The sequence below is a fragment of the Rutidosis leptorrhynchoides genome, chromosome 6, assembly GCF_046630445.1.
Source record: "Rutidosis leptorrhynchoides isolate AG116_Rl617_1_P2 chromosome 6, CSIRO_AGI_Rlap_v1, whole genome shotgun sequence".
NCBI lineage: Eukaryota > Viridiplantae > Streptophyta > Magnoliopsida > Asterales > Asteraceae > Rutidosis > Rutidosis leptorrhynchoides.
Genome location: NC_092338.1, coordinates 213,616,989 through 213,689,077, shown reverse-complemented (window position 1 = coordinate 213,689,077; position 72,089 = coordinate 213,616,989). Strand labels below are relative to the sequence as shown.

Sequence of the window (72,089 nt, the reverse complement as noted above, 5' to 3'; positions counted from 1 at the left end):
CACACACACACACACACACAAACACACACACACACACACACATACACACACACACACACACATATATATATATATATATATATATATATATATATATATACATCAGTTTTTTTAGAAAACAGCCAAAAAATCAGGGTTTAATTTTTTTTTTAAAGTAGGCTGTTTTTTTAAGATATATATATATATATATATATATATATATATATATATTTATATATATATATATATATATTTATATATATGTGTGTGTGTGTGTGTGTGTGTGTGTGTGTACATGTATGTATATAATGATATGATACTAATATTTATATTTTTTTAAATGGATTCAATTTCGGTCAATTGAATTCAAATGAGGTCAAAATTGGTCAAATAAGTGATAATATATACACACATATATATACATACAGACATATACAAATAAGGGCCGTTTTTTTAATAAGATATATATAGATATATGTAGATGTATATATGTGTGTGTACATGTATGTATATGTGTATACTAATATTTATATTTTTTTAACTTTGTAGAAAAAAAATGAAGGATTTGAGAGATGCAGAACCGGGACGAGATGAGGAATCTATATTGTTGCAAGTTTTGGGTACACGGCCTGGCCACACACGTGGAGTGTGAAGAAAGTTACCAATGCCGGTCACTAATTCCGCATGTTCATCATCTACGGGTCGGACGCCACAACCACTAGTTTACCTTTCCTACGCGGCGAATGAAATGGAAGAAATCCTCGCTTATAATAAATTGCAAATTCCTCCCCATTTGCAACGTGGAGGGGGGATCAATGCTAATACTCCCGGTAGTTCCAATGACAATAATCCCGGTAGTTCCAATTTCAATACTCGAAGCCAAAAGATGAGGACGGTGTATTTTCGGGTTTGTAGTTTGTTGGATTGTCGTTTGTTTGATACATTGTAGTTTGTTCCACGAATGCCTTTATGTTTAAACTATTTTGTGAATGTTTGTTCGTCTGGATGTAGCTCGGTTTGACTAATTATTGTAATTGTTGAATTTTTTTAATATTATTGTCGTTTGTTGAATGTCTAATATTATTGTAAAGCAGGTTCTAATATTGAAATGTGCCGGTTATACGGCTGGAAAATATGCAGCATAAAATTATTTAAAAAAAAAAACAGTGGCCTTTCCGGACGACAAATCTTCCGAAAAAGTCGTCCAGAAAGCTTTTAATTTAATTAAAAAAGAAATTGATTTAATCAAAAAAGAAATTGAATATTTTATTATTATATCTTTCCGGACGACAAGTCGTACGAAAAGAGTCGTGCCTAAATATTTTTTCGGACAATTGTTTTAATCAAAAAAGAAATTGAATATTTTATTATTATACCTTTCCGGACGATTAGTCGTTGCAAATGGTCGTCCGGATAGGCCGTCCAGAAACACATTTGAAAAAGTCAATGTGGGCCAATGGTCGTCCGGAAAAGTCTGCTCAAGCCGTCCGGAAAACCTTTAGGCACGAAGTTTTCCGGACGATTAATTGTGGACGACATATCGTCCGGATTAACCTATGCGGACGATATGTCGTCTGGAAAGAGCAGGTCAAATCGTCTAGAAAAGCTCTTTTTCTAGTTAACTAATTATTCAAATACATATTTTCTAATGTTTATAAATGAAGAACACAACGAGCTACAATCTCTAGCTTATCTATTTTGCTTATGTAAAGTTGGTAATTTTGATCTCATTTTGTTGATATTTAAATATGGCTGCGTATAATATGATTTAGTTTTGTCTTTTCTAAATTCAATAGATCAAGTTCCTTCTTAATTAACTCGCTATAATGTTTCTTATACGGAGTATTTTCTTATAAGTTAGGTATATAATAATAATAATAATAATAATAATAATAATAATAATAATAATAATAATAATAATAATAATAATAATAATAATAATAATAATAATAATAAATGTAAAGAAAGATATCATGAATGGCAGTAATTTCTTATGGTAATGTGATGAGAGGAAGTGGTGAGAACATTGATAGAGAAGCTGATGTGGTGTTTATGTGACAACAAAGAAGAATATTATGATTGAAAATGATCTTATAAATTTTTAAAAAATTTCTAATGACAAACCTTAGGGAGTTGACATAAAGAACTAAATTATTGCAAAAATTAGTGGGTCACATGACTAGTTATTTTTTAGAAGTTGATTGATTCTTATTAAAGTACAAGTATTTTTCCATGTGTTAATTCTTTAATGACAATCAAGGATTGTCATTAGCATTTTCCCAAATTTAAAGTCGTAATTAAACGTTATTATTTATCACGGTTTTTGGCTAATTAACCAATTAATAAGCTAAACTAGGTAAAAGTTATATAGTAGTAATAATAAAGTAATAAACATTGTTGTGTTTGTAACCTATTATTTGTAGATATATGGATCAAACTTTGTATCGATCATATGAAATAACAGGCCAAATTATATAGGTGTTGCCTAAATAGTCAAAATAAGGCGACATTTATTATACTATACACTAATTAGTGTAAATGAGTACCAATCATATCTCGCCACCTCGTCAAAAAATACTGTTATACTGTAGCAATCACTGTAGAAATGTTACTGTAACAATTTTTTTTTAATTTTTTTTTTTTGGGAACCACCTAATTTGTGACTGCTTTGTTTTTAATAATAATAATAATCTGAAATTTTTATAATAAAATCCTTAAATTAGTTGTAACCACATAATTATACTAATTGGATAGTAATATTTTTTAAAGTGACTAATGGTATCTTGATAACAAAAGAATAGAATAAGTTGGACCCATTTCAAAATAAAATAAAAATATAAACTAATACATAATTGGAGTTTTAGACAAAAAAAAAAAAAAAAAGATAAGGGTGACGGTGTCGGAAGAGTGCGACGATTCGGATTTGTAAGGTGGCTGGCGATTTGCTAGGCAATTTAAAATAATGGTAAAAAAGTTATGCAAATTCGATTGCACTACAAATTTCATAGTTATTTTTCTTAATTGCATTGTAATTATATGAAATCGTAAACAAATTTTTTTTTTTGCACAACGCCGCGAAGCGCGGTCCACTTTACTAGTTTTTATTCTAATAGTAAAAGGGGAGTAAAAAATGTACAAATTTTAAGATATTAGATATATAGAGATTGGGTGTAGTTTTGTCTAAAGTTCATTCATCCACTTCAGTTCAAAGGTCTATTTCTTTCTCTGTCCATCCATTCTTTTTTGAACCAACTTTTAGAATAGTGATTCTGAAAGAGTGAAGATGAGTAAGATCTATATATAGAAATGTAGTTTTTTCTAAAAAAAAAATAAATATCAAGTATATATTTGATACATACCAAATATATGAACGGTATTTATTAATTAAACTAATATCATTAAGTAAGTTTGTTAATTTGATGGACAAAGGGTCATTTTCTACTTTATTGCAAAAACTCATTATCTACCCACCTCCCACTTCCATTTTTTTGCATATTTCCTGTTTAAATTTGTGTGAAGGCCTTCAAAAAGCAAGAAAGAGATAAAATGTTGTAACTTGATTAGTTTCTCTTCTCAATTATACACATTAAAGAAAGATTCATCCGTATCAACCCCACCCATTATTCTTGTGAACTCGAGTCATCTTTAACACTAGTTTAGATAATAAAGTTCTTATCTTTTTGAGGTGTACTGTGTTTAATTTACTAAAACATTCATGGATAATTCTGATGCATTTGAGCTCAATTTCAGCTGTAACGACAATCGATCCATGTCGTTGCCAAATGACTCTGGTGACATGTCTCCAGAAAGAAAACTTGGTAAGGGAAAGATCGAGATCAAGCGGATCGAGAACACAACGAATCGACAAGTGACTTTTTGTAAGCGCCGCAACGGGTTGCTTAAAAAGGCCTATGAATTGTCTGTCCTTTGTGATGCTGAAGTTGCTCTTGTTGTCTTTTCGAGCCGTGGACGCCTTTACGAGTACGCTAACAACAGGTATATATATACATATAATTTTTGGCTACTTCAATTAAATCTATGATAACTTAGATGATTATTGATGAAAAATAAATTAGGTTAAATTTTTTTTCAATCTAATTAATTAGGGTTTGTGAAATAGTACATAAATGAATGTGACTTCAGAAAAGATTTGAGTATTACAAAGGGCACAATATCTTAATTTACTTGGTGAATTTGTTTAGTTTTGATTTATTATAACTTTTTATGTGGAACAAAGATTCACTTGTGTCTCTTACATTTTATGTTTGTTTCTTTTCCTCAAAAAGATGACTAGTTTTTATTTTGTTACTACTACTTTTTACTACTATTTAACTTTTCTATGATCCAATCTTTGTTTCATATTTTGGTACCTACAAGATCTGTTGTTAAAAGATGGTAACATAGAAGTCACTAGTGAATGTATATGTTACAAGCCAATTTTTTTTTTTTTTGAAAAGCAAGTAAATTATATTAATATAAACCGGATAAGTACAAGTCCCTATAAACTATACAACGAATATTACAACTCGATTACATTTGATGACTATGATCATGCGAGTATGCGAGATTCGAATAGTTTCAGCCGATTCCTGTTCTTTGTGTATCCGAGAAGATGTAGGAGGATGGGTTTATGAGCCATTGGTGCCACTCGATTGGTGATTTTTTTGCTCTTTTTGAGATCCAAGAATAGCTTTGTGTTTGTATTTCGTTGAGTATGATGTCGTGGTTCCAATCTTTCTTGCTAAAGACTTTTAAGTTGCGGTGTTTCCATAGGATGTAGATGGTGGACCATTTGGTGGCTTGCCAAATTGAGGTACCGGTTTGATTGGAGGAGAGGTTTTGGTTGATTGATGTAATGTCGGAGAAGTTAGTTAGTAAGTTGTTGGGGAGCTTCCACCATTGTAGAATGGAACTCCATATTTGAGTGGTTTTTGGACATAGAAAGAGGATATGATCTATGGATTCGATTTGCGCTTCGCAAATTGGGCACAATATTGAGTCAAGGTCGATATTTCTTTTGTCGAGTTCGGATCTAGTTGGTATTCTACCGTTTATGACACGCCATATGAAAATGCAGATTTTTTGTGGTAAGAATTTATTTCTAGGTGTTGGTGTCGAACTGTGTGAAGTTGCGAGTTTTAAGTTATCAAGGATATGAGATAGCATTTTTGTAGAGAAGGAACCGGAAGGGTCGAGGTTCCATTTCCATGAATCCGGCGCCTCGGTAAGGGAGATGGATGATATGAGATTGTTTAGTTCAGTTAGCTCGCGAAGTCCACGTCCGGTAGGTGTACGAGTCCAAGCCCATGAACCGTGTGTGATTGTGTTGGAGAGTGTGAGACGGTCCGCGACTGAAGCGTTTTTGTTTGAGTCGAGCATGTATAGCCTTCGGAACAGGTTGTTGAGTGGTTCCGTACCACACCAAATGTCGGTCCAGAATTTGGTGTTCGAGCCATTTCCAATGCATTTGTTGATCGAGGATGAGAAGCTAATTCCGATGTTGTCCGCGATTTTCCCTGCTTTAATGATCTCGTTCCAAATTGTTCTACCTGAAACTTTTCTAGAAAAATCGTTAGTGCAAACCCCGCCCCCCGCCCCGTAAATACTCGAGATTATTTTTACCCATAAAGCGGTTTTTTCGTTGTGGAACCTCCACCACCATTTACAAAGTAAAGAAATGTTTTTACAAAATAAGGATCCAATGTTAAGCCCTCCTTTGTCATATGGTGATAAGATTAATTCCCACTTTATCCAATTAATTTTGTTGTTTGATTCGGACCCGCCCCAAAAGAATTTTCTTCTAATTGCTTCTAGAGAGTTAATGACTTTGGTAGGTGCGTGAAATAGGGAGAAATAATAGAGTGGTAGGCTTGAAAGTACGGATTTTATTAAAGTGAGCCGACCGCCATAGGATATGGTTTTGGCTTTCCAATCGGAGAGGCGTTTTTCGAATTTTTCAATGATGGGGTGCCATGATGATGCTTTAGTAGATGGGACACCAATAGGTAACCCGAGGTACGTGAATGGGGTAGAGCCCGCCGAACAGTCGATGGCCTTGGCCATATCTTCCACTTCCGGTTTGGGAACCCCGATCCCGTAGAGGCTACTTTTTTTTAGGTTAACTTTTAAGCCAGAGATGTTTTCGAAGCATTTTAACAGTTTAGCGATGTTTTTAGAGTTTCGTTTGCTCCATTCGCCGAAGAAGATTGTGTCATCTGCATATTGAAGATGGGAAATAACAATCTCGTCATGTCCGACGCGGATACCTCGGAATTGGTTTTTTGTGATGGCACGTTTGACGAGGATGTTAAGCCCTTCGGCTGCAATGATGAACAAGAATGGGGAGATTGGATCACCTTGGCGGATGCCCCTACCGGGGGTGAATTCACGTGTGGGGGAACCGTTGATTAGAATAGAGATTGTGGAGGAGGAGAGACATGCTTTAATGAAACTTATCCATTTGATTCCGAAGCCTAAGCTCTTCATAGTGTTGAAGAGGAAGTCCCATTCTATACAATCAAATGCTTTTTCAAAGTCTACTTTAAAAATAAGACCTTTTTGTTTCTTACGTTTTAGTTCGTCTATAATTTCGTTGGCAATGAGTACACTATCTAGGATGTTGCGACCTTTTAGGAATGCCGTTTGTTCGGAACCTATTATTTTATGGATTATTTTTGCGAGACGGTTAGAGAGAAGCTTTGTGAGGATTTTGTAATAGCAACCGATGAGGCATATCGGTCGGTATTCGTTAAATCCTATAGGATTAGATTTTTTAGGAATGAGTGTGAAGAAAGATGCGTTGCAACCCTTGGATATCTCAGAATGCAACCAAAACCAGTCAAGAGCCGCAGTTAGGTCCTCTTTTACTAGCCACCAGTATTTTTTAAGGAATTTCATGTTGAATCCGTCGGGGCCGGGAGCTTTAGAGCTGTCGCATCCTTGTAGGGCATCCCATATTTCCTGTTCTGAAAAGCGGGCCTCGAGTATGAGATTATCCTCGGGGGTGATGTAGGAGTGATGAGGTTCATTTTCAAAAGGGCAATTGCCTTTACAATTTTTAGATTGGAACAGAGAGTCGAAGTATTTGAGTGCTTCGCTTTTGATGATGTTTGGGTCTTCTGACCATGAGCCGTTAACCGATATACCTCGAATATTGTTTTTGTTTGCGCGTCTTTTGATGTAATTGTGGAAATATTTGGAGTTTTCATCGCCTTCAAGGTTCCATTTAATTCGTGCCTTTTGTTTTAACATGTTGTTCTTCTTTTTGACTTTTTCGATGTGTTGTGATTTATTATTGATCCAGTTTTCTTTTTCAGTTTCGGAGAGAGGTCTAGATTCCGCTATTCTTTCAAAATCATTTGAAGCGTTGTGTAAGGCCTTAATTTCGTTGTCAAGGTTGTTTAGGTGTAGACTACATTTTTTAAGTTCAAGCTTAACGTTTTTTAATTTATTTCGGAATATACAATCGGGCCGGTTACCGTTGACCGGGAGGAGCCAAGTGTTTTTTATGATTTCATCTACGTTGTCAATTTTTAACCAAGTGTTGAATACGCGTGTGGGTTTAGGACCGAAGTTTACAAATGAATTTTTAAGGATTATGGGGCAGTGATCTGATAGGTCGCGATCAAGAGTTTTCGAGGAGATGTCAGGCCATATTTGCAACATGCTTTCGGAAATAAGGAAACGATCAAGCTTGCTGAATTTTTGTTTGTTTAAGCAGATGCGCGTGAATTTTTTCCCGCCTAGCGGTAGATCGATGAGGTTGGTATTTTGGATGAATTTATTAAAGTTGTCGGCCCAGGATTGTTTGTAGATACAGTTTAAACGTTCGGACTTAGATCTAACCTCGTTGAAATCACCAAAGATGATGTGAGGGACCTCAATGGATTCGACGAGGTTATGAAGTTCGGACCAGAATCTAAGTTTTTTCTGATGTGAGTGGGGACCATAAACGTTGATGATGACCAGGTCGGTATCATATCCCGTCCATTTGCCCTTAATGGCGAGGAAAAATTCCCCTTCGATAGCTTGCTCAAACAGAAAAGTGGAGGTATCCCATATTAGTAAGAGACCACCCGAGGCACCGATTGCATCTTTTTGAACAAACTTGAAGTTTGAATTGTGCCAAAACGATTCGATGAGAGAGTCTGGGGTGTTACCGCATTTTGTTTCTTGAAGCCCAAGGATAATTGGATTTTCTACGTTACAGATGTGTTTTAACCAATTTATTTTGCCCGAGTTATCGAGGCTACGGATATTGAGAGAAATACAACCCATTACAAAGAAAAAATTACGAGAGGGGGATATGGATGATATAACAGCTTAGTTATCGGGGATCCACTCGATGCCGATGCCCCTTCCAAACTCCTTTGTGTCCGTGGATTTGCTGGCAGCAGTGGTATTCTCGGTCGAATGAACTACTTGCGCCTTGGATTTCGATTTTGGTAAGGTGCCTGAGTTTTTGGAAGAAGAACTAGCTTTGCGATTGAGATTAGCAAATTTTATTTTTTGGCCACTACGTGCACAGTGTTTGATATATAGGAATTTAGACCTGGTTTTTTTAGTGCTTGAGTCGTTTTTTGGATTGCGGATATGATTGGAGTTAATCGGGTCGTGTTCGGCGTGGGTTCTAGCAATTTTTTTGAAATTAGGATTGTAAGGTATCATGTTTTTTCTTTTGTTTGGGCCATTTTTCTGTTTCTTTTTGATGGTAGCGATCTCAGGATTAGCAAGAAATTCGTTGGAGTAGATTGTTTCAGTTGTTGTCGGATTGGAACTTAGGTTTCGCTGGTTAGGGTCGGTGGAGGTAGATGGGTTAAGGTTCGGTTGAGGTGAAACTGCCGTGTTTATCTCAACAGATTTGCGTGGAGAATTGGCTGTTGTTGGGTTGACTTTGGGTGATGGGCTGTCCAAATTAGTGGGCTTTTTGTCTTGAAGGGAGTTTATTAGGGCTATTGGGCTTGGCGGTGGGCTGCCATTTGATTTGTATTTTTTGTTTTGAACGGAATTTATGAGTTCTGTTGGGCTTATGGGAGTTATAGGTTCCGACGTGTTGTGTGAAGGGGTGTTATTGCGATTTTGTTTGACCGAATCATAAGAGTTTAAACTGGATGATTGTTCCGATTTGTCGTTGTTGTTAAAAGGAGATTGGTGTTGGCTGCTAATCGAGAAGGGGATTGTTTCAACTTTTTTTGAATGTTCGGAAGATTGGAGATGACTTGGATTGTCTGAGACTTTTGGTGTGGTGACGGGTGAGTTATGTTTGCAATTTTCGGAAGATTGTGAAACATTATCATCGTCTTTGTAACTATCTTTATCCGAGTAGTATTCATCGGACAACAGATCATCGTCATCCCAAGTCGAGGACACATTGTCTTTAACGTTAAAATCGATAGGTTGGACCGAATTCTCGATTACAAATGCAGAGAATAGTTTTGAATCGTAGTGAATATGGGCGTGTCCGTAAATGTTAGGATAACATTGTGTTAATATGAGGACTTTGCCGATCGATAGATCTTGGGAGCCATTTGCCTCAATACAACAGTTTTTCATGTCGATGATTTCGCCCCAACAACTTGCAATTTTACGAAAGGTAGTTTCGAACCAACAAGATATGGGGACCCCCCGGATGTCTAACCAGACTAGGCGACCCGGAGGTGTGTATATGTCCGGTTCCCATGGTCTTATGTTATCGAACCAGTTCCACAACGGATGTTTTTTACCGAAGCTTTGAGGGTTGAGTACATCAAAACCGAGCTTGATATCCTCGAAAATTAACAGTACATCCTTGCCACCAAGGTATTTGGTTTCGAAGCCAGTTAGGTTTTCCGATTTACATATTTCGTCTAGGTATTCAAGGTGGTCAATATTTTTAATAGAGCCGATAAGGGCATGTCCAAGAAGTTCAGTGACGTTATCGTCTTTAGGAATACGAATAGAAAATTCTTTTGAAGGGTCAATAAACGACTTACAGTGGTAATTAGGAGGTTCGTTGCGAAGTGCTTCTGTGAATTTCCTTCCATCGGTTTGCTTGTTGGGATCAAATGGTTGACCGGTAGATGAGTTGTTGGTGACGTTGGTGCTGCCTGTAGTTGGTTTATTGCCAGCAGGAGATGAACCGTTTCGATCGTGAGCCTTGTAAACCGTTAGAGTCTGACCGTCAATTGCGATTAAATTGAGTCTTCTAGTAAACTGATCTATGTTGTGTGGCAGGATGTTTTTGAATCGAACGAAGCCATAACGCTTACCACTTTTTAGGGTTTTTTTGGGGATGTATACCTCAGATATTTCGCCGTGTTTTTTGAATAAACCCCAAAGATTTACAGCATTCCATGAGTCAGGAAAATTGAAAAACAAGAAAGAGGTGATAGCTTTGGATTCTGGCAGTTTGTTTGAAGATGAAAGGTTGTGGATTCCGTAATTTTTTATTAGGCTTTTAGCGTGCTCTTGATATTTGAAACGGTTGTAAATCATTTGGTTTGCGTCTTTTAGAGGGTTAACAGTAGGTATGTAATTCTTGGGTGGATTGTGGTTTAAAGGTGGGAAATCAGACAAAAGAGGGCCATCGAATATAGGGTTTGGGTGTGAACCATTAACTTCTGGATTTGAAGCGTTGCCGGCGGTTGGGGGGTAGTTGGGTGAGTTGCCGTGATGTTTGTTTCTGCTGCGATTTACGTTAATCCGAACCCCGACGTTTTCGGGTTGGTACTTTATGTTGTTAATAAAGTGAGAATTGTGAGCCTGGTGTTGTGATTTATGTTTAAAAGAAAGTTTAGGGGTGAACGGAGATGTAAGGATTGGATGCATGTTTGAAGAATCGATTGTGAAAGCAGTTTCCGGTGATTATTGCCGGAGAAGAAACGTTATCGGTGATTGTTGGGAAGGATTGGAAAATAAATTGCTTTTAGTAAATGTTGTTTGTAGATCTGTGAGATCAGCTTACCCTCTTGCCTTGTGTTTCATGCCTTCTCTCTCTCACACACACTGAAAGCACACACACATAAAAACAATGATGTTGTCAAGTTCCTATTTGTTCATAGACTTGCATCATTTAGACCCTTCCTTAATAAGCATATGTATGTGTGTCAGTTAATCATCGTCTAACGCAAAATGAAAGGACTCTGAAAAGAGATGTCATCAAAGTATAGTCAATAAAATAAATTTTAGTTTAGTTGGTGGTTAAACAAGTTTAAGAAATAAATTATAGTAATTTTTTTACCTTTTTTTTTTTTTTTTTTTTTTTTTTTTTTTGAGTTACGGATGATATATAGTGCATACTAAACACCTTCTAGTATATCCAAGATCTCATGGGTATCAAATTGTATCAAGGTGGAAGAAATTAGGGTTTAATAAATAAGTAAAAACTTTGTTTTAGCTTGTACTGGTTTTTGTTGCACATTAATTAAGGTGGAAGTAGTAATTTCTGGGTTAAATTCGGTCACCAAATTCGATCTGGGTTTATCAAAAGATATTCCGCAATCAATTGGATAAAATTTTCTATGATCATCAGTTGATTTCTAATCAATTGCGTTGTTCCAATTACCTAGAAAAGAGTATTTTAGATTTAAATTTACGAAAACTAGGGCAATTTCTTGGAATTTGTATGGGTGATAAAGCGCTATATACATGATATAGATATAGAAACTACTTAATTTAGACTTTACTATATAATTTTCCTGATTCATAAGTATTTAGTCTTAGGGTAATTTCTTGATTACCTTTTGATAAATATTTAGCCTTAGACGATGTTTACCTTTTAAATGTATCAAGTCTTGTTTCTATATTATTCTTATTTGAGAAACAGATTAATTTTCAAATTAAATTACATATTAAGTGGTAAAGAAATGAGAATAATTTTTTGTTATAAAAAGTTCATTGTTAAAAATAAAAAATAAAAAAATAAAAAAAGCAAGAACTTTACTGAATTAGTAGCTGTAAAAAATTAAATAAAATAAACAAACCCTTAAATTTGTTTAGGTACTTATTAATCTTTATACTCTTTGGTCTTGTATTAACTAAGAAAGCTACAATGAATTAATAACTGATATTTAAGTTTAAATACTTTCCCTTTGCTTAGAAATGAATATAGTGTATTAAGTTAAAAGATCAAATTAAATTGGTAACGGTATACTTGCTTGATCCTTTTTAAGATTAAATTGGTAAAGCTGCGTATTTAATTAACTGATTGAAAAATGTATATAATTCGTTTAAAAGGTTGACACAAAACTTTGATACTATATTTAAAAAAAAAAAAAAAAAAAAAAAAAAAAAAAAAAAAAAAAACTTAGATACTATATAAATAAATAAATGGGTAATTGTTAAACATTAAAGCACAAAAATCCTAGGGTAAAATCACAACTAAGATCTCCTTTAAAGTCTTGTAAGTTACTGACATGTTATGTAACATCCTCTTTTCAGTTCTAAAGTTCATGAATGGTTAAATCAAACACATATACCAGCTATATATATAGTCTCTCCCTTTGGATTGTCCATTTATCACTTTTCCGTAGCTAACTATGCTGTTGAAACTAAAACAGCAACCTACGTAACGTAAGATTGAGATATATATATATATATATATATATATATATATATATATATATATATATATATATATATGATCTTAAACTCCATTTTATGACATTAATCATATACATCACGTAATTAATTACTAGTATTAATTAATCATGTATATTGTGTAACTATATACTAGGAAAACTATCTATGAGAAGTTTTCATTTGTCTTTTAAGCCGATCCATGATGTTATTAAATTCTGCTTATTTGTTTAAACCCTATGCTCCATTTACGTGGATTGTAATATAGACATCGAGCACAAGATCACAAGACGAAAGAGATAAACAATGAATCGAAGTTTCATCAAAATTATTATATAAATGTGAACAATTACATTATTTAAACAGAAAAACATTGATTAATCACGGGGCAATCGAGCATGATCTCCCCTGCCTCTGGATCGCCGCAGCTCACTAGGAGTTGGAGCTCTCCTCTCTTAACCCTAAAATGCAAAGAACACTCGTATATATAAGCCACTCTTTTACATCCATATTGATGCCTTTTGGTCCATACGAATGAGTCAACTAATCCGTAAGGACAACGATGTCTTTGATCCGTACGGATGAGATCACTTATGTACGGATGAGTCTTCATTCACATATGCCCCTGCAAATAACTTTTTTTATGCGTTTACAAACATCAAGGTGTACAACACAATAAGTAAACATTCCTAAACTATTCGTCAAGCGACGACCACACAAACTTGCATCAAAAAATTCTCCTTGGAACGTTTCTAGGGAAATGTTGTAAACACCTATTGTAATTTTCAGTCAATCTCTATAGTAGTACTACAATCATCATAATCACCAACTCCATCAAAAGTCTTCCAGAATACGTTAAAATCTAAACTTCAAACCCCAAAGGGTTGGTTGAGTGGTTGGGTGCTTGGGAATCTCCAAAGGAGACCAGGTTCAATCCCCACCAACTACACTTTGAGGCCCTGCCTTTCAATTAAAAAAAATCTAAACTTCGAAAATCAACGTTTCCACTCATTGAAGACGAAATACTATTGACATTCTGTAATTTCTTCAACTTTGCTTGAACGTTTTATCTAAAGTACCATAGAAGAAAGATTCCTCCTCTGACAGATCTCATTAAATATCTCGGATAAACTCTTTATACATAATGACTTCTTTAAAATCATCAACTGTAAATCTTCACATTACTGTTAGTTGTATCCTAATAAACATTGTAGGTTATACTATTTCATGACTTACAAATGTATAGGCAAAGAATATAGAGAAGTCTGACCCACAACTAACAACTCCAAACAAATCAGAAAGCACTCATATTCATCAAAGATTACTTTATGAATTTCGTGTTTTTGCATCACCCTCCCAAAAATAAATTAGATTCCATCCACAAAGCGGAATCACAAATATCAGAATGAAAATATATAACCTCGTTGGCCCATAAATAATCAGATCCTCCTGATTACCCCACAATAACTTCACTATCATTTTCTTAAATATTAACTCTCTTCTATAAATACAATGAACAAAGGAGGTCATCCATTAGACTTGTATATACATTTTCTCTAAGTTGATTTTCTTTGATTGACTCGTCTATCAGTTTCTCATCCGTAGGGATGTATGCACTCGTCGTTAGGTATGTTTACTTGATTTAAGCGGATGAGCATTGGACTCGTCCATATGAATGTGTCCACTCATCCGTACAAATGTGTCCACTCGTCGGTACGGATGAAAACCCATCCGTACAACGGAGTCATGACAACAGCAGACGACATCCGCACCATCAACCCCAAAATGGTGTTTTTGAAGTTTTGCTCGAGTTTTTCAATAAAAAATTACACCAAATCATTCTAAGGTTGCCCATAAACATCTAGCTAACTTCAATCTTCTAAATCAAACATCAAAATTGAAGATTTAAACCCAAAATCATGAAGAACAGATTAATCCAAATTTAACGTCTTTGATCTATAAATTGATCCAATAATCAAGAGGTCGATTATTGGCGCTAATACCAATTTGATGTTCCGTTGAAGTGCAACGTAATATAAACATCGAGCAGAAGATCAAAAGACGGAAGAGATAAACAATGAATTAAAGTTAAACCAAATTTACTATATAAATGTGAACAACTACATGATTTAACAGAATAACATTGATTGGTCACGGGGAGATCGAGCACGATCTCCCCTGCCTCCAAATAGCCTCTACACACCAGGAATTAGGGCTTTCCTCCCTTAACCCTAAAATGCAAAAAACATTTGTATATATAGGTGACTAGTTTACATTCGTACGGATGTCTTTTGGTCCGTATGAATAAATCAACTCATCCGTACATACAACCTTATGTCCTAACCGGTCTTTGATCCATACGGATAAGATCACTCATTTGTAAGGATGAGATTTCATCCGCATATGCTCATGCAAATGATGAATTTCATGCGTTGATAAACATATAAGTGTACTACACAATAAATAAACGTTCCTAAAACATTATGCAACAACAAAATCGTAGTTGAAATTAATTAAACATCTAATTATGTCATTAAAAGTATACTCAGTACAAGACTAAAAAAATAACTTTTAACATGAGTTAATAAACATTAATTATGAGAATAATTAACATGAATTTATGTTAAATATGAAAGGATAAAAAAAATTAAAGGACCTTTATTTTCGAGTTATCAAACTATATAAATTATATTATGCATATAATAATAATAACGTGAGTTAAATTGTTTATTACTCTTCCTAAAATAAATTTATTGTTGGTGTATATCGCACAATTTCAAGTAAAGTAATTTATGCTTTTAAAAGTTAAATGTCATTTTTAATTTTGTTTTAAGCATAACTTTTGATAAAAAAAATGTAAAAATGTAAAAAAAAAAAAAATTGATTGTCTACATTTGAAAATGAAGATTTATTTTGAATAAAACGAATTGAAAATGCCATATTTATTCTATGATGTTCGAATTATCTTTTTATTCCAAAAAAAAAAAAAAAATTACTCTCGTCGTTTTGTTGTTCAGTATTCCTTTTAAGTTATTTCAAATTAATTTTCCATTTTTATAAATATATAAGACTAAAAATGTAAAATTTATTTATACACCCGTAATCTGTGTATGTAAGATACAAAAGAGAAGTATTAAATATTTGATAAAAATGTAAAATATAAAATAATTATAATGTAATAATAATTTTATTAAAAATTTGTAATTTCTATCAAATAACAATAAAATTGGAAAGAATGGATTGCATCATAATAATATGGAGTGATTCATAAACCACTAGAAATTATCCATACAAGATTATTGATCGTGTCGGACCAGTAGCTTACCGACTTGAGTTACCTCAACAACTCGCGGCTGTACATAACAATTTCCACGTCTCGAATTTGAAAAAATGTTTTGCTAAAGAAGATCTCACTATTCCGTTAGATGAAATCCAAATCAACGAAAAACTTCAATTCATCGAAGAACCCGTCGAAATAATGGATCGTGAGGTTAAAAGACTTAAGCAAAACAAGATACCAATTGTTAAGGTTCGATGGAATGCTCGTAGAGGACCCGAGTTCACCTGGGAACGAGAAGATCAGATGAAGAAGAAATACCCGCATTTATTTCCAGAAGATACGTCAACACCTCCAACTTTTCCATGTTTATATATATATTAAATGAAATTGTTATTTACATGATTAATTGTTTCCAACATATTAAGTAATCAAACTTGTTAAGACTTGATTAATTGAAATAGGTTTCATATAGACAATTGACCACCCAAGTTGACCGGTAATTCACGAACGTTAAAACTTGTAAAATCTATATGATGACATATATATGGTTATATATATAGTTAACATGATATTATGATAAGTAAACATATCATTAAGTATATTAATAATGAACTACATATGTAAAAACAAGACTACTAACTTAATAATTTTGAAACGAGACATATATGTAACGATTATCGTTGTAACGACATTTAATGTATATATATATATATATATCATATTAAGAGATATTCATACATCATAATATCATGATAATATAATAATTTAAAATCTCATTTGATATTATAAACATTGGGTTAACAACATTTAACAAGATCGTTAACCTAAAGGTTTCAAAACAACACTTACATGTAACGACTAACGATGACTTAACGACTCAGTTAAAATGTATATACATGTAGTGTTTTAATATGTATTCATACACTTTTGAAAGACTTCAAGACACTTATCAAAATACTTCTACTTAACAAAAATGCTTACAATTACATCCTCGTTCAGTTTCATCAACAATTCTACTCGTATGCACCCGTATTCGTACTCGTACAATACACAGCTTTTAGATGTATGTACTATTGGTATATACACTCCAATGATCAGCTCTTAGCAGCCCATGTGAGTCACCTAACACATGTGAGAACCATCATTTGGCAACTAGCATGAAATATCTCATAAAATTACAAAAATATGAGTAATCATTCATGACTTATTTACATGAAAACAAAATTACATATCCTTTATATCTAATCCATACACCAACGACCAAAAACACCTAAAAACACTTTCATTCTTCAATTTTCTTCATCTAATTGATCTCTCTCAAGTTCTATCTTCAAGTTCTAAGTGTTCTTCATAAATTCTACAAGTTCTAGTTTCATAAAATCAAGAATACTTCCAAGTTTGCTAGCTTACTTCCAATCTTGTAGAGTGATCATCCAACCTCAAGAAATCTTTCTTATTTACTGTAAGATATCTTTCTAATACAAGGTAATACTCATATTCAAACTTTGATTCAATTTCTATAACTATAACAATCTTATTTCGAGTGAAAATCTTACTTGAACTGTTTTCGTGTCATGATTCTGCTTCAAGGACTTTCAAGCCATCCAAGGATCCTTTGAAGCTAGATCCATTTTTCACATTTCCAGTAGCTTTATCCAGAAAATTTGAGGTAGTAATGATGTTCATAACATCATTCGATTCATACATATAAAGCTATCTTATTCGAAAGTTTAAACTTGTAATCACTAGAACGTAGTTTAGTTAATTCTAAACTTGTTCGCAAACAAAAGTTAATCCTTCTAACTTGACTTTTAAAATCAACTAAAATCGGATCTACATATATGCTAACTTAATGATTTAAAACCTGGAAACACGAAAAACACCGTAAAATCGGATTTACGCCGTCGTAGTAACACCGCGGGCTGTTTTGGGTTAGTTAATTAAAAACTATGACAAACTTTAATTTAAAAGTTGTTCTTCTGGGAAAATGATTTTTCTTATGAACATGAAACTATATCCAAAAATCATGGTTAAACTCAAAGTGGAAGTATGTTTTCTAAAATGGTCATCTAGACGTCGTTCTTTCGACTGAAATGACTACCTTTACAAAAATGATTTGTAACTTATATTTCCGACTATAAACCTATACTTTTTCTATTTAGATTCATAAAATAGAGTTCAATATGAAACCATAGCAATTTGATTCACTCAAAACGGATTTAAAATGAAGAAGTTATGGGTAAAACAAGATTGGATAATTTTTCTTGTTGTAGCAACGTGAAAATTGGTAACAAATCTATATTAATCATATCCTAGCTAACTTATATTGTATTATACATGTATTCTAATATATTATGTAATCTTGGGATACCATAGACACGTATGCAAATGTTTGAACATATCATATCGACCCATGTGTATATATTATTTAGAACAACCATAGACACTCTATATGCAGTAATGTGGGAGTTAGCTATACAGGGTTGAGGTTGATTCCAAAAATATATATAATTTGAGTTGTGATCTAGCCTAAGACGTGTATACACTGGGTCGTGGATTGATTCAAGATAATATATATCAATTTTTTTCTGTACATCTAACGTTGGACAACTAGTTGTAGGTTACTAACAGGACAGCTGACTTAATAAACTTAAAACATCAAAATATATTAAAAGTGTTGTAAATATATTTTGAATATACTTTGATATATATGTACATATTTGTTATAGGTTCGTGAATCGACCAGTGGCCAAGTCTTACTTCCCGACGAAGTAAAAATCCGTGAAAGTGAGTTATAGTCCCACTTTAAAATTTAATATTTTTTGGGATGAGAATACATGCAGGTTTTATAAATGATTTAGAAAATAGACACAAGTACGTGAAACTACATTCTATGGTTGAATTATCGAAATCGAATATGCCTCTTTTTATTAAGTCTGGTAATCTAAGAATTAGGGAACAGACACCCTAATTGACGCGAATCCTAAAGATAGATCTATTGGGCCTAACAAACCCCATCCAAAGTACCGGATGCTTTAGTACTTCGAAATTTATATCATATCCGAAGGGTGTCCCGGAATGATGGGATATTCTTATATATGCATCTTGTTAATGTCGGTTACCAGGTGTTCACCATATGAATGATTTTTATCTCTATGTATGGGATGTGTATTGAAATATGAAATCTTGTGGTCTATTGTTACGATTTGATATATATAGGTTAAACCTATAACTCACCAACATTTTTGTTGACGTTTAAAGCATGTTTATTCTCAAGTGAATATTAAGAGCTTCCGCTGTTGCATACTAAAATAAGGACAAGATTTGGAGTCCATGTTTGTATGATATTATGTAAAAACTGCATTCAAGAAACATATGTCGATGTAATATATTTCTATTATAAACCATTATGTAATGGTCGTGTGTAAACAGTATATTTTAGATTATCATTATTTGATAATCTACGTAATGCTTTTGAAACCTTTATTGATAAAATAAAGGTTATGGTTGTTTTAAAAATGAATGCAGTCTTTGAAAAACGTCTCATATAGAGGTCAAAACCTCGCAACGAAATCAATTAATATGGAACGTTTATAATCAATATGAACGGGACATTTCAGAACCTACCACCACAACCATAATATCGTCGACCGTACTGGTACTCATCAGTCAAGCAAGCTTTGAGAATCATCTTTGAACCACAAGATCGACAAAATTTCACAGGCAAAGTTTCCACTGGACCATAATCGTAATTATCAGCCATATTGTTGCAGTCATCTAGTGTTGTGATTAGTGGGGTAGTTATATAGAAGAATTTTCCCGCACAAAAAGCCATCATCTGTTTTCCCGCCAAAAATATCCCACCAACTGTTTCCCGCTAAAGATTTGACATCACATGTGACGAGGATGATAACGGATTAATTAAACGATGACGAGGATGATGATGACAATGACGATGATGATGACGACGATGATGATGATGATGATGATGATGATGATGATGACGATGATGATGATGACGATGATGACGAAGATGATAATGATTACGGTGATATGTGACGATGATGATAACAGATTAATTTAACGATGACGAGGATGATGATGACGATGACGATGACGATGACGATGACGATGACGATGATGATGACGATGATGATGATGACGATGATGATGACGACGATGACGAAGATGACGATGACGATGATGACGATGATGATGGTGATGACGATGACGATGACGATGATGATGACGATGATGATAATGATTTTTGACGATGATAAAAAATACAAGTAACTAAAAGATTTCAAATTAATTATATAAAAAAAATTAATAATTTTACCAAAATTTATATGAAATATTTATTGAAATTATGTATTCATATAACACACATATATATTTATATTTATGCTAATTAATAAGATTTATAATTATTTAGTTAATAATAAGATATTTATTAGTGATTAATAATATATCAATAAAAGTAAATATAATAATTATATAAGTTAAATATAAATTATATAAGTAAATATAAGTTTAAATTAATAATAAGTAGAAAATTAATAAATTTTTAACTTTTCACGAAAAAACTGGCGGGCTTATCCTAAAAATTTCCCTCTGTCACTTTTCTAGAAGATTTATCGTCCGCACAGGGGTTGTCCGAATTTTTTTATACAGAAAACAGGCCGCTGGGCTGCTTTTTTATCACTTTTACCAAAAAAACACATCTAAAAGAGTTCGGCAATTTCAGGTGATTTCAGGCGAATTGAAGCTATTCAACAAACAATCCAACCTAATATTCCATCCCAAAGTGCAAACAAGGTATGTTTTTTAATTTTTTTTTTTTGAAAAGTTTGGTTGTTCTTCATTTATTAATTTAGAAATTCGAAAATCTTGGGTTAGTTTAGGAAGATTGTTGTGTTTGATAATGTTTAGGCTTATGATTTTCATGCGTAGTTTGTAATTTTGGTTTTGTTTGATGATACTTTGAATATTTGAGATTTTAAATCCGAATTTAGATATTAAAGTGGTGGGTTTGGTGATGAAATTGTCAAGAACATGTAATTAAAAATAATAAAATTGAATAAAATTAAAGTGGTGGGTTTTGTTTGATGATACTTTGAATATTTGAGATTTTAAATCCGAATTTAGATATTAAAGTGGTGGGTTTGGTGATGAAATTATCAAGAACATGTAATTAAAAATAATAAAATTGAATAAAATTAAAGTGGTGGGTTTTGTTTGATGATACTTTGAATATTTGAGATTTTAAATCCGAATTTAGATATTAAAGTGGTGGGCTTGGTGATGAAATTGTCAAGAACATGTAATTAAAATTAATAAAATTGAATAAAATTGAAGTGGTGGGTTTTGTTTGATGATACTTCGAATACTTTTAGATTTTAAATCCGAATTTAGATATTAAAGTGGTGGGTTTGGTGATGAAATTGTCAAGAACATGTAATTAAAATTAATAAAATTGAATAAAATTAAAGTGGTGGATTTTGTTTGATGATACTTTGAATACTTATATATATATAATTATATATATACACATATATATGTATATATTAGTATATAACTATAAGTATTATGTTTGATTATGTTTATTGTTGTATAAATGTTATTATGTTTATTGTTGTATAAATGTTATTATGTTTATTATTGTTGTATAAATAAGTATAAGTATTATGTTTGACATTTGGTTATTTTTGTATGAACATTGTTAGGTTTAGTGGTTAATTTCATATTAGTAATACCTTAGGTTCGAAATTAACCAATCCTATAGAATACCTGTCCAAGGTTAATTTATTAGAAATTATCTTTGGTAGGTTCCCTTTTTGGGACTGCTTTTGCGTGTTTTGTCTCTTTTAGGATGTGGATGTGTATAATGAATTTACTAGTTATGAAAAAATTTGGTAAACATTTTCCCTTTACTCCTACAAATATGCGTTTAATACGACATATTTGGGGAGTTTAGGGGAAATTCTGCCGAATTTTTTGTAACTAGTAAATTCATTATACGCATCCATAGTTGAGACAAAACATTCAAAGAGTGGGTTAGGTTGCCTTCCATAGTTGGACTACCCGACCTTAATTATATATATAACAAGTTATTGTACTATAAAAGTTTTTTGTTGTTGTAAACTTGATTTAATTAGGTAATATCTATGACGATTGATAAGAGATGGATTACTATACGTCATCAATTGGACCCTGCATTTCGTGTTGGTCTCGAACCTTTATTGAGAGGTGTAAAAACCATTTGAGTTATGAGGGTAAGTGTAGTTGCCCGTGTAAAGATTGTGGTAATACGAGAATACATAAACTTAAAGAAATAAAAAAACATATAATGCAACATGGGTTTGAACCCTCTTATAAAATATGGTGGCATCATGGTGAACAACCACAACCGCCAGAAGTACACAACACACCAGACCCTCTCGAAAATTTTCTGCACGATATTCGGTCAATTGAATTCAAATGACGTCAAATATGGTCAAATAAGGGTTAATACACACACACACACACACACATACATACATACATACATACATACATACATACATACTGAAATGTCCCGTTCTTATTGATTAAAAACGTTCCATATTAATTGATTTCGTTGCGAGGTTTTGACCTCTATATGAGACGTTTTTCAAAGACTGCATTCATTTTTAAAAGAAACCATAACCTTTATTTCATAAATAAAGGTTTAAAAAGCTTTACGTAGATTATCAAATAATGATAATCTAAAATATCCTGTTTACACATGACCATTACATAATGGTTTACAATACAAATATGTTACATCGAAATCAGTTTCTTGAATGCAGTTTTTACACAATATCATACAAACATGGACTCCAAATCTTGTCCTTATTTTAGTATGCAACAGCGGAAGCTCTTAATATTCACCTGAGAATAAACATGCTTTAAACGTCAACAAAAATGTTGGTGAGTTATAGGTTTAACCTATATATATCAAATCGTAACAATAGACCACAAGATTTCATATTTCAATACACATCCCATACATAGAGATAAAAATCATTCATATGGTGAACACCTGGTAACCGACATTAACAAGATGCATATATAAGAATATCCCCATCATTCCGGGACACCCTTCGGATATGATATAAATTTCGAAGTACTAAAGCATCCGGTACTTTGGATGGGGTTTGTTAAGCCCAATAGATCTATCTTTAGGATTCGCGTCAATTAGGGTGTCTGTTCCCTAATTCTTAGATTACCAGACTTAATAAAAAGGGGCATATTCGATTTCGATAATTCAACCATAGAATGTAGTTTCACGTACTTGTGTCTATTTTGTAAATCATTTATAAAACCTGCATGTATTCTCATCCCAAAAATATTAGATTTTAAAAGTGGGACTATAACTCACTTTCACAGATTTTTACTTCGTCGGGAAGTAAGATTTGGCCACTGGTTGATTCACGAACCTATAACAATATATACATATATATCAAAGTATGTTCAAAATATATTTACAACACTTTTAATATATTTTGATGTTTTAAGTTTATTAAGTCAGCTGTCCTCGTTAGTAACCTACAACTAGTTGTCCACAGTTAGATGTACAGAAATAAATCGATAAATATTATCTTGAATCAATCCACGACCCAGTGTATACGTATCTCAGTATTGATTACAACTCAAACTATATATATTTTGGAATCAACCTCAACCCTGTATAGCTAACTCCAACATTCACATATAGAGTGTCTATGGTTGTTCCGAAATATATATAGATGTGTCGACATGATAGGTCGAAACATTGTATACGTGTCTATGGTATCTCAAGATTACATAATATACAATACAAGTTGATTAAGTTATGGTTGGAATAGATTTGTTACCAATTTTCACGTAGCTAAAATGAGAAAAATTATCCAATCTTGTTTTACCCATAACTTCTTCATTTTAAATCCGTTTTGAATGAATCAAATTGCTATGGTTTCATATTGAACTGTATTTTATGAATCTAAACAGAAAAAGTATAGGTTTATAGTCGGAAAAATAAGTTACAAGTCGTTTTTGTAAAGGTAGTCATTTCAGTCGAAAGAACGACGTCTAGATGACCATTTTAGAAAACATACTTCCACTTTGAGTTTAACCATAATTTTTGGATATAGTTTCATGTTCATAATAAAAATCATTTTCTCAGAATAACAACTTTTAAATCAAAGTTTATCATAGTTTTTAATTAACTAACCCAAAACAGCCCGCGGTGTTACTACGACGGCGTAAATCCGGTTTTACGGTGTTTTTCGTGTTTCCAGGTTTTAAATCATTAAGTTAGCATATCATATAGATATAGAACATGTGTTTAGTTAATTTTAAAAGTCAAGTTAGAAGGATTAACTTTTGTTTGCGAACAAGTTTAGAATTAACTAAACTATGTTCTAGTGATTACGAGTTTAAACCTTCGAATAAGATAGTTTTATATATATGAATCGAATGATGTTATGAACATCATTACTACCTCAAGTTTAGTAGGTAAACCTACTGGAAGTGACAAGAAATGATCTAGCTTCAAAGGATCTTGGATGGCTTGAAAGTTCTTGAAGTAGAATCATGACACAAAAACAAGTTCAAGTAAGATTTTTGCTCGAATTAAGATAGTTTATAGTTATAGAAATTGAATCAAAGTTTGAATATGAATATTACCTTGAATAAGAAAGATAACCTACTGTATATAACAAAGGTTTCTTGATCTTAGATGATTACTTGGAATGGATTAGAAAGCTTGGAAGTAAATTAGTAAACTTGAAGGGATTTTTGAAGTATTCTTGAAGTGTTCTTCTTATGATGATTATAGCTTGATTCTTGAAGTGATTTTTGATGAAGATGATGACTAACTACTGGAAAAATACGTTCATAATAGTGTGGGTGTGTTGAGAGAGAATTAGAAAGAGATTTGGAAGTGAAATGGAGTGAATGATGAGTGTTAATTGGTGAGTGGTGAGTGGGGTTAAAAGGAGTTCTAGTTAGTTGACTAGCTCATGGTAGAAGTTAAAATTGATTAGTCATACATGACATAATCAAGAGTGGAATCCCATGCTAGTTCCTATTGGTATATACCCATAGTAAGTACGTTTTGAAGCTGTGTATAATACGGGTAAGAATACGACTAGAATTCTTGATGAAAGAAAAGAATGGGAAAGTAACTGTAACCATTTTCGTTAAGTATGAGTGTTTTGATATATGTCTTGAAGTCTTCCAAAAGTATTTTAATACATCTAAATACACTACATGTATATACATTTTAACGGAGTCGTTAAGTCATCGTTAGTCGTTACATGTAAGTGTTGTTTTGAAACCTTTAAGTTAACGATCTCAATTAATGTTGTTAACCCATTGTTTATTATATCTAATGAGATGTTAAATTATTATATTATCATGATATTATGATATATTAATATATCTTAATATGATATATATACATTTAAATGTCGTTACAACGATAATCGTTACATATATGTCTCGTTTCGAAATCCTTAAGTTAGTAGTCTTGTTTATATGTATATAACTCATTGTTAATATACTTGTGGAGATACTTACTTATCATAATCTCATGTTAACCATATGTATATCCATATATATATCGTTAAGTCGTTTTTACAAGTTTTAACGTTCGTGAATCGCCGGTCAACTTGGGTGGTCAATTGTCTATATGAAACATATTTCAATTAATCAAGTCTTAACAAGTTTGATTGCTTAACATGTTGGAAACATTTAATCATGTAAATATCAATCTCAATTAATATATATAAACATGGAAAAGTTCGGGTCACTACAGTACCTACCCGTTAAATAAATTTCGTCCCGAAATTTTAAGCTGTTGAAGGTGTTGACGAATCTTCTGGAAATAGATGCGGGTATTTCTTCTTCATCTGATCTTCACGCTCCCAGGTGAACTCGGGTCCTCTACGAGCATTCCATCGAACCTTAACAATTGGTATCTTGTTTTGCTTAAGTCTTTTAACCTCACGATCCATTATTTCGACGGGTTCTTCGATGAATTGGAGTTTTTCATTGATTTGGATTTCATCTAACGGAATAGTGAGATCTTCTTTAGCAAAACATTTCTTCAAATTTGAGACGTGGAAAGTGTTATGTACAGCCGCGAGTTGTTGAGGTAACTCAAGTCGGTAAGCTACTGGTCCGACACGATCAATAATCTTGAATGGTCCAATATACCTTGGATTTAATTTCCCTCGTTTACCAAATCGAACAACGCCTTTCCAAGGTGCAACTTTAAGCATGACCATCTCTCCAATTTCAAATTCTATATCTTTTCTTTTAATGTCAGCGTAGCTCTTTTGTCGACTTTGGGCGGTTTTCAACCGTTGTTGAATTTGGATGATCTTCTCAGTAGTTTCTTGTATAATCTCCGGACCCGTAATCTGTCTATCCCCCACTTCACTCCAACAAATCGGAGACCTGCACTTTCTACCGTAAAGTGCTTCAAACGGCGCCATCTCAATGCTTGAATGGTAGCTGTTGTTGTAGGAAAATTCTGCTAACGGTAGATGTCGATCCCAACTGTTTCCGAAATCAATAACACATGCTCGTAGCATGTCTTCAAGCGTTTGTATCGTCCTTTCGCTCTGCCCATCAGTTTGTGGATGATAGGCAGTACTCATGTCTAGACGAGTTCCTAATGCTTGCTGTAATGTCTGCCAGAATCTTGAAATAAATCTGCCATCCCTATCAGAGATAATAGAGATTGGTATTCCATGTCTGGAGACGACTTCCTTCAAATACAGTCGTGCTAACTTCTCCATCTTGTCATCTTCTCTTATTGGCAGAAAGTGTGCTGATTTGGTGAGACGATCAACTATTACCCAAATAGTATCAAAACCGCTTGCAGTCCTTGGCAATTTAGTGATGAAATCCATGGTAATGTTTTCCCATTTCCATTCTGGGATTTCGGGTTGTTGAAGTAGACCTGATGGTTTCTGATGCTCAGCTTTGACCTTAGAACACGTCAAACATTCTCCTACATATTTAGCAACATCGGCTTTTATACCCGGCCACCAAAAATGTTTCTTGAGATCCTTGTACATCTTCCCCGTTCCAGGATGTATTGAGTATCTGGTTTTATGAGCTTCTCTAAGTACCATTTCTCTCATATCTCCAAATCTTGGTACCCAAATCCTTTCAGCCCTATACCGGGTTCCGTCTTCCCGAATATTAAGATGCTTCTCCGATCCTTTGGGTATTTCATCCTTTAAATTTCCTTCTTTTAAAACTCCTTGTTGCGCCTCCTTTATTTGAGTAGTAAGGTTATTATGAATCATTATATTCATAGATTTTACTCGAATGGGTTCTCTGTCCTTCCTGCTCAAGGCATCGGCTACCACATTTGCCTTTCCCGGGTGGTAACGAATCTCAAAGTCGTAATCATTCAATAATTCAATCCACCTACGCTGCCTCATATTCAGTTGTTTCTGATTAAATATGTGTTGAAGACTTTTGTGGTCGGTATATATAATACTTTTGACCCCATATAAGTAGTGCCTCCAAGTCTTTAATGCAAAAACAACCGCGCCTAATTCCAAATCATGCGTCGTATAATTTTGTTCGTGAATCTTCAATTGTCTAGACGCATAAGCAATCACCTTCGTTCGTTGCATTAATACACAACCGAGACCTTGCTTTGATGCGTCACAATAAATCACAAAATCATCATTCCCTTCAGGCAATGACAATATAGGTGCCGTAGTTAGCTTTTTCTTCAATAACTGAAACGCTTTCTCTTGTTCATCATTCCATTCAAATTTCTTCCCTTTATGCGTTAATGCAGTCAAGGGTTTTGCTATTCTGGAAAAGTCTTGGATGAACCTTCTGTAGTAACCAGCTAGTCCTAAAAACTGGCGTATGTGTTTCGGAGTTTTCGGGGTTTCCCACTTTTCAACAGTTTCTATCTTTGCCGGATCCACCTTAATACCTTCTTTGTTCACTATGTGACCGAGGAATTGAACTTCTTCCAACCAAAATGCACACTTTGAAAACTTAGCGTACAATTCTTCCTTCCTCAATACTTCTAACACCTTTCTCAAATGTTCACCGTGTTCTTGGTCATTCTTTGAGTAAATAAGTATGTCATCAATGAAAACAATGACAAACTTGTCAAGGTATGGTCCACACACTCGGTTCATAAGGTCCATGAACACAGCTGGTGCATTAGTTAAACCAAACGGCATGACCATAAACTCGTAATGACCGTAACGTGTTCTGAAAGCAGTCTTTGGAATATCATCTTCTTTCACCCGCATTTGATGATACCCGGAACGTAAGTCAATCTTTGAATAAACAGACGAGCCTTGTAGTTGATCAAATAAGTCGTCGATTCTCGGTAGTGGGTAGCGGTTCTTGATGGTAAGTTTGTTCAACTCTCGGTAGTCGATACACAACCTGAATGTACCATCTTTCTTCTTGACAAACAAAACAGGAGCTCCCCACGGTGATGTGCTTGGTCGAATGAAACCACGCTCTAAAAGTTCTTGTAATTGGCTTTGCAGTTCTTTCATCTCGCTGGGTGCGAGTCTGTAAGGAGCACGAGCTATTGGTGCAGCTCCTGGTACAAGATCTATTTGAAATTCAACGGATCGCTGTGGGGGTAATCCCGGTAATTCTTTCGGAAATACATCGGGAAATTCTTTTGCAATGGGAACATCATTGATGCTCTTTTCTTCAGTTTGTACTTTCTCGACGTGTGCTAGAACAGCATAGCAACCTTTTCTTATTAGTTTTTGTGCCTTCAAATTACTAATAAGATGTAGCTTCGTGTTGCCCTTTTCTCCGTACACCATTAAGGGTTTTCCTTTTTCTCGTATAATGCGAATTGCATTTTTGTAACAAACGATCTCCGCTTTCACTTCTTTCAACCAGTCCATACCGATTATCACATCAAAACTCCCTAACTCTACTGGTATCAAATCAATCTTAAATGTTTCGCTAACCAGTTTAATTTCTCGATTCCGACATATATTATCTGCTGAAATTAATTTACCATTTGCTAATTCGAGTAAAAATTTACTATCCAAAGGCGTCAATGGACAACTTAATTTAGCACAAAAATCTCTACTCATATAGCTTCTATCCGCACCCGAATCAAATAAAACGTAAGCAGATTTATTGTCAATAAGAAACGTACCCGTAACAAGCTCCGGGTCTTCCTGTGCCTCTGCCGCATTAATATTGAAAACTCTTCCACGGCCTTGTCCATTCGTGTTCTCCTGGTTCGGGCAATTTCTAATAATGTGGCCTGGTTTTCCACATTTATAACAAACTACATTGGCATAACTTGCTCCGACACTACTTGCTCCGCCACCACTCGTTCCGACACCATTTGTTCCTTTCGTTCTATTAACCCCTGGTCCGTAGACCTCACACTTCGCCGCGCTATGACCATTTCTTTTACACTTGTTGCAAAATTTGGTGCAGAACCCCGAGTGATTCTTTTCACACCTTTGGCATAGCTGCTTCTGATTGTTGTTGTTGTTGCGGTTATTATTGTTATTGGGATGATTGTTGTAGTTGCTGTTGTTGTTGTTGTTGTTGTTGTTGTTGGGCCGTTTGTTGTAGTTGCGATTGATGTTGCGATTGTTGGGATAATTGTTGCGATTATTGTTGTAATTACTGTTGTTGTTGTATTGGTGATTCTTATCACCGTTTTCCTCCCACTTTCTTTTGACTTGCTTCACATTGGCCTCTTCAGCAGTCTGTTCTTTAATTCTTTCTTCAATCTGGTTCACTAGTTTGTGAGCCATTCTACATGCCTGTTGTATGGAGGCGGGCTCGTGTGAACTTATATCTTCTTGGATTCTTTCCGGTAATCCTTTCACAAACGCGTCGATCTTCTCTTCCTCATCTTCGAATGCTCCCGGACACAATAGGCACAATTCTGTGAATCGTCTTTCGTACGTGGTAATATCAAATCCTTGGGTTCGTAACCCTCTAAGTTCTGTCTTGAGCTTATTGACCTCGGTTCTGGGACGGTACTTCTCGTTCATCAAGTGCTTGAATGCTGACCACGGTAGTGCGTACGCATCGTCTTGTCCCACTTGCTCTAGATAGGTATTCCACCATGTTAACGCAGAACCTGTAAAGGTATGCGTAGCGTACTTCACTTTGTCCTCTTCAGTACACTTACTTATGGCAAACACCGATTCGACCTTCTCGGTCCACCGTTTCAATCCGATCGGTCCTTCGGTTCCATCAAATTCCAAAGGTTTGCAGGCAGTGAATTCTTTGTAGGTGCATCCTACACGATTTCCTGTACTGCCAGATCCAAGGTTATTGTTGGTATATAGCGCAGCCTGTACTGCGGCTATGTTTGAAGCTAGAAAAGTACGGAATTCCTCTTCATTCATATTCACGGTGTGTCGAGTAGTCGGTGCCATTTCCTTCAAAATAGTCAAATGGAACAAGTTAATCATACAGAATATTAAGAGTAGTTAATAGTATTTCGTAGCATAATATGAACTCATTTATAAAAGCTTTTTCTTCATATTAGCGTTTTATAAGTTTAAATTCGGGTAGTACCTACCCGTTAAGTTCATACTTAGTAGCTAATATACAATTCAACTACTACAATTCTATATGAAAAACTGATTATAATAATATTTCGCGTTCAAACTTTTACACAATATTTTACAAACTTACAATACCGCTTATTTTACATATAGCATGAAATATAGCACACAATAAATTTGATACAAGATGGTTGTGAAGATAATTCTAGCTAGTACACAAGTCGTTCAGCAAAGGCAATAAAGACACGTAATTCATACGTCCAGAAACAAGTCATGCATTCTGGTTTTACTAGGATTACTTCCCATCCTTGGTCTTGTGGCACATAACCGTTATGGCCGTTGATAAGACAGCGTGTTGTAACGTCGTCAAAGGGACGAGGGTTACGTAATGACCAACAGTCTCGTAATAACCTAAAAACCTCATTTCTTACCCCAATTACCGACTCCGTCACTTGAGGGAACGTTTTGTTTAATAGTTGTAGCCCGATGTTCTTGTTCTCACTTTGGTGAGAAGCGAACATTACTAACCCGTAAGCATAACATGCTTCTTTATGTTGCATGTTAGCCGCTTTTTCTAAATCACGAAGTCCTATATTTGGATATACTGAGTCAAAATAATTTCTTAACCCGTTGCGTAAAATAGCATTTGGGTTCCCCGCAATATATGCGTCAAAGTAAACACATCGTAACTTATGGATTTCCCAATGTGATATCCCCCATCTTCCGAACGAAAGCCTTTTATAAACCAAATCATTCTTGGAACGTTCTTCGAATGTCTTACAAACTGATCTCGCCTTAAATAGTTGTGCCGAGGAATTCTGACCGACTCTAGACAAGATTTCATCAATCATGTCTCCGGGTAGGTCTCTTAAAATATTGGGTTGTGTATCCATTTTGTGTTTTTATACTGTAAAATAGACAAGAGTTAGATTCATAAAAAAAATACTTATTAATACAAGCAATTTTTTTACATATATCATAAAGCATAAGCACACTATATTACATATATTACACCACACGAATACAACTATCTTATTCCGACTCGCTTGTTTCTTCTTCTTCGGTTTTGGTTCGTTTTGCCAAGTTTCTAGGGATATATGATGTTCCCCTAATACGAGCCGTAATTTTCCACATTGGTTTAGAAAAACCTGGTGGTTTAGAGGTTCCCGGGTCATTGTTACAACTTAAGGACTTCGGGGGTTGACGATACATATAAAGTTCATCGGGGTTGGAATTAGATTTCTCTATTTTTATGCCCTTTCCCTTATTATTTTCTTTTGCCTTTTTAAATTCAGTTGGGGTAATTTCTATAACATCATCGGAATTCTCATCGGAATCCGATTCATCGGAGAATTGGTAATCCTCCCAATATTTTGCTTCCTTGGCGGAAACACCATTGACCATAATTAACTTTGGTCGGTTGGTTGAGGATTTTCTTTTACTTAACCGTTTTATTATTTCCCCCACCGGTTCTATTTCTTCATCCGGTTCCGATTCTTCTTCCGGTTCCGATTCTTCTTCCGGTTCCGACTCTTCTTCCGGTTCCTCTTCGGGAACTTGTGAATCAGTCCACGAATCATTCCAATTTACATTTGACTCTTCATTATTATTAGGTGAGTCAATGGGACTTGTTCTAGAGGTAGACATCTATCACATAATATCAAACACGTTAAGAGATTAATATATCACATAATATTCATATGTTAAAAATATATAGTTTCCAACAAAAATGTTAAGCAATCATTTTTAAAGAAAACACGGTCGAAGTCCAGACTCACTAATGCATCCTAACAAACTCGATAAGACACACTAATGAAAAATTCTGGTTCTCTAAGACCAACGCTCGGATACCAACTGAAATGTCCCGTTCTTATTGATTAAAAACGTTCCATATTAATTGATTTCGTTGCGAGGTTTTGACCTCTATATGAGACGTTTTTCAAAGACTGCATTCATTTTTAAAAGAAACCATAACCTTTATTTCATAAATAAAGGTTTAAAAAGCTTTACGTAGATTATCAAATAATGATAATCTAAAATATCCTGTTTACACATGACCATTACATAATGGTTTACAATACAAATATGTTACATCGAAATCAGTTTCTTGAATGCAGTTTTTACACAATATCATACAAACATGGACTCCAAATCTTGTCCTTATTTTAGTATGCAACAGCGGAAGCTCTTAATATTCACCTGAGAATAAACATGCTTTAAACGTCAACAAAAATGTTGGTGAGTTATAGGTTTAACCTATATATATCAAATCGTAACAATAGACCACAAGATTTCATATTTCAATACACATCCCATACATAGAGATAAAAATCATTCATATGGTGAACACCTGGTAACCGACATTAACAAGATGCATATATAAGAATATCCCCATCATTCCGGGACACCCTTCGGATATGATATAAATTTCGAAGTACTAAAGCATCCGGTACTTTGGATGGGGTTTGTTAAGCCCAATAGATCTATCTTTAGGATTCGCGTCAATTAGGGTGTCTGTTCCCTAATTCTTAGATTACCAGACTTAATAAAAAGGGGCATATTCGATTTCGATAATTCAACCATAGAATGTAGTTTCACGTACTTGTGTCTATTTTGTAAATCATTTATAAAACCTGCATGTATTCTCATCCCAAAAATATTAGATTTTAAAAGTGGGACTATAACTCACTTTCACAGATTTTTACTTCGTCGGGAAGTAAGATTTGGCCACTGGTTGATTCACGAACCTATAACAATATATACATATATATCAAAGTATGTTCAAAATATATTTACAACACTTTTAATATATTTTGATGTTTTAAGTTTATTAAGTCAGCTGTCCTCGTTAGTAACCTACAACTAGTTGTCCACAGTTAGATGTACAGAAATAAATCGATAAATATTATCTTGAATCAATCCACGACCCAGTGTATACGTATCTCAGTATTGATTACAACTCAAACTATATATATTTTGGAATCAACCTCAACCCTGTATAGCTAACTCCAACATTCACATATAGAGTGTCTATGGTTGTTCCGAAATATATATAGATGTGTCGACATGATAGGTCGAAACATTGTATACGTGTCTATGGTATCTCAAGATTACATAATATACAATACAAGTTGATTAAGTTATGGTTGGAATAGATTTGTTACCAATTTTCACGTAGCTAAAATGAGAAAAATTATCCAATCTTGTTTTACCCATAACTTCTTCATTTTAAATCCGTTTTGAATGAATCAAATTGCTATGGTTTCATATTGAACTGTATTTTATGAATCTAAACAGAAAAAGTATAGGTTTATAGTCGGAAAAATAAGTTACAAGTCGTTTTTGTAAAGGTAGTCATTTCAGTCGAAAGAACGACGTCTAGATGACCATTTTAGAAAACATACTTCCACTTTGAGTTTAACCATAATTTTTGGATATAGTTTCATGTTCATAATAAAAATCATTTTCTCAGAATAACAACTTTTAAATCAAAGTTTATCATAGTTTTTAATTAACTAACCCAAAACAGCCCGCGGTGTTACTACGACGGCGTAAATCCGGTTTTACGGTGTTTTTCGTGTTTCCAGGTTTTAAATCATTAAGTTAGCATATCATATAGATATAGAACATGTGTTTAGTTAATTTTAAAAGTCAAGTTAGAAGGATTAACTTTTGTTTGCGAACAAGTTTAGAATTAACTAAACTATGTTCTAGTGATTACGAGTTTAAACCTTCGAATAAGATAGTTTTATATATATGAATCGAATGATGTTATGAACATCATTACTACCTCAAGTTTAGTAGGTAAACCTACTGGAAGTGACAAGAAATGATCTAGCTTCAAAGGATCTTGGATGGCTTGAAAGTTCTTGAAGTAGAATCATGACACAAAAACAAGTTCAAGTAAGATTTTTGCTCGAATTAAGATAGTTTATAGTTATAGAAATTGAATCAAAGTTTGAATATGAATATTACCTTGAATAAGAAAGATAACCTACTGTATATAACAAAGGTTTCTTGATCTTAGATGATTACTTGGAATGGATTAGAAAGCTTGGAAGTAAATTAGTAAACTTGAAGGGATTTTTGAAGTATTCTTGAAGTGTTCTTCTTATGATGATTATAGCTTGATTCTTGAAGTGATTTTTGATGAAGATGATGACTAACTACTGGAAAAATACGTTCATAATAGTGTGGGTGTGTTGAGAGAGAATTAGAAAGAGATTTGGAAGTGAAATGGAGTGAATGATGAGTGTTAATTGGTGAGTGGTGAGTGGGGTTAAAAGGAGTTCTAGTTAGTTGACTAGCTCATGGTAGAAGTTAAAATTGATTAGTCATACATGACATAATCAAGAGTGGAATCCCATGCTAGTTCCTATTGGTATATACCCATAGTAAGTACGTTTTGAAGCTGTGTATAATACGGGTAAGAATACGACTAGAATTCTTGATGAAAGAAAAGAATGGGAAAGTAACTGTAACCATTTTCGTTAAGTATGAGTGTTTTGATATATGTCTTGAAGTCTTCCAAAAGTATTTTAATACATCTAAATACACTACATGTATATACATTTTAACGGAGTCGTTAAGTCATCGTTAGTCGTTACATGTAAGTGTTGTTTTGAAACCTTTAAGTTAACGATCTCAATTAATGTTGTTAACCCATTGTTTATTATATCTAATGAGATGTTAAATTATTATATTATCATGATATTATGATATATTAATATATCTTAATATGATATATATACATTTAAATGTCGTTACAACGATAATCGTTACATATATGTCTCGTTTCGAAATCCTTAAGTTAGTAGTCTTGTTTATATGTATATAACTCATTGTTAATATACTTGTGGAGATACTTACTTATCATAATCTCATGTTAACCATATGTATATCCATATATATATCGTTAAGTCGTTTTTACAAGTTTTAACGTTCGTGAATCGCCGGTCAACTTGGGTGGTCAATTGTCTATATGAAACATATTTCAATTAATCAAGTCTTAACAAGTTTGATTGCTTAACATGTTGGAAACATTTAATCATGTAAATATCAATCTCAATTAATATATATAAACATGGAAAAGTTCGGGTCACTACACATACATACATACATACATACATACAGTTTTTTTTTTTAAAAACAGCCAAAAAAGCAGGCTTTTTTTAAGCAGGCTTTTTTTAAGCAGGCTATATTTTTTAAAAAGCAGGCTGTTTTTTTAATAGTAGGCTGTTTTTTTAAGATATATATATATATATATATATATATATATATATATATGTGTGTGTGTACATGTATGTATATAATGATGATATGATACTAATATTTATATTTTTTTAAATGGATTCAACTTCGATCAATTGAATTCAAATGAGGTTAAACTTGGTCAAATAAGGGTTAGTATATATATATATATATATATATATATATATATATATATATATATATATATATATATATATATATATATATATATATATATATATATATATGATACTAATATTTATGTTTTTTTAAATGGATTAAATTTCGGTCAATTGAATTCAAATGAGGTCAAACTTGGTCAAATAATGGTTCACACACACACACACACACACACACACACACACACACACACACACACACACATATATATATATATATATATCAGTTTTTTTTTAAAACAGCCAAAAAAATCAGGGTTTAATTTTTTTTTAAAGCAGGCTGTTTTTTTTAAGATATATATATATATATATATATATATATATATATATATATATATATATATATATATATATATATATATATATATATATATATATATGTGCGTATGTACATGTATGTATATAATGATATGATACTAATATTTATATTTTTTTTAAATGGATTCAATTTCGGTCAATTGAATTCAAATGAGGTCAAAATTGGTCAAATAAGTGATAATATATACACACACATATATATACATACAGAAATATATAAATAAGGGCTGTTTTTTTAATAAGATATATATAGATATATGTAGATGTATATATGTGTGTGTACATGTATGTATATGTGTATACTAATATTTATATTTTTTTAACTTTGTAGAAAAAAATGAAGGATTTGAGAGATGCAGAACCGGGACGAGATGAGGAATCTATATTGTTGCAAGTTTTAGGTACACGGCCTGGCCACACACGCGGAGTGTGAAGAAAGTTACCAATGCCGGTCACTAATTCCGCATGTTCATCATCTACGGGTCGGACGCCACAACCACTAGTTTACCCTTCCTACGCGGCGAATGAAATGGAAGAAATCCTCGCTTATAATAAATTGCAAATTCCTCTCTATTTGCAACGTGGAGGGGGGATCAATGCTAATACTCCCGGTAGTTCCAATGACAATAATCCCGGTAGTTCCAATTTCAATATTCGAAGCAAAAAGATGAGGACGGTGTATTTTCGGGTTTGTAGTTTGTTGGATTGTCGTTTGTTTGATACATTGTAGTTTGTTCCACGAATGCCTTTATGTTTAAACTATTTTGTGAATGTTTGTTCGTCTGGATGTAGCTCGGTTTGACTAATTATTGTAATTGTTGAATTTTTTTAATATTATTGTCGTTTGTTGAATGTCTAATATTATTGTAAAGCAGGTTCTAATATTGAAATGTGCCGGTTATACGGCTGGAAAATATGCAGCATAAAATTATTTAAAAAAAACAGTGGCCTTTCCGGACGACAAATCGTCCGAAAAAGTCGTCCAGAAAGCTTTTAATTTAATTAAGAAAGAAATTGATTTAATCAAAAAAGAAATTGAATATTTTATTATTATATCTTTCCGGACGACAAGTCGTACGAAAAGAGTCATGCCTAAATATTTTTTCGGACAATTGTTTTAATCAAAAAAGAAATTGAATATTTTATTATTATACCTTTCCGGACGATTAGTCGTTGCAAATGATCGTCCGGATAGGCCGTCCAGAAACACATTTGAAAAAGTCAATGTGGGCACCATGGTCGTCCGGAAAAGTCTGCTCAAGCCGTCCGGAAAACCTTTAGGCACGAAGCTTTCCGGACGATTAATTGTGGACGACATATCGTCCGGATTGATCTATGCGGACGATATGTCGTCTGGAAAGAGCAGGTCAAATCGTCTAGAAAAGCTCTTTTTCTAGTTAAATAATTATTCAAATACATATTTTCTAATGTTTATAAATGAAGAACACAACGAGCTACAATCTCTAGCTTATCTACTTTGCTTATGTAAAGTTGGTAATTTTGATCTCATTTTGTTGATATTTAAATATGGCTGCGTATAATATGATTTAGTTTTGTCTTTTCTAAATTCAATAGATCAAGTTTCTTCTTAATTAACTCGCTATAATGTTTCTTATACGGAGTATTTTCTCATAAGTTAGCTATATAATAATAATAATAATAATAATAATAATAATAATAATAATAATAATAATAATAATAATAATAATAATAATAATAATAAATGTAAAGAAAGATATCATGATTGGTAGTAATTTTTTATGGTAATGTGATGAGAGGAAGTGGTGAGAACATTGATAGAGAAGGTGATGTGGTGTTTATGTGACAACAAAGAAGAATATTATGATTGAAAATGATCTTATAAATTTTTAAAAAATTCCTAATGACAAACCTTAGGGAGTTGACATAAAGAACTAAATTATTGCAAAAATTAGTGGGTCACATGACTAGTTATTTTTTAGAAGTTGATTGATTCTTATTAAAGTACAAGTATTTTTCCATGTGTTAATTCTTTAATGACAATCAAGGATTGTCATTAGCATTTTTCCAAATTTAAAGTCGTAATTAAACGTTATTATTTATCACGGTTTTTGGCTAATTAACCAATTAATAAGCTAAACTAGGTAAAAGTTATATAGTAGTAATAATAAAGTAATAAACATTGTTGTGTTTGTAACCTATTATTTGTAGATATATGGATCAAACTTTGTATCGATCATATGAAATAACAGGCCAAATTATATAGGTGTTGCCTAAATAGTCAAAATAAGGCGACATTTATTATACTATACACTAATTAGTGTAAATGAGTACCAATCATATCTCGCCACCTCGTCAAAAAAATACTGTTATACTGTAGCAATCACTGTAGAAATGTTACTGTAACAATTTTTTTTTTAATTTTTTTTTTTTTGGGAACCACCTAATTTGTGACTGCTTTGTTTTTAATAATAATAATAATCTGAAATTTTTATAATAAAATTCTTAAATTAGTTGTAACCACATAATTATACTAATTGGATAGTAATATTTTTTAAAGTGACTAATGGTATCTTGATAACAAAAGAATAGAATAAGTTGGGCCCATTTCAAAATAAAATAAAAATATAAACTAATACATAGTTGGAGTTTTAGACAAAAAAAAAAAAGATAAGGGTGACGGTGTCGGAAGAGTGCGACGATTCGGATTTGTAAGGTGGCTGGCGATTTGCTAGGCAATTTAAAATAATGGTAAAAAAGTTATGCAAATTCGATTGCACTACAAATTTCATAGTTATTTTTCTTAATTGCATTGTAATTATATGAAATCGTAAACAAATTTTTTTTTTTTTGCACAACGCCGCGAAGCGCGGTCCACTTTACTAGTTTTTATTCTAATAGTAAAAGGGGAGTAAAAAATGTACAAATTTTAAGATATTAGATATATAGAGATTGGGTGTAGTTTTGTCTAAAGTTCATTCATCCACTTCAGTTCAAAGGTCTATTTCTTTCTCTGTCCATCCATTCTTTTTTGAACCAACTTTTAGAATAGTGATTCTGAAAGAGTGAAGATGAGTAAGATCTATATATAGAAATGTAGTTTTTTCTAAAAAAAAATAAATATCAAGTATATATTTGATACATACCAAATATATGAACGGTATTTATTAATTAAACTAATATCATTAAGTAAGTTTGTTAATTTGATGGACAAAGGGTCATTTTCTACTTTATTGCAAAAACTCATTATCTACCCACCTCCCACTTCCATTTTTTTGCATATTTCCTGTTTAAATTTGTGTGAAGGCCTTCAAAAAGCAAGAAAGAGATAAAATGTTGTAACTTGATTAGTTTCTCTTCTCAATTATACACATTAAAGAAAGATTCATCCGTATCAACCCCACCCATTATTCTTGTGAACTCGAGTCATCTTTAACACTAGTTTAGATAATAAAGTTCTTATCTTTTTGAGGTGTACTGTGTTTAATTTACTAAAACATTCATGGATAATTCTGATGCATTTGAGCTCAATTTCAGCTGTAGCGACAATCGATCCATGTCGTTGCCAAATGACTCTGGTGACATGTCTCCAGAAAGAAAACTTGGTAAGGGAAAGATCGAGATCAAGCGGATCGAGAACACAACGAATCGACAAGTGACTTTTTGTAAGCGCCGCAACGGGTTGCTTAAAAAGGCCTATGAATTGTCTGTCCTTTGTGATGCTGAAGTTGCTCTTGTTGTCTTTTCGAGCCGTGGACGCCTTTACGAGTACGCTAACAACAGGTATATATATACATATAATTTTTGGCTACTTACTTCAATTAAATCTATGATAACTTAGATGATTATTGATGAAAAATAAATTAGGTTAAATTTTTTTTCAATCTAATTAATTAGGGTTTGTGAAATAGTACATAAATGAATGTGACTTCAGAAAAGATTTGATTATTACAAAGGGCACAATATCTTAATTTACTTGGTGAATTTGTTTAGTTTTGATTTATTATAACTTTTTATGTGGAACAAAGATTCACTTGTGTCTCTTACATTTTATGTTTGTTTCTTTTCCTCAAAAAGATGACTAGTTTTTATTTTGTTACTACTACTTTTTACTACTATTTAACTTTTCTATGATCCAATCTTTGTTTCATATTTTGGTACCTACAAGATCTGTTGTTAAAAGATGGTAACATAGAAGTCACTAGTGAATGTATATGTTACAAGCCAATAAACAAAGATTTAGTAAATGTTGTTTGTAGATCTGTGAGATCAGCTTACCCTCTTGCCTTGTGTTTCATGCCTTCTCTCTCTCACACACACTGAAAGCACACACACATAAAAACAATGATGTTGTCAAGTTCCTATTTGTTCATAGACTTGCATCATTTAGACCCTTCCTTAATAAGCATATGTATGTGTGTCAGTTAATCATCGTCTAACGCAAAATGAAAGGACTCTGAAAAGAGATGTCATCAAAGTATAGTCAATAAAATAAATTTTAGTTTAGTTGGTGGTTAAACAAGTTTAAGAAATAAATTATAGTAATTTTTTTACCTTTTTTTTTTTTTTTTGAGTTACGGATGATATATAGTGCATACTAAACACCTTCTAGTATATCCAAGATCTCATGGGTATCAAATTGTATCAAGGTGGAAGAAATTAGGGTTTAATAAATAAGTAAAAACTTTGTTTTAGCTTGTACTGGTTTTTGTTGCACATTAATTAAGGTGGAAGTAGTAATTTCTGGGTTAAATTCGGTCACCAAATTCGATCTGGGTTTATCAAAAGATATTCCGCAATCAATTGGATAAAATTTTCTATGATCATCAGTTGATTTCTAATCAATTGCGTTGTTCCAATTACCTAGAAAAGAGTATTTTAGATTTAAATTTACGAAAACTAGGGCAATTTCTTGGAATTTGTATGGGTGATAAAGCGCTATATACATGATATAGATATAGAAACTACTTAATTTAGACTTTACTATATAATTTTCCTGATTCATAAGTATTTAGTCTTAGGGTAATTTCTTGATTACCTTTTGATAAATATTTAGCCTTAGACGATGTTTACCTTTTAAATGTATCAAGTCTTGTTTCTATATTATTCTTATTTGAGAAACAGATTAATTTTCAAATTAAATTACATATTAAGTGGTAAAGAAATGAGAATAATTTTTTGTTATAAAAAGTTCATTGTTAAAAATAAAAAATAAAAAAATAAAAAAAGCAAGAACTTTACTGAATTAGTAGCTGTAAAAAATTAAATAAAATAAACAAACCCTTAAATTTGTTTAGGTACTTATTAATCTTTATACTCTTTGGTCTGTTGTAAATTTAGTGTAATTTTGGGTTTAATCTACACTTGTAAATGGGTTTGGAGGTACGGAGTGTACACCCATTAAGTGATAGAATACCTGGACCCAAAAGTGATTTTCCATTATTTACTATCATGACTTGGTCTACCTGAAATTTGACTAAGTGTTTTCAGTACTAAGTTTTCTTAGTAAGCTGAAATTTGGCTAAGTGTTTTGTGCTGGTTGTTCTGCATTGCTGGTCCTTGTACTGGTTGTTCTGCATTGCTGGTCCTTGTACTGGTTGTTCTGCATTGCTGGTCCTTGTGCTGGTTGTTCTGCATTGCTGGTCCCTGTGCTGATTGTTCTGCGCAGCTGATCCCTGTGCTGGTTGTTCTGCGCAGCTGGTCCCTATGCTGGTTGTTCTGCGCAGCTGGTCCCTGTGCTGGTTGTTCTGCGCAGCTGGTCCTGTTTGCTGGTTCCTCTGCGCTGCTGGTCCTGTATGCTAACTTTTGCGCTGCTGGTCCTGTATGCTGACTTTTGCGCTGCTGGTCCTGTTTGCTGATTTTTGCGCTGCTGGTCCTTTTGCAGTGCTGGTTCTTAAGAGACAGCAGGAAGAAAACACTTAACACAATTTTGAGTGATTACGGAAGAATTATTCTTGCACCCACTTTTGCTTTAGTGGTTGAAGGAATAATACTTGTTTATTATAAAGTGATCACTCATGCTTTGATAGTTGTAAAATATAATATTTGTTTATTGTAAAAGTAACAACTTTTACTTTAATGATGGAAGTGATAATATTTGTTTAAAGAAATATTCTTCTTCTAACCACTTTTGAATATTATAGAAGATACTTTTATTAATCAATCGGCCAATTGATTTTAATAAAAGACTCTTTCATGATAAGGGTGTATATAAATATATTAACCAATATGCATGAGCAGAGACACAAGTTACGAACACCAAAATATTCTTCTGCAAAAGGAATTCTTGTTTCTGCCAAAACAAGAATTTAATCTCTGTCTTATCCCAAAGTGATATTCGTGTAACCCAGGCTATAAGGGTCGAATAATTACTTTCGGAAAGTGATACCACGATTCAGTGATTTATCCGGCTATCGATTATTTTACCCTATACGAAAGAAATTAATAAAACCTCCAACAATCGAAAGTAATTATTTGTTATAATCGATGGCGGCTACGATGAAACACATGACGGCGAATTTCTCCAAACTTGATAAGTTTGAGGGAATTGATTTTAGGAGATGGCAAAAGAAGATGCACTTCTTTCTGAGCAGCATGAGTGTGGTGTACGTACTCAGCACACCAATTCCTGAAGATCATGGTGATGATGCCACTATTGAACAAATTCGGAAAAGGTGCAAGTGGGAGAACGATGACTACATCGCTAGAGGTTTAATCCTCAATGGTATGGCTGATTCCCTTTTTGATATTTACCTAAATATTGAATCTTCTAAAGAACTATGGGACTGTTTAGAAACCAAGTATATGTCTGAGGATGCTTCTAGTAAAAAGTTCCTTGTGAGTAATTTTAATAATTACAAGATGGTCGATTCTAGACCGGTCTTGAAACAATACAATGAGCTCATTCGTATACTTGGTCAATTCACACAACATAAGATGAACATGGATGAGTCTATTCAAGTCTCAAGCATAATTGATAAACTACCTCCATCTTGGAAAGAATTTAAACATTCTTTGAAACATAAGAAGGAGGAGTTAACTCTTGTTGAGTTGGGTAGTCATCTGCGTATTGAGGAATCCCTCAGGTTGCAGGATAATGACAAGCCAAAGAGCAACGAAGTTGCTGGTACGTCTGTTGTCAATATGGTGGAACATAAAAAGTTCACTAGTAATAATGACAAAAATGGCAAACGTAAACATCAAGGTTATAACAAGGCTAATCCGAACAAGAAGTCTAAATTGACTTGTTGGAAGTGTGGTAAAACTGGACACATGAAAAAGGATTGCAAGGTTATTTTTGGTAATAATAATGCCAAAGGATCTAGCACAAGCGGTTCGGGAAATGGTTTAAACAACCACAACTCGAAAGGTCAGAATATATTTAATAATTCAAATGAGAATTATTATGTTTCATATATATCCGAGGCTTATTTTGTGCAGGATGATGATGTCGCGTGGTGGGTTAACTCGGGAGCCACCACCCATGTATGCAAGGATAGATTTTGGTTCAAGACTTACGAGTCCGTGACTGATGGATCAATTCTTTATATGGGAAATGAGTCAACAGCCTCTGTTCATGGACGTGGAAGTGTGAATTTGTGTTTTAGTTCTGGAAAAATTATTTGTTTGTTTGATGTTTTGTATGTACCACAAATAAGAAAAAATTTGATTTCCAGTAGTGTGTTAAATTGTTGTGGTTATAAACAAGTGATTGAATCTGATAAGTTTGTTTTGTCAAAACATGGTATGTTTGTTGGTTTTGGTTATTTATGCAATAGAATGTTTAGACTTAACATTAATCACTTGAATGTTAATTTTGCTTTTATATCTACTTCTAGCATAAATAATTCTACACTTTGGCATGCTAGACTAGGACATATACACTTTAAAAGAATGCAAGATATGTCTAAAGATGGATTAATACCGGCTTTTGACATGAACAATGAAAAGTGTAAAACCTGTATGTTAACAAAGATCACTAAGAAACCATTTCAAAATGTACATCGTGCTACTGAAATTTTGGAATTAATACATAGTGATTTATGTGATTTGCATGCTACTCCTACTTTAGGGAACAAGAAATATTTTGTGACTTTTATTGATGATGCTTCTAGATTTTGCTATGTTTATTTGTTACATACTAAGGATGAAGCATTAGATAAATTTAAAATATTTAAAACTGAAGTAGAATTACAACAAAAGGCTTTGATTAAAAGACTTAGAACAGATAGGGGAGGTGAATACATTAACCAATCGTATTTCCAATCCGTTGGTATTATCCATGAGACCACAGCTCCTTATACTGAAGGATTTTCTTGTGCCCGAGAGACATAATAAATTAATGTGGCTTACATGTTGTGATCCAAGTCGGGTCATACCCAATAACAAGCTATCAACACTTTATGTATTTGTTTTGACAATCGGATCATTAAAGCAAATACACGACACTTGAATTTTAGAAATTGGTTTTCTAAAATAAATGCTAGATATAATTATTTGGATAATTATAAGTTACTACATGTTGTATATTATTTATATAGGTTATAAATAATATAAAGTGTATGTAACATATGTGTGTTGCATTTTATTTTATAAAAGGCTTATAAAATAAAATACTTACAACTAAATGCATGTATGTTTTATAAATATGTAATAAAATATAAAATAAATGGAAGGGGTGGGGGGCCATTTTTTTGAAGGCTCCTATGTGCCAACCACCCTTCCTTGATTACTCCATATAATTATGACTAATACACATGCATTGGTGCAACTTTAACACACTCTTTGACTCTAGCATTTTGAAAATAATATTTGCAATTTCCTCTCCTTTCTTCAAGGGATTCTTGGTTGATTTTTGCAAGTAATTAAGTGTCTAAAATCCTAACCAAGTCTTGAGTGTTGATTATTGCTTGTGGGTATCAAAGATTTGAGGCTTCAAGTTAGAAGTTTTCTTCATCTACATCATCTTCTTCATCCTAGTTCTTCACCTCCATTTTGGAGTAGGTATAAACATCTAACTAGCTCTATTTACATTTAAGTGTATTTTCAAGACTAGATCTTTAATGGATTTCAAATTTAAAGGGTTAAACTTTACATGCATAAACTTGAAATTGCTTCCGCTTTATATATACATATACACACGAATTTATATGTAACAAAATGGGTTTGTGACTTTGTTTATGTATTGAAATCCATCAATGGTATCTAGAGCCAAAGTCTTGTTAATATGCTTCTTGTTTTTGGCTAGTAAACTCACTTTCTTTACAATCTACCAACATGCATGAAAGTAGAATGTAAAAATATTGAGTTTTGGTGGGTGTATGGTGATGGCCGAAATATTTGGTCCCAAAAATGGGTTTGGGATTTCAAGTTTTGGCCATGTTTGATGTTATGTTGTTGTTCACAATCGAGCCTAGGCCATGTGTTTGTTTGGTTGATTGATTTGGTGATTATTCATGGGTGTAATATTCATTCATATGGCTTGTAATTATTTTGTAATTTTGGTTTGTAAAAGTTGTAATTAATCTTGTATTTTGTATGTAATTTGTTCTATTTTGGTTTGTAAAATAGAATAGGTTGTTATTTCATTTTCTAGAAAAATTGTATTAGGATATGATTTTGTAAAATGAAAGTGAAGATTCATGAAGAAGATTACAAGATGAAGTTTTGAAGATTACAAGATTAAGTGGGAGATTTTGGTAAAATCTCTTACTTTGGTTTAACCCCTTAGGTGACATTTGTTTATTGGCTAAACAAATGTCTACCAAAATGGCTCTTGATTGTGAACACTTTGCTATGCATGTTTGTGTATGTTTGTATGTTTGGTTGCTACAAGATCATCACATGATTACACTTGCATAATACATTATAAAATGGTTATAATAAAACATAACAAAATGACACTAATAATTGGTTATTAGACTTGAATAAAATGGTTTATTTAAAAAGGTAATGAAATGGTTAAAACTAGTAATTGGTTACTAAAAGGCACATGAAAATGGGTTTTTCATAAACATACTACACACCAAATGCATGTTGGTGTATAGCACTTTGTTTTCTAAACTAGAATGTAGAAAACCTAAAATCCCTTTACTAATACAAGATAAACAAGTTAAACGCCATCCTTTTGTGGAAACACTTAGACATATTAGGAATCTCATGATGGGATAAAGGTCACCTAACCGTCATGAGTGAACTAATATGAATAAAGTACACTTTGCATGCTTGTGGGATAAAGGTCACCTAACCACTTGTATGTTAAGTCTACATGTCTACACAAGTAGGACGACTTGATTTGGGAATCATGAACTTAGGGTCACCGAAGCATGAGGAACAAATAGGCGTTGATGGGATTAATATGCCATGCAAAAGGATTGCATGATCCCATAACTTAGAAGTTGCAAAAGGATTGCAATTGTCATTATGACTACCTAGCTAAATCAAATGACGGGATAAAGGTCACCTAACCGAAATTTGATTTACCGTTGGATTCTAATATTTAATAAAACAAATTAAAAGGGTATTGTTTATTAAATCCAAATCGATACTTAAAAGAACTTTGTTGAATTTTGTAGATGGCCGCTAATAACAACAACAACATGAACAACGCACCACTTAACTTTAACAACCTATCGTTACGGTCTCTCCTCGAGAAAGACAAACTCAACCATACAAATTTTATGGATTGGTTCCGCAATCTTCGGATTGTCCTCAAACAAGAGGATAAAATGTATGTGATTGAGGACCCCATTCCCGACCAACCGGATGAGAGTGATGTGGAGGCAATGGCCTCTTACGATAAGTATTGCCACGACTCCCTTCAAGTCTCATGCTTAATGCTTGGGACTATGATACCCGAACTCCAAAAGGATTTCGAGCATCATAGCGCTTACGACATGATAACACAATTGAAGGAGATGTTTCTCCAACAAGCACGTGTTGAGCGTTTCGAAACGGTTCGGGCGCTTCATGCTTGTCGTATGGACGAATCCCAATCGGTTTCATCTTATGTACTTAAGATGAAAAGCCTTATCGATCGTGCTAACCGTCTCAACCTTAACATATCTAATGAGTTAGCCACCGATCTTATCCTTAACTCCCTATCAAAGAGGTTTGATCAATTTGTAATTAATTACAACATGAATGGGATGGATAAGAGCATAGGTGAGCTTCATGGTATGCTTAGGACGGCGGAAACAAGCATGGGTAAAAGAGCTTTACCCGTGTTAGCAATCGATCAAGGTGGGTCTAAAGGTAACACCTCTAAGCCAAAGGTGGCTAAGAGAAAAGGACCCGTCCATCAAGGCAAAGGGAAGGGGAAGATGGTTACCCCAACCATCAACAAGGCCAAGAAGCAAAAGGTAGCCGAGAAGGCAAACCCCAAGGAAGACCCATGTTTCGGTTGCGGTGAGATGGGTCATTGGAAACGAAACTGTCCGGTCTATCTTAAAGAGTTGAAGGACAAGAGGGATGCAGGGCAAACCTCAGGTAATATATATATGGTATATATAGAGCTTAGTATTACTTCTTCTAATACATGGGTATTAGACACGGGATGTGGAACTCATATTTGCAATTCTTTGCAGGGGTTCAAAAGAAGTGATCATAAAGCGGGAACATCAAGTCTCTATATGGGCAATGGTGCAAAGGTGCATGTTAAAGCTCAAGGAGAATTTGTTTTGAAGCTTCCAAGTGGATTGGAGCTTATTTTAGAAAATGTTTTGTATGCACCGGATTTATGTCGAAACATTATTTCTATTTCTCGCTTAAGACAATGTGGTTTCAATGTTAATTTTATTGATAATGATATCCATTTTTCTAAAGATGATATATTCTATTTCAAGGCTACGCCTTCAAATGGAATTTATGAATTGGTTCATGATGATGCATCATCTAATAGCTCAATATACCATACTAGCACCAAGAAACTCAAAAGGGATTTGAGTGATTCCTATTTATGGCATTGTCGCCTTGGACATATAAACAAGAACCGAATGCATACACTTCAAAGGAATGGACTTTTGAAATCAAATGAAATGGATTCGTTTGATGTATGTGAATCTTGTTTACAAGGCAAGATGACTAAAGCACCTTTCAAAGGCACTCATGAAAGGGCTAAAGATTTATTGGGTTTAATACATTCGGATGTATGTGGACCCTTTAAACCCATAACTAGGAATGGTGAAAGATACTTTGTTACTTTCATTGATGACTTTAGTCGTTTCGGATATGTCTATTTACTAAGACACAAGGACGAAACGTTTAAAGCATTCAAAGAATATCAAAACGAAGTACAAAATCAACTCAATAGGACAATCAAGGTACTTCGTACCGATAGAGGAGGTGAATACCTAAGCGATGCCTTCCAAGATCATCTTAGGAGTTGTGGGATCATCTCACAACTTACTCCACCCGGAACACCCCAACTTAATGGAGTATCCGAAAGGAGGAACCGAACCCTAATGGATATGGTTCGATCTATGATGGCTAGAAGCTCGTTACCTCTATCATTTTGGGGTTATTGTCTAAGCTCCGCGGCTCGTATTTTAAATATGGCCCCAACCAAGAAAGTGGAACGAACTCCTCATGAGATGTGGTTTGGAAAACCTCCTTCTCTTTCATACTTGAAAGTATGGGGATGTGAAGCTTATCCTAAGCGTTATGTAGCAAATAAGCTACATGCTCGATCCACAAAGTGTATCTTCATAGGATATCCCAAAGATGACATGGGATATTACTTCTATGATCCATCCGAGCAAACGGTATTTGTAGCTCGGAAAGCGGAATTCCTTGAAACCAAGTTCCTTATGGAAGGTGATGGTGAAAGAAAAATAGATCTTGTAGAGGTACAAGATCAAGCCGATGATACACAATTGGTTGACACTAGCACTCAACATGAGGATGCTGAAAATGATCAAGTGGATGATCAAGGTACACAAGACGTTCGAAGATCTAGTAGGATTAGTAATCCTCCCGAGAGATATGGGTTTCTCGTGGATGGTTGCTATACGGTTGATTTGGATGAACCGACAAACTACAAAGATGCTTTATCAAGGATAGATAAAGATAAATGGCAGGAAGCCATGAACGCCGAGATGCAATCCATGTATGAAAACCAAGTTTGGGAACTTGTTGAGCAACCTCCTAGCTCTAAGCTAGTTGATTGCAAGTGGATTTTCAAGATGAAAACCGACATACATGGAAACTTGGATACATACAAAGCTAGACTTGTAGCAAAGGGTTTCACTCAAACTCAAGGGGTTGACTATGATGAGACCTTCTCGCCTGTGGCAATGCTAAAGTCTATTAGGATATTATTTGCCATCGCTGCTCATTATGATTACGAAATTTGGCAAATGGATGTCAAAACCGCTTTCCTAAATGGATATCTTGAGGAAGATGTCTATATGGCACAGCCCGAAGGTTTTGTCGATCCGAAAAATCCTAAAAAAGTATGCAAGTTAAAGAAATCAATCTATGGGTTGAAACAAGCATCGAGAATGTGGAATCATCGTTTTAATGAAGAGGCAAAGAAATTTGGCTTTATTAAAAATGGTGATGAAGCTTGTGTATACAAGAAGGCTAGTGGGAGCTCCATAATGTTCCTTGTGCTATATGTGGATGACGTATTATTATTTGGGAATGATATAACCACAATGCAAGAGGTCAAAACTTGGTTAAAAAGTTGCTTCTCCATTAAGGATCTTGGAGAAGCACAATATATATTGGGGATTGGAATCTATAGGAATAGATCCAAGAGATTGATAGGCTTAAGTCAAAGTACATACATTGATAAGGTCTTGAAAAGGTTCAAGATGGAAAACTCTAAGAAAGGTTTGGTACCTATTCAAAGAGGAACCGTTCTCAGTTCATCTCAGTGTCCTACCACGAAAGATGAACAAGAGAGAATGAAGAAAGTCCCATACGCATCTGCTATTGGGTCTATCATGTATGCAATGATATGTACTAGACCGGATGTGTCATGCGCTCTAAGCTTGACAAGTAGATACCAGAATAACCCAGGAAATAGTCATTGGACTGCGGTTAAATGTATATTGAAATACCTTAGAAGGACTAAGGATATGTTTCTAATATATGGGTCTGGTGAGGAGGAACTCGTTGTAAAAGGTTACGTGGACGCGAGTTTCCAAACTGATCGAGATGACTCTCGGTCACAATCCGGTTATGTATTCATGTTAAATGGTGGTGCGGTCTCTTGGAAGAGTGCGAAACAGGAAGTTGTTGCGTTATCCACTACAGAGTCGGAGTACATTGCCGCCTCATTGGCAGCTCAGGAAGCTGCATGGATGAAGAAATTCATCGACGACTTAGGAGTGGTCCCTTCCATTCAGGACCCTCTTGAGATCTTTTGTGACAACGAGGGTGCGATTGCTCAAATCAAGGAACCTCGTGCTCATCAAAAGACTCGTCACATTGAGCGGAGATTCAACTACATTAGGGATGAGGTTGAAAAGGGAAAGATATGTATTCACAAAGTTCACACAGATCAAAATGTTGCGGATCCACTCACGAAGCTTTTACATGGGCCAAAACATGAGGGACATGTTTGTGCATTAGGGCTTCGACATTCTAGTGATTGGAATTGATCTACTTTATGTATTGTAACGGAACGAATTAGTTCAAACTCATTAATATAATTATGGTATTAATTTAAATTATGAGTCATGTTCCAATTTAGCATATTTTATCCATGAATAAATTATTATTCTAAATTCCGTAGTTGATCACATTTGTGGGAACAAGTGTGAGGTCTAGACTATTATGAACTTGGATTGGTTAACATTCAAATGGTGAATGTAGGGCAAGGTTGCAACCAAGGTTCATAGATATTTGTGGGACACAAATATTGGAAGACCCGCTCTCAAGATTACTATATGGAACCTTTGTGGTTGATCACATGTAATCTTGAGTAAAGGAGAATATCATTATATCCTCTGACCTGAGACACATATTGGGTTCAGATATTCACCGAATATTGTGCCTTGATTCTTTCCTTCGCTATTCTGAAACATGGTAGTACATAAGGGAGGTTTCAGGTATGGTACGAAGTGTAATGTCTAGGACGTATGTAGTCAAGATGGAATTTGTCCCTCTTATTCGTTGAGAGTCAGATGTCTAAGGCCTGACAAAGTTAAATCTATAAGAGAGTGATCATTCTATGTCTCTTGGATTTAACATGACATCTAGGGCAAAAGGATATATTGAAAGATTCACCTAAATCTTATTCGAAATGGAAACTCGAAAGGGATGATGTTATTGAATGGCACTAAGTCATAACATGTTGGGGGTGATGGACGGTCGTTAGGTGGTATCTGTCACTTGCATTAATTCCTTATGTTTCTCGTGCAAGTGGGAGATTGAAGGATTTTCTTGTGCCCGAGAGACATAATAAATTAATGTGGCTTACATGTTGTGATCCAAGTCGGGTCATACCCAATAACAAGCTATCAACACTTTATGTATTTGTTTTGACAATCGGATCATTAAAGCAAATACACGACACTTGAATTTTAGAAATTGGTTTTCTAAAATAAATGCTAGATATAATTATTTGGATAATTATAAGTTACTACATGTTGTATATTATTTATATAGGTTATAAATAATATAAAGTGTATGTAACATATGTGTGTTGCATTTTATTTTATAAAAGGCTTATAAAATAAAATACTTACAACTAAATGCATGTATGTTTTATAAATATGTAATAAAATATAAAATAAATGGAAGGGGTGGGGGGCCATTTTTTTGAAGGCTCCTAGGTGCCAACCACCCTTCCTTGATTACTCCATATAATTATGACTAATACACATGCATTGGTGCAACTTTAACACACTCTTTGACTCTAGCATTTTGAAAATAATATTTGCAATTTCCTCTCCTTTCTTCAAGGGATTCTTGGTTGATTTTTGCAAGTAATTAAGTGTCTAAAATCCTAACCAAGTCTTGAGTGTTGATTATTGCTTGTGGGTATCAAAGATTTGAGGCTTCAAGTTAGAAGTTTTCTTCATCTACATCATCTTCTTCATCCTAGTTCTTCACCTCCATTTTGGAGTAGGTATAAACATCTAACTAGCTCTATTTACATTTAAGTGTATTTTCAAGACTAGATCTTTAATGGATTTCAAATTTAAAGGGTTAAACTTTACATGCATAAACTTGAAATTGCTTCCGCTTTATATATACATATACACACGAATTTATATGTAACAAAATGGGTTTGTGACTTTGTTTATGTATTGAAATCCATCATATACTCCACAACAAAATGGTATATCTGAAAGGAAGAATAGGGTCCTTAAGGAAATGGTTAATTCCATGTTATCCTATTTGGGTTTAAGTGAAGGATTTTGGGGGGAAGCTATGTTAACAGCTTGTTATTTGCTTAATAGAGTTCCTAACAAAAGAAACAAGATTACACCTTATGAACTTTGGAATAAAAGGAAACCTAACTTGAATTATCTTCGGGTATGGGGCTGTAGGGCGGTTGTAAGACTACCTGATCCCAAGAAGAAAAGTTTAGGTGAAAGAGGTATAGATTGCATATTTGTTGGATATGTTGAACATTCCAAGGCATATAGGTTCTATGTAATAGAGCCTAATGAGTTTGTCTCAATCAATTCTGTGATTGATTCAAGGGATGCAATCTTTGATGAAAATCGATTTTCATCTATACCTAGACCAAAGGATATGATTCCAAGTAACAATGGAATCAATAAGGATTATAATGATGAAGTCTCTGAAAAGGCTGTTGATCAGTCACTTGAGCTTCGGAAAAGCAAAAGAAAAAGGAAACCTAAATCATTTGGACCAGATTTTCAACTATACTTAGTTGAAGGTTCTAGGGATGATGTGTCTACCCAATATTCGTATTGTTTCAATGTTGATGATGATCCTAAAACATATGATGAAGCAATGAGGTCTCAGGATGTTGCATTCTGGAAAGAGGCAATTAATGATGAGATGAATTCTATCATGGGCAATAACACTTGGGTGTTAGCTGATCTACCTCCTGGTTGCAAACCTTTGGGTTGCAAATGGATCTTCAAAAAGAAGATGAAGCTGGATGGAACTATTGAAAAATTTAAGGCAAGGTTAGTCATTCAAGGCTTTAGACAAAAGTCTGGAATTGACTATTTTGATACTTATGCTCCCGTGGCACGTATCACTACCATTAGACTGCTGATTGCTTTGGCTACGATTCACAATCTAGTTATTCACCAGATGGATGTGAAGACAGCATTCTTGAATGGTGAATTGGATGAGGAGGTTTATATGAACCAACCTCAGGGCTTTATCATGCCAGGAAATGAAGGCAAGGTGTGCAAACTTGTGAAATCCTTATATGGTTTGAAACAAGCACCTAAGCAATGGCATCAAAAGTTTGATGAAGTGATTTTATCTAGTGGTTTTAAATTAAACCAAGCAGATAAATGTGTATATAGTAAATTTGATGATTCTGGTAAAGGAGTTATAATTTGTCTATATGTTGATGACATGTTAATCTTTGGGACTGACCAAAGTCAGGTTGATTTAACAAAAGAATTTTTGTCATCAAAATTCTCCATGAAAGATATGGGGGAGGCTGACGTTATCCTTGGCATTAGGATCAAACGTGAAAGCAAAGGAATTTTGATTTGTCAATCTCATTATATTGAGAAGGCGTTGAAAAAGTTCAATTGCTTTGAATGTAATCCTGTGAGTACCCCTGTTGATCCAAGTGAGAAGCTTATGCCTAATCAAGGTGAAGCTGTATCACAACTTGAGTATTCTCTAGTGATTGGCTGTTTGATGTACGTCATGACTTGTACAAGGCCGGATATTGCTTTTGCTGTGGGAAAACTGAGTAGATATACTAGTAATCCTAGTACTCATCACTGGCAAGCAATTAGGCGGGTACTGAAGTACTTGAAGAAAACTATGGACTATAGTTTATCTTATAATGGGTTTCCTTCGGTAATAGAAGGATATTCTGATGCGAGTTGGATAACCAATATTGAAGATCATTCTTCAACGAGTGGTTGGGTGTTCTTGCTTGGGGGAGGTGCTATTTCATGGGCTTCTAAGAAGCAGACATGTATTACCAACTCAACGATGGAATCTGAGTTTGTTGCTTTAGCTGCTGCTGGTAAAGAAGCAGAATGGCTTAGAAACTTGATTCATGAGATACCATTATGGCCTAAACCTATAGCACCCATGTCTATCCATTGTGATAGTGCTGCGACATTGGCAAAGGCTTATAGCCAGATGTACAATGGAAAGTCTAGACACTTAGGTGTCAGACATAGCATGATTCGTGAACTCATCATGAATGGGGTGATTTCTATAGTGTTCGCGAGGTCACAACAGAATTTAGCTGATCACTTGACGAAGGGATTGGCAAGAGACTTGGTGAACAAGTCTGCTGTGGGGATGGGTTTAAAGTCCACATAAATTTCTAATTATAAGATACCCAATTCCCTTCTGATGAAAATTAGAAGTTGAATTCAATGTGGAAGGCTTATACTTAGAAATTTGGAGTACAAAATTTTGTATCATCCCAAGGTAAGGTATGTACTCGGACCTGTTGAAGGTGAGGATAAAGTTTAGCTTCTTAATGGTTTATTTGAAAAAGTGCAATAGCAGGTGCATGACTGAAATAAACTACCTATGTGAATGTGAAGTTTTGCTGCTTCAACAAAGCTTGGACTTTTGCTTTAGATACATTCATGAATGGATATGGACACATGGCTTGTAAAGTGTCAGGATAGCTTTAGAGTATTTGAAAACTTATGTGTATGTTATTTTCAGTTATTCAAATGGGTTGAAGGGTTCAATTCTTAGAACACCCCGATTCTCGAATATTTGGAATGTGTAATGTACTAAGGTGAAAATTCAATCTTCAAGATATTTTCATTTATGCATGAGTTTTGTTTTAATTTGTTTCATTCTCATGAAACGAATTGCACTAAATTGGGGAGGATTGTTGTAAATTTAGTGTAATTTTGGGTTTTAATCTACACTTGTAAATGGGTTTGGAGGTACGGAGTGTACACCCATTAAGTGATAGATTACCTGGACCCAAAAGTGATTTTCCATTATTTACTATCATGACTTGGTCTACCTGAAATTTGACTAAGTGTTTTCAGTACTAAGTTTTCTTAGTAAGCTGAAATTTGGCTAAGTGTTTTGTGCTGGTTGTTCTGCATTGCTGGTCCTTGTACTGGTTGTTCTGCATTGCTGGTCCTTGTACTGGTTGTTCTGCATTGCTGGTCCTTGTGCTGGTTGTTCTGCATTGCTGGTCCCTGTGCTGGTTGTTCTGCGCAGCTGGTCCCTGTGCTGGTTGTTCTGCGCAGCTGGTCCCTGTGCTGGTTGTTCTGCGCAGCTGGTCCCTGTGCTGGTTGTTCTGCGCAGCTGGTCCTGTTTGCTGGTTCCTCTGCGCTGCTGGTCCTGTATGCTGACTTTTGCGCTGCTGGTCCTGTATGCTGACTTTTGCGCTGCTGGTCCTGTTTGCTGATTTTTGCGCTGCTGGTCCTTTTGCAGTGCTGGTTCTTAAGAGACAGCAGTAAGAAAACACTTAACACAATTTTGAGTGATTACGGAAGAATTATTATTGCACCCACTTTTGCTTTAGTGGTTGAAGGAATAATACTTGTTTATTATAAAGTGATCACTCATGCTTTGATAGTTGTAAAATATAATATTTGTTTATTGCAAAAGTAACAACTTTTACTTTAATGATGGAAGTGATAATATTTGTTTATAGAAATATTCTTCCTGTAACCACTTTTGAATATTATAGAAGATACTTTTATTAATCAATCGGCCAATTGATTTTAATAAAAGACTCTTTCATGATAAGGGTGTATATAAATATATTAACCAATATGCATGAACAGAGACACAAGTTACGAACACCAAAATATTCTTCTGCAAAAGGAATTCTTGTTTCTGCCAAAACAAGAATTTAATCTCTGTCTTATCCCAAAGTGATATTCGTGTAACCCAGGCTATAAGGGTCGAATAATTACTTTCGGAAAGTGATACCACGATTCAGTGATTTATCCAGCTATCGATTATTTTACCCTACACGAAAGAAATTAATAAAACCTCCAACATGGTCTTGTATTAACTAAGAAAGCTACAATGAATTAATAACTGATATTTAAGTTTAAATACTTTCCCTTTGCTTAGAAATGAATATAGTGTATTAAGTTAAAAGATCAAATTAAATTGGTAACGGTATACTTGCTTGATCCTTTTTAAGATTAAATTGGTAACGCTGCGTATTTAATTAACTGATTGAAAAATGTATATAATTCGTTTAAAAGGTTGACACAAAACTTTGATACTATATATTTTAAAAAAAAAAAAAAAAAAACAAAAAAAAAAAAAACAAAACTTAGATACTATATAAATAAATAAATGGGTAATTGTTAAACATTAAAGCACAAAAATCCTGGGGTAAAATCACAACTAAGATCTCCTTTAAAGTCTTGTAAGTTACTGACATGTTATGTAACATCCTCTTTTCAGTTCTAAAGTTCATGAATGGTTAAATCAAACACATATACCAGCTATATATATAGTCTCTCCCTTTGGATTGTCCATTTATCACTTTTCCGTAGCTAACTATGCTGTTGAAACTAAAACAGCAACCTACGTAACGTAAGATTGATATATATATATATATATATATATATATATATATATATATATATATATATATATATATATATATATATATATATATATATATATATATATATATATGATCTTAAACTCCATTTTATGACATTAATCATATACATCACGTAATTAATTACTAGTATTAATTAATCATGTATATTGTGTAACTATATACTAGGAAAACTATCTATGAGAAGTTTTCATTTGTCTTTTAAGCCGATCCATGATGTTATTAAATTCTGCTTATTTGTTTAAACCCTATGCTCCATTTACGTGGATTGTAATATAGACATCATGCACAAGATCACAAGACGAAAGAGATAAACAATGAATCGAAGTTTCATCAAAATTATTATATAAATGTGAACAATTACATTATTTAAACAGAAAAACATTGATTAATCACGGGGCAATCGAGCATGATCTCCCCTGCCTCTGGATCGCCGCAGCTCACCAGGAGTTGGAGCTCTCCTCTCTTAACCCTAAAATGCAAAGAACACTCGTATATATAAGCCACTCTTTTACATCCATATTGATGCCTTTTGGTCCATACGAATGAGTCAACTAATCCGTAAGGACAACGATGTCTTTGATCCGTACGGATGAGATCACTCATGTACGGATGAGTCTTCATTCACATATACCCCTGCAAATAACTTTTTTTATGCGTTTACAAACATCAAGGTGTACAACACAATAAGTAAACATTCCTAAACTATTCGCCAAGCGACGACCACACAAATTTGCATCAAGAAATTCTCCTTGGAACGTTTCTAGGGAAATGCTGTAAACACCTATTGTAATTTTCAGTCAATCTCTATAGTAGTACTACAATCATCATAATCACCAACTCCATCAAAAGTCTTCCAGAATACGTTAAAATCTAAACTTCAAACCCCAAAGGGTTGGTTGAGTGGTTGGGTGCTTGGGAATCTCCAAAGGAGACCAGGTTCAATCCCCACCAACCACACTTTGAGGCCCTGCCTTTCAATTAAAAAAAAATCTAAACTTCGAAAATCAACGTTTCCACTCATTGAAGACGAAATACTATTGACATTCTGTAATTTCTTCAACTTTGCTTGAACGTTTTATCTAAAGTACCATAGAAGAAAGATTCCTCCTCTGACAGATCTCATTAAATATCTCGGATAAACTCTTTATACATAATGACTTCTTTAAAATCATCAACTGTAAATCTTCACATTACTGTTAGTTGTATCTTAATAAACATTGTAGGTTATACCATTTCATGACTTACAAATGTATAGGCAAAGAATATAGAGAAGTCTGACCCACAACTAACAACTCCAAACAAATCAGAAAGCACTCATATTCATCAAAGATTACTTTATGAATTTCGTGTTTGTGCATCACCCTCCCAAAAATAAATTAGATTCCATCCACAAAGCGGAATCACAAATATCAGAATGAAAATATATAACCTCGTTGGCCCATAAATAATCAGATCCTCCTGATTACCCCACAATAACTTCACTATCATTTTCTTAAATATTAACTCTCTTCTATAAATACAATGAACAAAGGAGGTCATCCATTAGACTTGTATATACATTTTCTCTAAGTGGATTTTCCTTGATTGACTCGTCTATCAGTTTCTCATCCGTAGGGATGTATGCACTCGTCGTTAGGTATGTTTACTTGATTTAAGCGGATGAGCATTGGAATCGTCCATATGAATGTGTCCACTCATCCGTACAAATGTGTCCACTCGTCGGTACGGATGATAACCCATCCGTACAACGGAGTCATGACAACAGCAGACGACATCCGCACCATCAACCCCAAAATGGTGTTTTTGAAGTTTTGCTCGAGTTTTTCAATAAAAAATTACACCAAATCATTCTAAGGTTGCCCATAAACATCTCGCTAACTTCAATCTTCTAAATCAAACATCAAAATTGAAGATTTAAACCCAAAATCATGAAGAACAGATTAATCCAAATTTAACGTCTTTGATCTATAAATTGATCCAATAATCAAGAGGTCGATTATTGGCGCTAATACCAATTTGATGTTCCGTTGAAGTGCAACGTAATATAAACATCGAGCAGAAGATCAAAAGACGGAAGAGATAAACAATGAATTAAAGTTAAACCAAATTTACTATATAAATGTGAACAACTACATGATTTAACAGAATAACATTGATTGGCCACGGGGAGATCGAGCACGATCTCCCCTGCCTCCAAATAGCCTCTACACACCAGGAATTAGGGCTTTCCTCCCTTAACCCTAAAATGCAAAAAACATTTGTATATATAGGTGACTAGTTTACATTCGTACGGATGTCTTTTGGTCCGTATGAATAAATCAACTCATCCGTACATACAACCTTATGTCCAAACCGGTCTTTGATCCATACGGATAAGATCACTCATTTGTAAGGATGAGATTTCATCCGCATATGCTCATGCAAATGATGAATTTCATGCGTTGATAAACATATAAGTGTACTACACAATAAATAAACGTTCCTAAAACATTATGCAACAACAAAACCGTAGTTGAAATTAATTAAACTTCTAATTATGTCATTAAAAGTATACTCAGTACAAGACTAAAAAAATAACTTTTAACATGAGTTAATAAACATTAATTATGAGAATAATTAACATGAATTTATGTTAAATATGAAAGGATAAAAAATATTAAAGGACCTTTATTTTCGAGTTATCAAACTATATAAATTATATTATGCATATAATAATAATAACATGAGTAAAATTGTTTATTACTCTTCCTAAAATAAATTTATTGTTGGTGTATATCACACAATTTCAAGTAAAGTAATTTATGCTTTTAAAAGTTAAATGTCATTTTTAATTTTGTTTTAAGCATAACTTTTGATAAAAAAAAAATGTAAAAATGTAAAAAAAAAAAAAAATTGATTGTCTACATTTGAAAATGAAGATTTATTTTGAATAAAACGAATTGAAAATGCCATATTTATTCTATGATGTTCGAATTATCTTTTTATTCCAAAAAAAATAAAAAATACTCTCGTCGTTTTGTTGTTCAGTATTCCTTTTAAGTTATTTCAAATTAATTTTCCATTTTTATAAATATATAAGACTAAAAATGTAAAATTTATTTATACACCCGTAATCTGTGTATGTAAGATACAAAAGAGAAGTATTAAATATTTGATAAAAATGTAAAATATAAAATAATTATAATGTAATAATAATTTTATTAAAAATTTGTAATTTCTATCAAATAACAATTAAATTGGAAAGAATGGATTGCATCATAATAATATGGAGTGATTCATAAACCACTAGAAATTATCCATACACCACTAAATATATACTTTAAAAGGTTGTATAGTACAATACTGTAATGCATATTTAGTGGTGTATGAATAATTTTAGTAGTGTAGGAATAATCACCTTATAATAATGTAAATGTATTTTTTTTAACGGCGATTTTTTTGGCATCAATAGATCATTTATTTCAACGACCCTCATCATTTGCACGAAACACACACGTTCGGGAGAAAACCCGAACCCGATCGACGGTACCCGGGAACACATCCATTCGGGAAGTGGTCCGGGTAGAGGTCTGTGAACGAATCCGGTAAAACCTCCATATAGGGTCAATATATGCCACCATTATTTGTGTTCAATTGGTTTAAAGAAAATCATGTCATCTCTAAGGATCGAACCCATGACTTCCCCCTATCCCATGACACAAAGTACATGGGGAGAACAATTGGGCTATGCCCGCAAGTTAATAATGTAAATGTATATATATAGCTATATAGATAGAGAGATTAACCACCCTTCTCGTGGTAGTTATCGCTATGGTTGCTTGGTCCTTTTTCGCCTCTCTGTTTCCTGCTCTTCTCCGGCCCTCTGGCCGATTTTCTCTTCGGCGGAGGTTGGCCGGCTACCAACCTGTTAGTAGTGGCTGTTGGACGCTTTAGGCATGGTGTTGTTTGTTCCCTTGCATGTATCTTCCTTGGTGGCCTCGTTAGATGGTGGTTCTGGTGGTGTTCTGTGATGCTCGGCGGTCCACCACCCTGTTGGTGGTGGCCGTTGGTGGGAGTCGAAGATTATCTAGTAGGTTGGTGTTTAGCGGCGGTCTACCACCCTGTTGGTGGTGGCCATCGCTAGTGCTCGGTAGTTTTGGGTGATTGGGGGTGGCTTCTGAGGAGTTTGAGGGGTCGGTGATGGTTTTAGGCTCTATCGTGGTGTTGGGTGATGTTAACCGTGTTGGAGATATGGTTTAAATCCGGAGGTGGAAGCGACTTTTTGCGGATTGGACTCTTCTTCAGACGGTTGGGGCGTTGCTGCTTGCTGGTTCTTTGTGTGTTGTCGCGGCAGTCAGTGTTCTCCTAATCGTCACCGTTGGTTTTCATTCTTATTTTAAATTGTTTATTTGTAGTATAACCGGTATTTTGATTCTTGTTAGTTTTAAATGGTTTTGTTTCTTTGTAAAACGCGATTTCTTTCCACGTTGGTGAGCCATTTGATCAGGTTTGTTTAGTATTAATTAGAGCTCATTTTGGACTCTATTGTATCGGTTGTACGAATTGATCTTCGGATGCGTTATTAATGTTATCGTTTTTTTTTTAAAAAAAAGTTAGAGAGAGAGAGTAATAATGAGGGAGCCAGTGAGATACTAGTATTTGATGAATGTCGAGATAAGATATCCGTACAAGTCTAATTTCATGAGATTGACGGCTCTGATTTACTCGGAGTCTACAAGAAAGTGAAAAAGAGAAATAGATTTTGGATCTACGAGGAGGGTAAAACGGTGAGGGTTAACTTGATTATCCATTGTGTAAATGGGTTATTTACTCGTGGCAACACTCTAGCCATAGAAAGAGGTAACCAATCATAATGATGGATGCGTTGACAGCGTGGCAGAGATAACCAATCAGTTGCTTCGACCAAAATGAGGTTGTATACCATGTGTGTTAATTTGGTATCCTTAATATCTCCGAGGAAAAAGTGAGATATTTTATTCACTTTAGTACATTTTCTGTTTCCTTAAAATCACAACATTTCATACTCTTTGAAATGCTTTAAGGATTAAGTGTTGAAAGTATGAACATCAATTTATCCTATGTGCAAAACCAAGAAACATATCAACACTATTGCATGCCTTTCCAATATTAATGATAGTTTCATTGAAAATATCCATTTATATATATGCATTGAACATAACAGCTGGAGGGGCAAGAAGTTAAAATTATTTTCTAAATTATGTAAGTATAACATTGTCACACAAACCTTGAAGTTATATTTTGTGAATTTTCACAGAAATCTGGTCTGGTCCTGACTAATTTCAGGAATGTTATTCTAGAGGTGTGTTTAGTTGCATTAACATTTTTCTTCTCCATTTTCAAGACAATGAATTGTTGTTCCAGTAATTAGTTTTTTTTTTTTTTTTTTTTTTTTTTTTCTTTTTTCTTTCTAATTTCTATAACTTCTTTAGTCACCTTCAATTGCCTAAAACTACACGCACCATAAATCTTATGCATTGATGATCATCATGGTCGTCTTGTTATTGCAGCGTTAAAGGCACAATTGATAGGTACAAAAAGGCATGCCTTGATCTTCCTAGCAGTGGCTCGGTTGCTGAAGCCAATGCTCAGGTACGTACCCTTTCAGAGTTTATGTTTATTATAATTAATTTTTTGTAATAAAATTACATATAAAATATTTAAGCTCAATCGTACGTGCATGTTTCCAGTGTTCTAATTAATAAAAATCTCTCACTAAAACTACAGTATTACCAACAAGAATCTACGAAACTGCGTCAGCAAATTGCAAACCTTCAGAACCAAAACAGGTATCTTTTTATAAGATTAAAAATTGTCTCCATATATATAAACTTTTAGTATAAACACAATATAGTATAACCTTGTCCGAAAATAGGCAATTTTACAGGAACATCATGGGTGAAAATTTGACTGATATGCCAGCCAAAGAGCTGAAGAACCTCGAGGGTAAGTTAGAGAAAGCGATTGCCAGAATTCGATCGAAAAAGGTACAGCTTTTTTTTTTAACTCAGATGCTAACTTATTAGATTTCCAAATCCATAGTTTACACGGGCTAAGAGCTGAAGAACCTTTGGTTTTAATCAAATTGCAGAATGAACTTTTATTTGCTGAAATTGAATACATGCAAAAGAGGGTAAGTAAATTTACTTCTTTATGTTTATTGATTCATAGTGAACACACAAATAACTTATTTACTTTATTTTGGATGGAAATTTCAATCGTAAGTCTAAAAAGAGATCTTAATCTTGAATAATTTCTGATTGAATTATGTGTAGGAACTTGAGTTGCATAACAACAATCAATTCCTTCGAGCAAAGGTTTTTATATATATATATATATATATATATATATATATATATATATATATATATATATATATATATATATATATATATATATATATATATATATATATATCGATTTCTATATGTATGTAACACGAATTAGCCAACTGAGTACACTGATTAAAATTTTTGATGAATGATTTTTTAGATAGCTGAAAACGAAACAGCTCAGCAGCAGCAGCAACACATGAGCTTGATGCCTGGAAGTTCAGATTACGAGTTCATACCACCACACCAGCCCTTTGACGGTCGAAACTATCTTCAAACGAATGAAATGCAACCCAATAACGATTACTCTTGCCAAGACCAAACCCCACTCCAATTAGTGTAAGTATTTAATAATAATATCTTTTTTCGGTTGAACTTGTGAAAATCGTAATTCTAGCTTGGTGATAAATGAAGAACATATTATTGTTAACTTTGGGTCATTAGTTTATCTTATTAACTTGTGATTTTATTTTTTGTGCAGGTAATAAGGACGAGCTGGATTTGAGATATCTGGTCCTTTTAATGATTAGTTAACTAGTAGACTGATTCTTGCTTGCTATATGTAATACTAATTGAAATTTGCATGTAATCTGATTGTAGAACATTAAATATGTAGTTGTAGTAGCACCTGTCGTCTTCTGTATGCAATCTAGCTAATACAAACACCTAATATATAAGTTGATGGAAAATCGTGTTCACTTTTAACAATTCAGATTAACACAGTAGATAGTTAAATAATAATCTTTTATTATTTTATGAAGAAATTTTACAAGATTAAAAAATCATATATTTAATGAAACATGCACACGATGAATTTATCCCAATGAGATCCGGTTACACCATAATAATTGTCATGAATATAAATCACAAGATGAGTTAACGATATACCTATCTTGAAGAAACTGATGAACGGAGAGAAACCTACGATCAAAGGGTATGACCGTATCTTTGGATAGTCCACTACCTTTTCGAACAACGCCAATGGATGCTAGTCCAAACCCAAGTAACAATTAATCAACCTTTGATTAATCTAATTGAAACAATACTATAGTAACACTCCGTATGTGATTTTGATGATTTTGGAATGGAATAAAAAATGTGTTTTTTTTTCTTTCTTTGCTTTTGTAGGTTTTTAAGCTCAGACACCATGACCACTAAACATGAATATATATATATATATATATATATATATATATATATATATATATATATATATGATTCTCCAAGTGGTCATAACCAATATATTATTATATATAAAAAACATGTGCAACAATTAGATTTCCAAATCTAATTTTAAATAAACAAATCTACTTTTAAAATTTTTAAAATCAATCCAAATCTCCTTTTTCATATTCCATACGTATATGAATATGATTTATTATATTATGAAATCTTGCAAAGATTTGGTTTCCTTTTCTATTATATTTTTTTCGTTACTTGAATAATATATATACAACATATATATATATATATATATATATATATATATATATATATATATATATATATATATATATATATATATATATATATATATATATTTCATTTGACGTCTAGGTGTATATATGTGTGATCCCGAAGGCTCAAATGAATTTAACCATATAGTTATATGTTGTACCTTGCATATTAATCCTACAGACTCCACTTGTGCATGAGACAACACCAAGTAACTATACAAACAATGGATACCGTCTAGCAACAGGCCATTATCCCTAAATTCACGTGAGGGTAGTTTCTCGGAACTGATTATAGTAAGTGTTAAATGTCATTCGCCATTTTGTTTAAGATACTTTAGTTAAACTTGAGATATGGATCATCGGTCATTCTCATTTGTTTAACAATTTTATTTCTCGATCTTAGAATTGAATTAGATCACCAAATTAATTAAGTATCATCTTAATTACATTTAGGTGCGGCCACACAAATATCTTATTCATTCATCGAGGAGCTCAAAAGTATCTAACTCCAAACATTTTAGAGGAACAAATCATATATTGCATACACGTGTCTCTCACGAGCTTTATATTATACCCAATAATGGCCTTTATTACATCCTTATTCAACACAGCGTTTAACCATATCAAAGTACAATATTCCACACATAGAAACCGGCGTGCATCTCAAGTCGAAGGACATAAAGACATAATCACTAAAAGATTCACTACTGACAACGATCCATGTAGTGATATCTCGGTTGGGTCATTCCAATATCCATCATTAATGAATACATATGAATTTGGTCTATACAAGTTAACTATGTATCATCAATAAATATAACCAACATTCATATTAATCTTAATTCATGTTAATCCCATAACATGATTGATTCAGTAATTTTGAAAGACCACTAGATTTAAATATGCTTGGCACAAATGGGTCCGTATTCTATACCCACCTGTAATGTCCATGCAATTTCTTTTAAATACAGTACACATATCTCGTGTACGAAACCATTTTTCATAAATCCTTAATAACCACACGCATATATCGTGTACAAAAACATATGCAGGAACACTCATCTGCAAAATCATTCTCTCTATATATAACATTGCCTGGTAACCGACCTTAACATATAATGCGCATAAAGAATATCCCCAAAATATACAGGCATAAAGCAATCAGTATGATAAATACAGAACCTCTAGTCTGTTTAATATATAAACCTCGAAGTACTAAAGCAGTTCAAATTCTCTGACTGGGGCTGGTCAGTGCCCGTATATCTACCTTTAGGATTCGCATCAATTAGGGTGTCGTTCCCTAATTCTTAGGTTACCAAGCTAAAATAATCAGGGGAAATATTCGGTATAATAACCTACAGAACTTCTCGTCTGTATAATAATTCATTCGAGGAATGTTTTGCTTGTGTCTATCTCTTCATACATTTATAAAAGCATTTCATGTATACTCAGTTCCAAAAATATATATTGCAAAAGCATTTAATAAAAAGGGATCAAATGAACTGACGATACGATATTTTGTAGTAAAAATATGCATACGACGGAACTGAACAATGTATGGTTGGCCTCGGATTCATGAACCTATATCAATTATATATATTAACACATATAATGGGAACCGAACAAATTTATATATTATTAGTGATTTTAATTGTTATTTTAAATCATTTGTTTCAATAATAACTTAATTAATTATATTTATTTAATATACCTTAAATAAATAATTAATATTTATTACAAAAATATTAATATGGTTATATGTATTAAATATAGTTTTATATAACTAATAGTTATATGATAAAATAATATTGATAATAATAAATAAAAATTTGTTTCATTTTAATAATAATAGTTATTATGATAATAATAATGATACTGGTATTAATAAAAATGATAATAATAATAATAATATTATTAAAATAATAATATTAATGTCAAAATAATAATAATAATAATAATAATAATAATAATAATAATAATAATAATAATAATAATAATAATTTTGATAAAAATGATAATTTTTCTAATAATGATAATAATAATAAAAATGATACTTTTAATAAAAATGATAGTTTTTAATAAAAATGATACTAATAATAATATTAATAATAATAATTTTAATAATACTAATAATAATAATAATAATAATAATAATAATAATAATAATAATAATAATAATAATAATAATAGTAATAATAATAATAATAATAGTAATAATAATAATAATAATAATAATAATAATAATAATAATAATATAATAATAATAATAGTAATAATAATAATAATAAAAATGATAATAATACCACCTTTAAAATAGTTAACAAGCTTCAAAAAAAAAAAAAAAAATTTAACTGCCACTGACCGGGCTCGAACCCGAGACCTCTCAGTAATCAAAAACAACACCAAACCAACTGCTCTACTCGTTCATTTCTGTTTTAGTTCACGACTTAAATATATATAACCGATAATTTTTGTTTCCTTCATCTTATCAAATCACGTTTCATCATCTTCGCTCATCTCGCTAACTCGATGTAACATCTTAATTAAAATTGGGTTTCGGCTAAAATAGGAAACCAAAACATACCAGTCCATATAACAGCCCAATTATATTAACCCAAAAATATAAAATTGACTAGCAGTTGTTGAGGGTTTTTGTCGTCAAGAATATAAGATAACAGAAATGATAAATTTTTGCAGCCTATTCGAGTTATGGTGGGGATGATCTGGTCGAATGGAAGCAGGAAACAAACAATAGTAGCTCGAAACATAACAGTCGAATGAGTTGGTTGTCGGAACAGTAGTAAGAAATAACGTCTAAGGTGATGGATTGGGGGTGTTTTGGATTTGTTATGGATCGCAACCAGGAGTAAGAAGGATGAGCAGGTAACAACGATTAGGAAACATATATATATAGTTGCAAGTAGCCTTTTAATGATGGTTATTGATGGGTTCTTGAATGTAATTAGAAACAGTAGTAGTGAGAGATAGAAGATGAGAATGAGTACAACGATTAGAAACAGAAGCATTACATTAATTTGATGATGGTTGATCGAGTAAGTTAGTAAAGAAGCAAATGTGGTTGTCAATAGTGGTGAAGAGTAGAACAGGAAGAAACGAAGGTGATGGTGACCGATAGGTTTTGTTGGGTGTGGGTTCACGATGGTTATAGGGTGTGACTTTCAGACCGAACAGAAAATTATAACAGATAGTTGCAGGTGATGGTTTTCTAACAGCAACAAAAGGAATTTGAACATGATCAGACACTAAACAGCTGTAGTTTTAAGGTGTTCATGTAGTTGGGTTTTGTTCTTGGTTCACAGTAAACGAAGTGGGTTTGGTTTGTGATGATGGTCCGATGATGTTGGGGTTCGGTTTGTAGTGGGTTAAGGTGGTGCATGGTGATCATGATGGAACCCTGGTGGTTGCAGGGTTGAAGGTGATGTTGAGAATGGTGGTTACGAGGGTGATCAAGCTAGGTGTATTGGTGTTAGTGTTAAATTGCATAAAGAAAGAAACAAGATGGTTGCGGTGGTGTGATGTGAAGGTGTGTTGGAAACTAAACTTGATTTTGGGCTATGTGTTTTAGATTTGGGCTTGCAAGTATACAAATATTTTGGATCAAGATTATAGCCCATTATGTAGAAGCTTCTTGTAATATGTAGTAGTGAAAGTGTGTAGAATGTGTGTAGAATAATTTTGTAAAATATCTAGGTCTAGAAATACTAGGAAATATCTAGATAGTAGTAGATGATGGAGTGATCTAGACTACTCCATTGAGTAGTAAAAATAGAGGGCTTCACCCCTCATTTGTAATCAAGCAAAGCAAGCAATAAGCAATAAAAGAAAAGCTTTCAAGATCAATCTAACTTCTAAAAATCCTCAATCCACTCTTCCACAAATAATATACATAACCTCCTATTTCCAACAAATTGGTATCAAGAGCTTGGTTCGACAAGATGATGGCCAACAATGTCATCACGTTTCCTCGCCTCACAAAGGATAATTATGATCGATGGAGCATCCAAATGAAGACCTTCCTAGGTGGACAAGACTTATGGGAGATTGTGGAGGAAGGCTATGAGGAACCTGCAGAAAAAGGTCCTCTCGGCAAGGAGAAAAAATTAATGAAGACGAACGATCAAAAGGCTCTTTCCATCATCCAACAAAGTGTAGATGATGGAGCTTTTGAGAAAATTGCAAGTGCAACCACCGCCAAGAAAGCATGGGAGATCTTGGAGAATTCTTATAAGGGAGTTGATAAGGTGAAAAAGGTTCGACTACAAACACTACGAGGTGAGTTCAAATCCTTAAATAAGAAAGACTCAGAATCAATTTCTGATTATTTTATAAGAGTCTTGGCGGTTGTCAATCAATTAAAGAGGAATGGTGAAACTCTAAGTGATGTAAGAGTCATTGAGAAGATTCTTAGATTATTAGATTCAAAATTCGACTATATAGTCGTAGCCATTGAAGAATCTAAAGATCTAGAATCAATGACTATAGATGAACTCATGGGTTCACTACAAGCCCATGAAGAGAGTTTCAATAAGAAAAATAAGGAGCCTTTGGAGCAAGCTTTACAAGCAAAACTGTCTTTCAAGGAAGAGAGTAGTGAAAAGACTCATCAACCGAGTCAACGAGGTCGTGGTCAAGTACGTGGCCGAGGACGAGGGCAAGGATATTCCAAACATGGAGGTTATAGTTCTTATAAAAATGAAGAAAGAAGTCTAGATTTTCACCCGACAAGAGGTCGCGGGAGAGGCTACACAAGTAGAAGGCCAAGGTATGACAATTCTCAAACCAAATACTATAATTGTCATAAATTTGGCCACTATGCCTCGGAATGCGAGAAGTCAAACAATTACGTGCAAGAAAGAGCAAATTTTGCACAAGAAGATACTGAAGCCGTGGAAAACACTTTGTTACTAGCATGCAAAGGTGAAGATAACGGAGAATCAAATTTGTGGTATCTCGACACAGGTGCAAGCAACCATATGTGCGGTGACAAAAACATGTTTGTGGAGTTAGACGAGGTAATAAGTGGAAATATCACCTTTGGAGATTCCTCAAAAGTCCCGGTTAAAGGCAAAGGTAAGATCCTCATCCGCTTGAAAAATGGAAGGCATCAATTTATCTCTAACGTGTATTATGTGTCTAATATGAAGACAAATATACTGAGCATTGGACAACTCTTAGAGAAAGGCTATGATATTCACATGATAAATCGTAGTCTTTATCTGAGAGACCAAAAAGGAGGTTTGATTGCTAAGGTGCCAATGTCAACGAATAGGATGTTCTTGCTAAATATTCAACATGACATTCCACGATGTTTAAAAGCATGTTTAAAAGATAATTCTTGGCTTTGGCACATGAGATACGGGCACTTAAATTTTGGAGGCTTAAAATTATTATCAAGTAAAGGAATGGTGAAGGGTTTGCCTCCAATTAATCACCCGGATCAAATTTGTGAGGGATGTCTTCTAGGAAAGCACTTCCGAAATAGTTTTCTAATAGAGGCTTCTAGTAGAGCGAAGAAACCTCTAGAACTTATTCACACGGATGTGTGTGGACCCTTAAGCCCACCGTCTTTTGGTAAAAATAGATATTTTCTTCTATTCATTGATGATTTTAGTCGAAAGACATGGGTCTATTTTCTAAAAGAAAAGTCGGAAGCTTTTGGAATGTTCAAGAAGTTTAAAGCGTTTGTGGAGAATCAAAGTGGTCTCACCATAAAGGCGATGAGATCCGATCGTGGAGGAGAGTTTACATCCAAGGAATTCAAGGAATTTTGCGACAACAATGGCTTACGACGTCCTCTAACTCTTCCATATTCACCTCAACAAAATGGTGTTGCGGAAAGAAAAAATAGGACCATTCTTGATATGGCCCGGAGTATGTTAAAGAGCAAAAGGATGCCTAAGGAGTTTTCGGCTGAGGCAGTGGACTGTGCGATCTATCTAGCAAATCACTCGCCCACTAGAAGCGTCAAGAACAAAACTCCCATTGAAGCTTGGAGTGGAAGGAAGCCCGGCATCTTACACCTTCGAGTGTTCGGAAGTGTGGCATATGCTCATGTGCCAGATCAAAAGAGGACGAAGCTCGATGATAAAAGCGAGAAACTCATATTCGTGGGCTATGACTCAAGTTCGAAGGGTTACAAGTTATACAATCCCAAGACCGGTAAACTAATCTCAAGTCGAGATGTGGTGTTCGATGAAGAAGCAACATGGGATTGGAATGTTCCCGAAGAGGAGAACTACAACTTTCTCCCTTATCCATTCGAGAGTACTGCAAGGAACGAAGAATATCTAGAAGTTCAAGAACCTTCTAGTACACCATCTCCGCACTCTCCACGTACTCCAACCACTACACCTAATGAAGTGACACCAACATCAGGAGGAGAATCAAGTAGGGTACAACATCACACAAGGAGCATTGAGGAGTTGTACGAGGTAACTCAACCTATGGAGGATCTAACATTGTTCAGCCTTCTTGCCGATTGTGAGCCAATAAGTTACGAAGATGCAGCAAAAAGCCAAAAGTGGAAACGTTCCATGGACGAGGAGATTCAAGCAATCGAGAAGAATGATACGTGGGATCTTGCTACACTTCCAAAAGGGCATAAGGCTATTGGTGTAAAGTGGGTGTACAAGGCCAAGAAGAATTCCAAAGGTGAAGTTGAAAGTTACAAGGTAAGGTTGGTGGCGAAGGGATATAGTCAATGAGCTGGCATAGACTATGAAGAAGTATTTACTCCCGTCGCTCGTCTAGAAACTATAAGATTAATAATCTCACTTGCGGCTCAGCATAATTGGAAGATTTATCAAATGGATGTCAAATCCGCGTTCCTTAATGGCCACTTAGAAGAAGAAGTCTATATAGAACAACCTTTGGGATACATCGTGAAAGGCCAAGAGAATAAGGTGCTGAAATTGAAAAGGGCCTTATATGGGTTGAAGCAAGCACCTCGAGCATTGAATAGCAGGATAGACAAGTATTTCCAACAGAATGGCTTTACAAAATGCCCACATGAGCATGCTCTCTATACCAAAGTAAGCAAGGAAGGAGATGTTATGATTGTGTGCCTATATGTGGATGACTTCATATTCACTGGCAGTAATCCCAAAATGTTTGAGGAGTTCAAGAAAGCAATGGTTTGGGAGTTCGAGATGACCGACATTGGACTTATGGCTTACTATCTTGGGATTGAGGTAAAACAAAAGAAAGAAGGAATATTCATATCCCAAGAAGGTTATGCGAATGAGGTGCTCAAGAAGTTTAAGATGAATGAATGCAAGTCAATGAACACACCGGTGGATTGAAATCTCAAATTGTCAAAAGATGATGAAGGATACTTGGTGGACCCAACACAAAACAAGAGTTTGATTGGAAGTCTGAGATACCTAACCTGCACGAGGCCAGATATTCTCTACGGAGTTGGACTAGTAAGTCGATACATGGAAGCACCTACAATTAA

The 72,089-nt window shown here is 33.8% G+C and overlaps 2 protein-coding genes across 2 annotated transcripts; both read left to right on the top strand.

Annotated features, from left to right (window-relative positions):
* The first annotated feature begins 3,694 nt into the window (after nt 1-3,694).
* Nucleotides 3,695-4,110, top strand: LOC139854384 (floral homeotic protein AGAMOUS-like). Its single transcript, XM_071843691.1, has 2 exons — nt 3,695-3,975; nt 4,086-4,110. The coding sequence occupies exons 1-2, from the start codon at nt 3,695-3,697 to the stop codon at nt 4,108-4,110; spliced, it is 306 nt and encodes a 101-aa protein (XP_071699792.1).
* Nucleotides 4,111-39,463: 35,353 nt separating this feature from the next.
* On the top strand, nt 39,464-63,498 carry LOC139855800 (floral homeotic protein AGAMOUS-like). Its single transcript, XM_071845043.1, has 7 exons — nt 39,464-39,887; nt 62,334-62,415; nt 62,551-62,612; nt 62,699-62,810; nt 62,915-62,956; nt 63,099-63,140; nt 63,316-63,498. Exons 1-7 carry the CDS (start codon nt 39,607-39,609, stop codon nt 63,496-63,498), a joined length of 804 nt encoding a protein of 267 aa, XP_071701144.1. The 5' UTR covers nt 39,464-39,606.
* Nucleotides 63,499-72,089: the final 8,591 nt, after the last annotated feature.

Coding starts and splice junctions, on each gene's coding strand:
- LOC139854384 (XM_071843691.1), top strand. CDS start 3,695: ATGGATAATTCTGATGCATTTGAGCTCAATTTCAGCTGTAACGACAAT. Junction 3,976..4,085: donor TACGAGTACGCTAACAACAG/GTATATATATAC, acceptor CTAATTAATTAG/GGTTTGTGAAATAGTACATA.
- LOC139855800 (XM_071845043.1), top strand. CDS start 39,607: ATGGATAATTCTGATGCATTTGAGCTCAATTTCAGCTGTAGCGACAAT. Junction 62,613..62,698: donor AACCTTCAGAACCAAAACAG/GTATCTTTTTAT, acceptor GTCCGAAAATAG/GCAATTTTACAGGAACATCA. Junction 63,141..63,315: donor ATCAATTCCTTCGAGCAAAG/GTTTTTATATAT, acceptor ATGATTTTTTAG/ATAGCTGAAAACGAAACAGC.